Below are 71,906 nucleotides of genomic sequence, written 5' to 3'. Positions count from 1 at the left end.
TTTGCCCAGTGACAGCCAGAGGAAGCACCAGCTTCCTTCCACGCTGCAGTCTTAGAGTTTTCACACTAGCCAAAGGCATTCAATCTCTCAGCTTACCGTTTCTTCAGTTTCTTGTATCCTAACCTGTCCTAGTTGTGGTTTGTTGGGTGCGGTAGGATCTTGCGTCGTTGCTCAGCGTGGGCCCCGCACTCAGCATCTTCTTGTATCTGCCTCTTGAAAACTCTAATTACAGGTACGCATCATGCCCAGCTCCAGAAGTGTAGCAACTTCATTATTCATTTCTTGCCTACCCATTTATAGTAGAAATCCCTTGAGAGCACGGACTTTGTGCTGTCTTATTTACCCTTGTATCCCTAACACTAGCACCAACACAAAACCCAACCAAAACCCAAAGGCTGGTGATGGGCTCAGTGGTAAAGCGCTTACACCACAGTCAGTTTTTTAAAGGGATGAGGGAGAGCAGAGTATGATCCATCAGCTGACACTGGCGGGGTGAGTGAGCGGACTTCCCTGGACTGTCTCCATCAGAAGCATGACCCAGAAACGTTAGGTGACTCACTGCATCTAATCAGCACTGGCAGGTTCAACTTGTACACTATTTTTAGCCTTTTTCACTATTATTTATTAAACACCATCTTAGGTATGGGGGAAATGGTGCCACACACTGATCTAGAAGAGACCCTTGCATTTGACGATGCGTGTCCCAGTGCTTAAAACGAAATGTTTGACGGTCAAATTGAACAGGGATGAAAAGGACAAGGTGATATGAAATTTACCATTTCTGAAGAGCTTCAAGCAGAAAGCTTAGAGGTGACATAAGGAAAGCTCCTCTAACCCTCGCCTAGGTACCAGTTGGTGAGATGGAGGGGATGCTGTTCAGATGCAGGATGCTCTAATTTTCTCTGATTCTGGGGGCTCCAGATGCAAGAGAGGGATTCAATTAACTTCAGATGGGACAATTTGAGGAAAATTCCTTACAAGTATATACACACTTGAGGAGTTATTATTCCCTAAGTGATACAGTGCAACAAGTCTTTACACAGAATTTGAATAGTATTGGGTATTATATATTGAACATTATTGGGTATTATAAAATATAGGGATGATACATGTTACATGCCAACACCGTACTTAAGGGGCTTGAGCTAAACACTCTAGATTCCCAAATGCGTCCCCGAGCCAATCCTTCATAACAGCCACGGCACAACTGTATATACAAGTGGACCGCCAAAATAATTTGGCCAGAATTCTAACTCCATAGCATGCTTTTCAAGCTAATAAAATAACCAGCATACATTGCTTAAATTCTAATTTGCCTTGAGACCATAAGGGCTTTAGAAGAGTGCATGTTTATTTATTCAATTAACAGAGTGGTTCTACTTAGCCACCAGGGAAATGCAAATTAAAATCTCATTGAGATTCCTTCTCACCCTACTCAGAATGGCAGTCATTGAGAAAACAAACAAGCACAAATGGTGGCCAGGATGAGGCAAGCAGCCACCCAGCCACCATAGAAATAAGTGTGGGGAGTCCTCACAAAAAAAAGAAAAGAAAAGAGAAAAAAACCCACTAAAAATATAGCTAATTTTAAATGTATTAATTAACTTCATATTTATTTATTTACTTACTTATTTTGAGATAGAACCTCACTATGCAGCTCTGGCTGCTCTGGAACATTCAACATATCCTAGGCTAGCATCTAACTTATTCTGTCTTCAGGCCTCTGCCTCCAGCGTGAGGACTTCAGACATGGGCCACCAGGCCTGGCGAACACTGCCATTTTAACCAGCTAATCTCATCTGAATGCTTTCAAAGTAACTAATTCCTTGACTCCCCGACTTTTCTCAGACATTCCAATTTAATTGGCTTAGGAGAAAGGTCAGCCATAGGCACATTTGGTACTCGGTGTTGAATCTACTATGAGGCCAAAGCTGAGAAACACCCCAGGGAGAAAACAACTCACAGGGTTAATTGATGATGAATTGGGGTACCCAGAAATACCAATACATGAAGTTTAGGAACATCTGCTTAAACATATTTGGCAATATGTCAGATGTCTAAGTAAATTGATCCCTTTTATAAGAGCCTCTTAAAGAAATAGACCAAAAATCAAGGATTAATATACTGAAATATTGGCTACAGCATCATAAGTTTAAAAAAAATCAAAGAATGATACACTTGCACTGAGGAATGTCCAGTGAAAAGCTCAAAGCTGGGATGGCACTAATGACATTCAAACCAAAGTAGGCTATAAGCATATCTATTGCAGTTTGGAGTCACGTGATGCAAGCGTTGCATGCATATTAGAAAAGCAAGAAGACCATTGACAAGTGGGAATAGCAGACTCAGGGCAGAACGACACTGGGATTTACCTTTATACCTTCCTGTGTTTTTACAAATAGTCTATGTACTCACTAATTTTATGATCCGATAAGGAAACATTTCTCTCCAAAGCTTTGTGTGACAGCAGCCTTTGAGGTCCCCGTTTGACTGGAAAATCCTTACCTTAGCCCCGTGTATTGACTGAGCAGGAGAATATCCAGTCTGCAGGAAGAAAATACAGGTTCTCATCATTAAATGACTGTTCAGAAAGCTGGAAGGACTGAAAATATTTTTTTAAACTTCTTATAGTTCTTCAGTAAATTAACCTTTTATGTGTTTATGTAAAATATGATTTAATTCCATTTAGAGGAGAAGAATTGAATAGACAAGCTTGTGGAACTTTGTAGAACATGGATGGCAGTGTTTTCTATACTATGATTTCCAAATGTCTTGGCCTCTACTTAACCAGAAATTTTTCTTCATGTTTTCTGAATTATTTATTTATTTTTATTTTATGTGCATTGGTGTTTTGCCTGCATGTGTATGTGTTTTGGCACATGCATGAGGCCGTCAGATCCCCTGGAACAAGAGTTACAGATAGTTGGGAGCTGCCATTTGGGTGCTGGGAATTGAACCCAGGTCCTTTGGAAGAGCTGCCAGTGTTCTTAGCCACTGAGCCATCTCTCCAACCCTCAGAAATATTTCTTACCATTTTAAATGTATCAAGTAATCCTTGACGTAATAACTGCTATGATCTGTCCTGTCAACTGGTTACCCTGTACCCTTAAGAGATAAGCCCCACCCACTTCCCCCTTTCTGCTGCAGCAAAGTGGATCTTCCATGCCTCCAGCCTTCCCTGCCCTCTTCTTCCCTCTCCCTCTTCTCCTTCCCTTTCCCTTCCATAACCCACTAAATAAATTCTATACCCAAACTCTCTTTCTGTATGGCGAGTCTCTCAGCAGCAGCAGCCTCGGGTCACCTGCTGCAGCCCCTTGTGGGACCCGCTACCCCTCATGGTCCACTGCTGGCCCTCAGGGAACCACTGTCCCTTGGATAACCTCTGGGTCACCTGCCACTGCCCCACTTAGGACACCACTGCTTTCTAAACAGTAACAACATAGGGAGTCACTCTAATTGTCCCACCTGGGTAATCTCTTTCTCTTTATCCTCGGGACACCCCTTCTGAAAGAGAACGACTGTAACATGAGGGCCGGCTTGTTGGGGTATCTGTTCCCGCCCGGTACCCCACAGCCGGCAAGCCCCAGAGAGAATCAACCACACAGAGATCTCTATAAGTTATAAAGCTGATTGGCCCATTAGCTCAGGCATCTTGTTAACCCTTGTAACTTATATTAACCCATTATTATCTATGGTAGCCATATGGCTTGGTACCTTTTTCAGCTGTCAGCTCACATGTTGCTTCTCTGGTGGTCTGCGCAGGAGTGGCGGAGGGAGTTTCCTTTTTTGAACCTGATTTTTCTTAACTCAGAATGAATCCACAGCCTCTCATTTTCTGTGGAAACAAAAGCAAAATCTCTTCTCCAAAGTAACATACCTTTTGACTTCAATTTTGAAGCCAAGGTATTTTCAAAATACCTATCTTGGATTAATTCTGCAGCATTTATAAGCAAATGTCTTTTGGCGACTGTTGCTCCTTCCTCAGCATTCAAACAATTCAAAGAGAGCATAATAACATACAGTATCAAGATTCTCTGTGTATTTTCTATCTTTATGCGGCTTTATTTAAACCTCTATTTCTTTTAATTTTACTTTTAACTTTTGGCTTTTTGAGACAGGTTCTCTGTATATATCTTTGTCCTGGAATAACTCTGTAGACCAGGCTGTCCTTGAACTCACAGAGATTTCTCTGTCTCTGCCTCCCCAGTGCTGGACTCAAATGTGTATGCTACCACACCTTGAACTCACGGAGATCTGTCTGTCTCTATCTCCCAGGCATTAGGATTAAAGGCGTGTGCTACCACACCTTGAAGTCACAGAGGTCAATCTCTACCTCTGTCCCTTGAAGTCACAGAGGTCAATATGCCTCTGCCTCCCAGGCATTGGAATTAAAGGTGTGTACCACCACACCCTATAAACTACATTGATGTCTCACTGTCCTATAATATCCTTATATTTATAATTACATGTACAACATTGACTTTTATTTCATGGCAGTTCATGGCTCATCCAAGCATACTGCAACATTGGTTTCGAATTTTACATTCCCCGGGGAAACAGCTGGCTTACTGTCATTATTGAGTTAATCGCTACTCTGATGATTAAGGGCGATGGCTTGTGTGACCCCTAATTTAAAGGTTTTCAGAAAATGTGCAGTAGTTCCGGTAGGTATGGACGTGAGTACAAGCTGAGTCACTATACTCAAGACGGAAGAGGAGCGCTCTACTGTCACACTGGCTGGAAGCTAAGCAGAGGCTGACAAGGTTGCTGGCTCTGTCCAGTGACCACCCTCAGCTGTGGGTAGGGAAAAGGACTCTTGCTCAATAGCTTGGGAGAGACGGCCTTGAGTCTTTACTGTTCAAGTCACGAGGCTTTTGTCCACAAGAGAGAAAGGTAGAGTAGTTAACATGAACACTCCGAGGAATACTGCAGCTTATGTGGATTAGGTTCAGCCCAATTAGTGAGAAAAGCAAAGCCAGGAGCCAGTGTGATTAGACAGTCCACATTTGTTAAGGACAAAGACAGTGCGCTATATATAGACCGTATCCTAAACAGGCCTAGTTGAAGGGCTGCAGGGAAATTAGCTCAGGAAAACCTATAAAACAGGCAGTTGGTCACTTCTCCCCTGCTCAATGCACTGCCTTTCCTCGGTACCAAACCCAGATCAGACTTTTGCTTTCAAGTATCAACTAATCTCACTAACTCTAATACCATCAAAAGGTTGTTTTGTGGTAACACTCCACATGGTGACAGTTCTTGGGTGTACTTACATTTTGGAGGGAGAAGAGAGGCAGATATATGGACTCCAGAACAAAGAACCTTTTTGGGTCTGGTGGAACCAGCAGTGTCCCTTCTTACTGGATGCCAGCATTCCCCTCTCCACCAGCATCCCACTCCTCACCAGCATCCCTATCACCACCAGCATCCCCCCTCCCCACCAGCATCCCTCCTCTCAATCCATGCAGCCATAGTTTGTAGCTCCATCTCTCTGCTACCATCCTAGGAGAGGTTGCCTCCGTTTCCATCTGCCAGGGAAGACTATGCTAGGAGGAAGGGCCCTAGTATATAATAAGACTTCATTTACGTGGAAATAAACAATAGCTACATGAATCTTCCATGAAAAGACACTGAACAAATGACTAACATTTGTAACACTTCACTCTGACCTTATCACAACTCTGCCAGCAACTCAGAAGTTCAGCAACGTTTAATGATGGTTCCATTTGTTCTGGTTCGTTCTATCTATCTATCTATCTATCTATCTATCTATCTATCTATCTATTATCTATCTACCATCTATCTATCTATCTATTGAAAAGGTCTTTCTCTGTGACTCTGGCTGTCTTGGAACTCTCTATGTAGACCAGGTTGGCCTGCCTTGAACCGACAGAGACCTGCCTGCTTCTGGCTCCCAAGTGCTAAGCTTAAAGGAACATCCTAATATTTTGATTTTGGAGACATTGGTAGCAATAATTTTATAATAGCTAGCATCTATTTGACACTATTTTGTGTGTTTGTTTTTGTATTTAGCTAAAATTTTAAATGAACTTGATCTATCACCATTACCACCCCCACCATCATTAAGTCTGAGATACAGAAACCTCAGAATGGGGAAAGGTTTTGCCCCGGGTGACACACAAGAAAGGGTGGAGCCAAGACAAGTCCCACATTGCCCGTGCCAGGACTAAGTTCTGAATCCCTGTAGAAGGAAGAGGCAGGCTGAAGGGTTTTGATCCCTTTAGTCAATGGTTACCGGGGGATTACAAATCCCAGGACATGGTCCTGTCTGTGGATTTGACAATTTATACGCTTAGGGAGAGGGTTTCATTCTCTCTTGCTCCTGCGCTCTGTTTGGTGGTTGGAATGGAGCAGGCGTGGCTTGCTCTTCACCCCTGGACAGAACAACTGGATGAAGGTAGCTGGATCAGAGACGGCATCTAAACCGTTCTGTATCAGTGAGTGTTTGCCCCTATTTGATATCTATATAAATTCTTGAGAGCCCTTGCCAGATTCTCGTAGTGTCTCATTACAGTAGCGGGTTTCACCAGCGCGCAGATTCTACACTACCTTCCATGCTAAGCACCTGTCACGCTTTTCCGCTGTGCACCTCAAAAGCATCAATAGGTTGGTTTCATCACATGATAATGTGATATTCAAAAGGGTTCTGTGAGTGATCCAATGCTGGCTTCTTGAACCTCCATGTTCCCCAGTCGTTGCTAGGCCTCCTTATTCCCCAGGGAAGGGTGAGTGTGCTATCCGCTCATTCTGCAGCCCATACTGCAGCCCCACAACACAGGACAATCAGACGCAATAGGGAGTCGAGTCAAGAAGAAACTCAGTTTATTACTGTGAGCGTCAGCTTATATAGGTTAAGTGACATGGTGTGATATGGGGGTACCTCCATCCAATGAGAGGTAGCCAAACCCTTCCTCAGACTCAGGGGCGTCTACCTAATTTCTGCTGTCTCATCCTCACTCAAACTCGAACCAGGCTTTTCTCTATGCTACAGGCCTCCAAGTACTCGAGCCAGGCTTTTTTCTGTCCTATAGGCCTCAAGTTACAGGTCCTGAGATAATTTTGGCCCAACAACCAAAGGTCCCCAAACTGGTAAATTCTGGAGTCGAGAAAACCCCAATAGTTAGATCCCAGTCACATTTGACCCACACTTCTGCCTACAAGAGGCACTTACAGAGAAGTCTGACTGGAAATATATTCATTGAGTATTTTTTTTTTGGAGGGTGGGAAATAATTTCACTAAGTCTTTGTCTGATGTTCAATGTCGTTTTGTTTGTTTTCCTTCCAAAGCCTGGAAAGGGAAGAGGTGAGAGAGTCTTCTCTTAACCTTGAGAGAAGACGACTCCATGGCACAGAGAGAAAATGGATCAACTGCTCTTTCTCACAGACCACAAGTTAATCACTGGGGGGACATAAGACCAAGAAAGCTAAAAATGGAATTCCCAAAAATAGAGCTGTTCTTGGGGACCACTGCCTCTTTATAGAAGCCAAGACGCTCCCCACGGACAGCCGACGCTAAGTGGGGCGTCAGTCCTGAATTTCAGCTGCATGTTGGAGCCCATGACTCACCGGTTTATTTCCCTGATTATTTGATGCAAGCGAGAAGGGCTGAAGACGATTTTGGCAGGCTTCATACAAGGCAGATCGATATTTCTCCATTTCCGTAGCCCTACAATTCACTGGCCGGGGGAGTAAGTTGACCAGGTGCTGTTTGAGAAGGTCTAGCAGACCCATATGTCGAGGCAAAGAGAAAGAAGGCAGCTATGGGAGGAAGCTGAAGAGTTGGGAGGGAGCAAAGCAAGAAGATGCTCATGAAGGAGTCGGCTAACTACTACTGCGCATGCGTTCCAGCACAGATGGCGGGCCCAGGAGAAGGTTCCCTCACATACTCAGTGCTAGCCCAGCGCTACTCTCTTTGCATCCGTATCACAGTCAAGAACACCTGAAACCACAGGAATCAGAAGCTTCACGAAATCCCAAGAGAAGCTAGAACCCAGAGGCTGAAACCATTGGCCTCATTCCTTGGTAGATAATCACCAGACTTGCCTTGGCAGGCAACTGGTCAGCTTTTGGAGCTGAGGTTGACATCTCAGGCTTCAGGCTCCCTGCTATGCTTTTTTTGTGCCTCACCTCTAGGGTCTGCATTTATTCCCAGAGAGCTGAAAGATGCCAATAAAGGAATAGGGATTTGCAAAGCTGGCCAAATATCAGCCAGGTGAGCAGCAGCTTCTACCTAGGTCTAAGCTTGCCCCGGTGGGTTAGGATGAGGCCTCTCTATCAGAAGTCACTGTATAGGCTCTTCAACGAGACGAGAAGAGATAGGAGATGGTCCAAACTTAAGAAGATGAGAATGAAGCCATGACATGGTCAGGGAATTAAGAGACACCCTGCTGTAGATACTAAAATTTGTGGAAAGCAGCGACCGTAAAGCAGACAAAACAAACAAACAAACAAGCCCATGATATCTGGACCACTGCAGATCCAAGTCAGCTTTTCTCAGAAATAAGGGGGAAGTGGAAGCGTCCACTAGAAATCTGGCTGCTCGTTCTGAGAAGTTCTCTCAGAGACAGAACCGCATCCGGATACAGATTCAAGTTCGAAAGGCCCTGCCTGCATTGCTTTATCTCCTAAATTTGAATCTTCCCCACTAGTTTATGGGCAGTCAATCTATTTTCCCATGCTATTTTTTAACAGAAGCATTTATTATATTTATGTCTGGATTACCTAGCACATGGGTTGAATATCCCTTACCTAACTAAAATGGTTGGGACAAAAACTATTGGAAGTTCCAGAGCATCACAAGTTAGGGGTGCTTAAACTATCTCTTGATCTAGTGATGCAGAGAAAAGGCATCCCTTTTGTGAAGCAGATGCTGGCAGATCTGTGTGGACAAACAAGAGATGGGGGAGTCGTATAGTTTTCTGAGATACTTAACAGGTGGTCACCTCCAGGAAGAAGAAGAGAAAGAGACAATCCAAGTATCCAAAGGTTTTCAGGGAAAAGCACCCGCCCTCCACATCTGACAACTTGAGCTAAATTCCGAAAGTTGTCCTCTGAATACAGGGCGTGCTGCTCCAGCACTATGCGTGTGCATGTGTGCGTGTGCATGTATGTGTGTGTGTGTGTATCTGTGTGTATACAGGAACACATATTCAGGGAAATAATAAAATAAAATTAATTTTGTAAAGCCTTGATTTTATTTATAACATTTTGTGATTGAAAAGTAAATGAGTTTAAAGTGTTGTTTTTAAATGCTGTATGCATTTGCTCTAGGTTTTAAGGTATGAAAATAAAAGAAAGACGAGACCCTCCAAAGCTATGAGTAAGGAGGGTAAGACAAAGATGGAGTAGGGTCAGGAAAGGGCAGAAGGTGTCCTTCTCTATCATGCTCTCCCTCTTCCTTTGAGGCAGGGTCTTTCCAGAAACACATTTTTCTCAACTGAGGCGGAAGCCAGCAAGTCCTGGCAACCCTCCCGTCTCCATCCACCTTGGATCTTGGACTATAGCTCAGCACTGGGTGCCGAGATTATTGATTTTTTTTAGCAAGCATTCTTAACCATACAGACAGCTCTTCAGAACCCAAGATAAAGTTCTGAAAACCACAAACAGAGAATTTTTTTTAATCTAGGAGAAGACCCAGAAACACTCTCCTAGAAATGGTTCCACCGGAACTCCAAAAGATTGGAGTCAACATATGAATTTCAGGATATGTCCCCATCGGAATGTCCCATTGGATACTCTAAATGGATGCAAATCATCTGGCACACAGGTGTCTCTCTGAATTTAAAATTAAAGTTTGTGTGTACAGAGAATTCATTTCACAATCAAATTCTGAATCAATGTCCCAGGAAATGGACAGTCTGGTCTGTACAGTGGGGTGCATTTACATTTCTGAAACCCCAGTGAGGGCCCTGAAGAAGCTGAGCACCTGGTGCTCACCACCTGCTATGCATACACACACAAAATCCCCTCTCAGTTTGACTGAAAAGAGGACTTTGTTTTATACTTTCACTGGTATTTACTGTTAAATATTTCAGTATTTAGTAGTAAAGCTAGCAACTTCTGAGGTTCGCAGTGTTGGCAAAGGAGGAAGAAAAACCTTGCAAACGTGTATTGATTGCTCCCTGTCATTAACTGAATGTCAGATAATGGAGGAGTCTCCCTCACGGCAGGCAGAAGCCACCCTCTCATTAATCCCAGACGCTTAATTAAATCAACCAAAAGCTCCTAATTTCATTGAGTCCTTTCGGATACCCACATTCATTCATTCATTGGGAAAGGAAGACTCTTAGACAGTTAAATGTCATGTTGGTTGGATGACTTCTGAGGAAACAGTCTCCATAGCAAAGTGGTTATCAGAGGCTAGTTAGTGACAGGTTCTTCCTCCCTAATTTTTAAGGTTATTGCGTATTAAGATCCTGATTTCTGCGAGCCTCATCATCTGGTGAGGCTCTACCAGAATTTAAGAAAATACGATTCCATCCCCTCCCTGAAACAGAAGTAACACAGAGAAGCAAGGGGGCGAGGCTGGCCTATTTCAAAGCAATGTAATAGAGGCCTCTGCAAACGGATCATAGGAAGGGCATCCGAGCCTAGAGGTGACTCAAGACATGCTTTTGTGGCTGAGGACACAGCTCAGTATAGAACTTGCTCTCCTTGCTTGCAGAAGACTCTGAGTTCAACGCCACGTGTACACATGAGCGCCTGCGCTTGCACACACACACACACACACACACATTAATTAATAATTCTGTTTTCTGAGGCTGAAGACGTGGCCCAACATCCACATCAGGTGGATCACAGTTGTCTGTAACTTCTGTTCCGGGTGATCCATGTCCTCCTCTAGATTCCACAGGCACATCCATGGCATACACATACACATGCAGACCCAACACTCCAACACATAAAAAATAAAAATAAAGTGAACTTTTGTTCTTAAAGACATGCTTTCAATGAATTTGCTGTTGAATTAAGGAATCAGAAATTCTTAATATCTGGGAAGGCAGGATAGAAAAATGGGAAAAAGCCAGGGACAGATGATTAGGTATTTACATGGGAGAAGTAGTTCAAAAGTAAACACCATATCTCTTTCTGTAATTAAGATTCTTTTCTGTCCCCCCTCCCAAAGAGAGAGATAAGAGAAGTTCTTGATCATGACAAAAGTGGCCTCTGAAAAAGCTGTTTTAAAGGGGGAGAAAAATCTTAGCAAAGTCACATCACCTATTGTCACTACCAGCAGCTGCTCTAATTTTACCTTCGAAGAAAGGGCAGATGTCACACACATTTAGTCTTTTCAAAATTGTCTCAGGAGGCACAGTAACTCTGTCTTGAGACACATATAATTGAGTCCTCAGACCCCAAGGCTCCTCAACTCTCCATTGGTGTAAATTCCTACAGACACTTTCCCTTCTGATACCCAGGTCTCTCACCTCCCGCCATCCCGCCATCCCTGGACTGATTCTCATCTTGTTAAACAGCCTCTTTGCCTAATTTCCTAAGGCATCATTAACTGGTGGCATGTGGCATATGACATACTTTATGGAAGGTCTGAAGCACAGTGACGATCATATCATAGCACCCTGCACGCTCCGGTAATATAAAATGTAATAACCTATTTTATGCTGCTTGGTTAAGTGAAAAATGGAATGAATTTGTATGCACACCCTGATAGCGTTAACATTACCCATGAGAAGTTTTTTTTTTAAGATAGAAATATGCATAAATGTGACAAGCAGTTAGGGTAATAAAATCACTATTAATTTCTTTTCTTCCCCTCCTTCAAATTTTCTGCCTCTTCTTTGAGGTGCTTGCTCCAGAGGCACGGTGGCCTTTCTTTGGCCCCATGCTTTGGGCTCCCTTATTCTATAGCTAAGGGGATGTTGTCTTTGCCTAGCTAAGGGAACTAGTCTGGAGCCTATGGCTTTGCACTTGGGTACCTGCTAAGCAAAGCCGTGCCCTTGTGGCTCATCAGAGGTGACCTCTAGCTCTGTGGAGCTCCATGCTTCGCATGCGTTCATTCAGTGACAATAAACAGTGAGAACGGATGACTGTCTGCAACTTATTTCTTTCCCTTTATGGGACTGGACTTTGGCACGCCAGCAGTGGCAGTCACTGTACAAAGCAGCCCTCTACCACTCCATGGCAGTCGGTACAGGGAAGCCGAATCATCAGCGCTCCAAACCCCCTTTTTACGAGTAGCTACGAAAACTCACTTCTGTTCTGTGTTTGAAGGAGGATGGAGCTGTTCCTGAGAACGTTCATTTTTCTTTTCAAGCAGGTAATCAGACAAATGAGGCTCTTTTCCTTTTAGTTCTGGTCACCAGGGCACTCAAAGACAAGTTTTTATATCACAGAAATGGGTTTTCTATAGCTAACTTCACCTTATGGCTTTCATGTTTTCTCTTTAGTCCACATTTATGCTGTGTGTGTGTGTGTGTGTGTGAGAGAGAGAGAGAGAGAGAGAGAGAGAGAGAGAGAGAGAGAGAATCTCACATAACCTAAGATAATTTTAAACTCTTAAACTTATTATTTTAGTATAGGCAGGCATTGAATTCTTGATCTTCCAGCTTTGGTCTACCAAGTCCTGGGATTATAGATGTGTACCTACACATTCAGCTATATTGTATCCTAAAAACAAAAAAAAAGAAAAAGAAAAAAGAAAGAAAGAAAAAAGAAAAAAAACTCTAAAGGTGAGTATCCTAGCTGGGTTTTATTGTTGACTTTATACAAGCTAGAGTCCCAGTCATTGGGGAAGAGAGGTCCTCAACTGAAGAATTTTCTCAATCAGACTGGCCCATGGCCACTTTGGGGAAAATTGTCTAGATTAATGTTTGATGCGGCAGGCTCCAGCCCGCTGTGGGCAGCGCCATTCCTAAGAAGGTGAACCTAGGGCTGTATAAGAACGCCAGCAGAGAACAATCCAGCAAGCAACTTTCTTTCATGGTTCTCAGGTTTCTGTCTTGAGTTCCTGTCCTGGTTTCCCTCAGGGGTGGATTGTAACCTGAAGTGCAAGCCGAATAACCCTTTCCTTATTGAGCTGCTTTTGGTCAGGGGTTCATCCCAGCAACAGAAGGACACTAGAGCAGTGGTTGCAAGAGGGTTGACTGCTATCACAAGGAGAAAGAAAAATGAAACCACCTATGGAATGACGGCCTCCCGTGGTCAGAATCGCCCTCATTCTTCAGGAAGGGCACCGCCTGCATCTTCTTCAGAGCACAGCACTGATAAAAGAAAAGAATGCTCGTCCCACCTTCAGTGCTTTCTCCCAGAGTCCTGGGTCATGCTCCCTGATAAGCCCATCTCTTTCCCAAGGTCTAAGCAGGCAAAATGCTTTCATTGCGCATAGTCAAAAAGTTTTTCTCCGGGCTCTGTCCTGGGGAAATGTATGTGTAGAAGACTGGTCACTTGTTTTCCTTCTGCACACACACACATTAATATTTATTCATCCATTTTTTTTAAGGAATAGAATACCTTAGGCGACTCATAAGAATTCCTCTTCAAGTAACAGCCTCAGCACAGTGAGAGATTCCAGGTCTGCTGAGCCAGGGAAGCTAAGCCTTACATAGCAAACTTGGAGCTCCATGAAGGCCTTGAAGACAGACTCCACTCTATAAAGCAATGGTTTCAACCTGCTGGTCATGACTCCTTTTGGTGGCAGGGTCAAATGATCATTTCACAGGGGTTGCCCTAGACGTTGGGAAAACATAGAATTTTATATTAAAATTGCGTAGCAAAATTACAGTTATGAAGCAGCATCGAAAATAATTCGTTTGGGGGTGACCACAACATGAGGAACTGTATTAAAGGGTCGCTGCATTAGGAGGGCTGAGAACCACTGGTATAAAGGTTACACACACTGTAGTGACTCAGAGGTTCTTTTGGAACTCAGAATGAAGTATTAAGAGGGAATCCTCTTAATGCCAGGAGTGGTGGCACCTTTGTAATCCTGGCTCCCAAGAGACTGAGGTTGGAGGAGCTGGACTAAGGTCAGTCCAACATAGACAGGGAGAGGCCACCCTCAAACAAGAACAACTGCAGCAGCAACTGTGGACACTCCTAAGCATGATGAATAACAGAGGTGTTTTCTCTCAGGCTTAAAACGTTCCATGCAATATGATCCAGGGTTATTTTGTTTTTTCTTTGCTAAATTATCATTTTTCAGGGGAAAAAGATCTATATCCCTTTGTGCTGGAAGATAGATTTGTGACAGAGTTAGTCTCTATAGTGTCTGTTTTGATTGACTTCCCTCAAAAAAATAAGCTTCCTGAGTCAGGTGTGTGCACACTGCAATCCCAGTACTTGAAACATAGACACAGGAGAATCAGGAGTTCAAGGCTAGCCTCAGATACATTAGCCTCTGTATAAACAAACAGTAAACTAAATCAATAAGCTTCCAAAGATGACTGCATTATTATAAGTAACAGCAACTAAATGGAGCAAGTTCAAGTTCATACCATATGTCTGGGACTATAAAAAGTTCTTTATGAAATTACTTGTGCCTTGAATTTGCAGTGGTCCACATGTTTGTGTTCCTCCTAAAACCTCAAAGTCAGAGAGAGTGCATCTCAGCCACATGCCTTGTTTTTCTCTGGGTCCCAGAAAGCCACACCCTAACTTGGTCCCACCTCGTAAAGAAAATTGTCTAAATAAGAGTGATCCAAACCCAACACAAAACTATTTACAATAGAAACAGATATCAAGTATAAAATTATAACCAACATAAAAAATATTAAGCAAGGAACACATGATAAATGTTTTAATAGACATTCTATTCCAAAGAGTCTAAGTCTTGCATGGGAAATAGGCTTGGCTAAATCATAAGAGGATGGTAACTATGACTGTCTAATCTTCAACCCCATCAAAGACCTGAGAAGGGAGATAATATTACTTGAGTGGACAGGAAGTGCAATCAAGCAGCTTCCAAAGTGAGCAGTATATGACAGAGACAATTGGTTACCTGAGCAATCACTGAAAGTCTCATTTGCAATGTTGAAACAACCAACTTTGGCTAAGGCCTAGCATAACTGACAAACCATTTTCTGAGGCAAAAAAATTTTCAGAACCACCTTACCCTGTCTTGGTAAGTTTGGCCGTCCTTTTCCTTGTTTCTTACTTATCCAGTCTGGATACCATGTACTTTGTCAGTGATTGAGGCATAGGCAGTCCCTTGCCCAAAAGCCAATTGTGCTAAGAAGAAAACAAGCTCTGAGTGGAGTGTCTTCAGTGCTCAACATTTTCTAGGGAATAGATTGGTGCTGTCAGGAGCAATTATGTCTCATGTCAACAGAACCCTACGTTATTTAAATGTCATGTTCTACAGATCTTGAAGTGGTTGAAGATTACCTATCTAGGCAGAATACAATCTCTATGTGTCTAAAGAAACTAATTAATCTAACTATATGAATAACAAACATGAACAACTATTGATCTATAATATTCAATACCTGTATAACTTAAAGACTAAGATTTCATGTCAGAATATTATAATCTGTAAACAAATGTGCAGCAAGTGAGAACAATGACCTCAAAATGTAAACCATGTATAAGCTCCTGCTGTTATACCTTCTTCACCATGACAGAAGTCCCCTCTGGAACTATAAAGCAAAGTAAACCCCTTTTCTCCCCAAACAATAACAAGATGGGGAGTTATAAAGGAAGTCACACAATGTCAACTTCTGGCTTCCACATACATGTCCACACATGTGCATCTGCATATACATGTGCACAAATGCATGCATGTACACACATACACACAAAAGATATTCATATTGCTCTGAGGAGGTCATGCTTCTTTCCCCCTCAGATGATACTGGGCAGCGAAGCACTCTGCTCACGGATCATTTCAGAATCCTTGGAGAACATGCCAGACTCGGATAGGATGGCTCTCCCGAGCATTTTCCAGGCTTAGTCCAGATGTAACTGCTCTGAGGGCACTTGCAGATCTCAAGAAGAATGGCAACGGCTTCTGGAACATAGAAAGTCAGTGCTTGCTACCTCTATTGGGATGTCTCCATGAAGAAGACATAGGACAGAAAAGGAGCCTCCAATCTCATCCGTCAGAGTATAAACTTAAAATTAGTGCCTGATCCACATTGTCTCCATCAGTGAACACACACAGCATCCCGCTCAGTAATTATACCATACAGTGACTTGTTAGCATTAATTTCTTTCCAAGAAATAACACTTGTTCAGGATAGATGTGGCTTGTATAGAGTCCAAGATTATGCTGCAGTTGTGCCGGGAAATTGGTACCATGTGTGCTTTTAACATGCTGGGTTAAATCTAGGTCCTTAGATGGATTTAAGTGGCTAAAGAAAGTACAGTAAGTAAAGCTGAGCTATGTTACCCTCACTTGTCATTAAGTTGTTGGGCAAGAGAATGCCCTGAATATTATGGTAATATCAACACAGTCAGAGAAAGGCTAAAAAAAAAAAAAAACCAGGGTAATGCTTTGTGATCCCAACGTTGTCAAATATGATGACATCTTTGCAATGACAACAATGTCACAAACCCTTCCCACATGATATGGCCATCAAGAGCGAAGGTAAGTATGAGAAAAATACGTGATCGTATCATGAGATTCTGTGTGGAAAGAGGGGGTAGGAACTCAACATGATGGGTGAGAGGAGGCAACAAGGGCTAATACAAAAGTATTTACTAAGCCTTTGGAAGGAGAGACACAACCATTTCTCAGCAAGATTAATGTGTACAGCAAGAACAGGTAAGAAGATGAATCTGACAGGACAATTCTAAACACATGGCCAGTAACACCACTTCCTTATTCAGTCCAAATCAATCCAACGCCCCCACCACAGCCTCACAAAGGTTGTTTTTCTTCTTTTAATTGTTAGCATTTGGGGAGAAAAACAGAGTCCTCCCCACATCCAGGTAACAACAAGAAAGCCATTGCCACCAGACTGCTCAGTATATAACAGGTCAAGTCTAAATACGGGACAGGTATTTATAGATGAGCGAGATTTACCTGGGCGGTACTGTTTCCTGCCCAAAGTACCTTGGCTATCAAGAGCCTTGGGGAAGTAAGGGACCATGGAAGTTGTTGGGCAAGGGGTACAGACAGCAGGGAAACGTTTTGCTATCCATTGCACAACCAACTGGGCATAAATCAAAATAACATATTCTGTATTTCGCAACTGGAACAGACATTTCAAATGTCCTGCCATAAAAAGTGATAGACAAATGAGGTAAGGGGTTGATTAGCTTGATTTGATCATGCAACATTTATATAAAAACATCACATTATATCCCATAAATATATTGTGGACTGCCGCAATTTGTTTATCAAATACAGTATTCATGTAATTTAAAACTGAATTTTATTTAAAAAACAAAAGAAAAAAGTAGAAGAAAAGTAAGACACTAATGGACTAATAACTCTGTCTGACAGACTATCAGACCGATTTGTAAAACTCAACTCCAGGCTGCTCGGGTCAGAGGCGAAGGAAGCTGGGATAGAATTTGACCTGAGAAATAGTTCCTCTTTCCACTGTCAATTTCCAAATAACCCTTGCTGCCACAGTTCCGATAATTTCTCCAATGACTGTCTCCTGAGTTGAGGAAATGTTATTAGATCCATAAGGAGCAGTTCCATTTTTCTTCATATCCTAGGGACTTTCTTCCCTGGTCGGAGCTCCTAAGATATTTTCAGACAGGCAAGCAGAAGAGAGAAAAGGGTTTGGGGGTGGAAGGGAATCAAGAGAGGAAAAATACAAGCAGTTTGGCTAAGATGTGATGGACATTTTCGTGCAACGCACACACACACACACAAAAAGAAGTTATAATGACTGAAGACTGTAACTCCCGCTTATATTGTACACTTCAAGTTGTTAGCAAGATTTTGGCAACTGTGGTTTACTGAGAGACAGCAGGAGGGCATCATCAGAGAGGATTTTTTTTTTTTTTTTTTTGTCTCCTCAGGGCACGCTCTGAGACTCCAGATTTAATTTCGGGGGGGGGGGGGGGTCCTGCTATGCTACTTGGTATTTCTTTTTGTTCTCGCTTTATTTTTGCCTTGCTCAAAACAAAGATGTTTGAGAAGCATATCTAAGTCCTCAGACTGATTATTAGGGGGGAATAAGCAAAAGGTGAGGACACTTCTCAGTTTGTCTTCTTAAAATGTGAGTTTGCCAAGAGACCTCACTTAGACTCATCCAGCCGGCCAGAAGTAATAATGACTGTTCTGCTATACAGAGGGCTAGGATCAAACCCTTGGGGGACACTGCATGAACCCAAAATGGGCCCTTGAGCTCTCCAAGCTCCTGAAAGGAAATCATTCTCCAAGGAGTTGGTCCGCAGTCTCCTTCCAAGGAGTAATGATGTCATGTTTGTGGAGTACTTTGAACCCACACAGAAGAAAGGCAACGCACAAGTTGAAGACATTTTTCTCACGCTGTGTAAGACATAGTTATCATAGTTCTGCATGTAGAAATAATCTGTTCTTCTTGCAAAGTCAGCTCTATAAAGTCACTACACAAAGAGACAGACGATCCTCCATGGCCCTCCTAGATTATTGAGGCCTTTGAATAGTCTCTCCTTCTTTTCCTCTTTCTCGTTCTCTCTATTCCAATCTCTCTGCTCTGTCCTTCCCTCTGCCTCTTTCTTTCTGTATTTTTTGCTTGTTTGTTTCTTCATTTGCTTATTTGCAGGCCTTGACAAAGGGGAATAAAGAGCAGAAATACAAAGAAAATCAAGCAATAGTTTACCCTCCTGATAGACATCCATTGAAAGAGAACTCTTCTAGAATTCACCAAAAGAACCTGATGGAATATCTCCCAATAATTTTATTTGATAATACTCAAACATGCATTTTAACCATAACTTCTGCCCTCAGGGTATATATACTTCTTACACAGATAGCAAAGGAACATGTTTTGATTGCAAAGAAATATTCTGATGAGGTTAGAACAATATGGTTGAAAGAATGAAAAGTATCAGAAGGAAGAGACAAACCTTGAAAATGCTATGTAACCCAGGCTTGCCTAGAACTCATGATCCAGCTTCTGATTCCCAAGGCCTGGCATTATAAGGGTGAGCTACCACACCTAGGTTCTCTTTATGATTTAGCAAAATAACCACATTATTATGATGTCTGCTGAATGCATTATTCTTTTATGCTCCGAGTCATAATTTATTTTCTGTAGAACTCATTGGAAAGATCTTTTAAACCCTCAATGGAAGATCCAGCTCTTGCTAAAAGAGCTTCCCTAGTTGTAACGAAATCCACCCCCAACTCTTTGATCCATCTGTCTATTTGTTCCAGACTTCTGACTCGAAGAATCCTTAAACGGTCTTTCCTTTCTCAGACGGCAAACCCTGTCATGCCTCATAATTGAGTGGGCACTCGATAAATGAATGCTATAGAGTTCTGCAAAATAATACACTTCCTATTGGCAGCAAATCCAAGAGAAACTTCCTTAGAAGAAAGGACTGTCAGTTACCACTTTACAAGCCTGAGTTGGCTCCCATAGAAAGAGCAAACAGAACAATAGCAACTTGCTCCCCAGCAGCAGCCGCATGGCTATCTGGTTGCTGCCTCCAGTCACCTGGCACGCTGCTGGTCCACACAGAAGGAGCTCAACAAGTCCTTGTTGTTAGATTGATTCAGAAAGGCATGCGACTGGTGATATGTAATCCATCACCTGATAGGTGGACGCCAGCTGGGTTTCTCACAGCCTGGCTGTGCCCAGCTTTTGACCTCCTATGGTCTTTGGCTCCCTTACAGCTGACAAATTTAGCTGAGTGTGAGATGCCAGGCCGGGAGCAGGATGCCCAGAGCAAGGACTGGAAGCCTGTTCTGGAACTCTGATGGCCGATTAGCTTTTGCAAGACCCTTGTCCTCTCTACGGATAGTTGTCACCTTCAAATTTTATCCCAAGATGTTCTCTACAACACTCCCGGCCAGAGCTTCAGATTAAACAGGAGTAATTCAGAGTTTGAACGTACACCAGACTTACCAGGGAAGTCTAAAGATACTAGTGGGCAAACTCCACTTACAATTATTGCTATTTTTTTTCTCCCCCCTCTTTATTTTTTTATTTTATTTATTTATTTTATTTTTTATTTTTCCTGAGACAGGGTTTTTCTGTGTAACCTTGACATCCTGGAAACTCTCTGTAGACCACACTGACCTCGAATTCACAGACATCCATCTGTCTCTGTCTCCCGAGTACAGGTATTAAAGGCATGCGCCACCACCGCCCGGCAATTACTGCTATTCTTAAGAAAATCCCCAGTGCTGACATTCTCATAAGCCAACCAAAAGGGCTAGTGTGCAGTATGGATCAAAAGCACCACCTTACATTTTTGCGAGGCCTGGCTTCCCTCTGCCTCCCTTTTCACGTCATCTCAACAGTAAACATCACTATTATTGCCAATTAGAACCTTTTATTCATAACTTGTTATGTGCTGGATGCTGCTATGAGCAAGAGTTTGAATGTAATTGCTCTTTTTAAGAAGTGGGTATGCTTGTTAACCCACCTCCAGCTGGGGGAGGGCTGATATAAAAAGTTGAAATAATTGGGCTAAGTTCTTACAACGGGTAAGCATCAGAGTCAGGCTTTGCACCCCCAAAAGCCTGCTTCCATTCCCCATTTTCTTAACCACTGACCCATACTTCCTCTCCCTAGTCACTCAGTGGCAAAGACTTTCAGGTACCTAGAGGGTGCTCTCTGGATCCTGTGCAAAGAAAATCACCTTCTGGATCATATTTCTAAATATGCGTATCAGCTCACACCAACTCTTGATCCCAAACCTTTTGTCACCACAAAAGAACTAGAAGCTCTGAGAAACACTCAGAGAAGATACCAGCATCTTCCTTCATTCATCGATTTCTCTGGTACCTCCACTCGCTTTAAGTTCATCTATTTTCCTGTCGCTCCAAACTACCTGCTGTTTCTAAGTCAAAGCAGTTTCAAAATCTGGGCCTCTCTTTTTGTCCCTAGAATAAGCTGCTTGTGTTCAGTATTTGAACTCCAGTAAATACATTTCTGAACCCATAAAGGCGTTTGGATAACGCCCTCCCAAAGAGCTAGCTTGGGAGGGAGCACATGTCTCCTTCTGTCTCCTTCATGGAGCACTACCTGCGAGGTCACAGGAAGCACACACATCACCAACTAAGAAAACATTAGATCGATCGCTTCTGCCCACACACAAATCTTGTCAATGTTCAAAACTGGAATTATCATGATGAAACTGCATGCTTTTCAGGTCACCCCCAAACCGGCTTCCTTCGTGCTGTCACCGTGACAAGTTCTGATCTTAACCCCCTGCCACATTGGTTAGAAGAAAACATCTTTCTAACCAAGAGAAAGCCTGGAAGAAAGTCCTTGGGCCTCCCCACACCTCAGCAGATGGGGAGCTTGCTTAAGGTTTAAGCCTTGAATGGTGACCTGGGAACTGCTCTGAATAATAAGGAAGAAGTTCCACAGGTGGGTTCAGGGGTGATCCTCAACATTCATTCCTTGACTAACAGTGTGATTTTCCTGGGGAGTATGTAAAAAACTCCAAATCCTCAGCAGAGCCCTGAATCACAAACTCTGGGGGTGGAGCCAGGCCCTCTACTGAGATTGGCCTTTCATGTGGCTTTAATAGAAGTTAAAAATGTGTGACACCTTAGTTTACACCATCAGGCTGTGCCCATGAGGCCTGGAAAGAAGGTGAATCCTGTGGGTTCTGCTAGCCTCTCACACAATTAGAGAGGGGTGGAAGGGAGGCCTGGGTGTAAGTGTCTCATCAGAGGAGGGTCAGCTCTCTTCATTCTGACTTGCCGAGACTTCAGCCATCAGCAGTACAAATCAGTCAGCTGGTTGAAGAAGACTTCTAAGACCTATATGCGTTCACCTCAGGACTTTGAAGAGAGGGAGATGACAGAACGGAATGAACTTTGGCATTTTCTGTGATCCTTGCCCTAATGAAAGCTTCAGAGAAACCGGAGAAATAAATTTACATAGCTTTCACAGAAAAAAAAAAAAAAAACAACACCCACTTCTCAAATAAAACCACATTGGAGTCATTCTCTAAAAACAGCTTCTTTCATACATTTTTATATTTTAAATAATTTATTTCAGAGGGATTTTATGGATGTATACATTGAAATAGGATCATCTCTGCCTCCCAAATCACAGGAATAAAATTATACAAACAGATTTCTGAGGCGCTACTAAAGCAGGATTTCCGAGGAAGAGGTCTGGGAGTCTGGGCTGAGAACAACAGTTCTTATTTTCTTCGGTTCTCTAATACACTCCACCACCCAGCATCTCTAAGTTTTCCTCCTCTGACGTTATTCTGCCCTATCTCATGCCACTTCAGAGTCACCTTTTCAAAAGAACCTGGATGCCAAACCTCTGATCAATTCTTCCTCCAGGCCTCCCTGTGCTTTATGGGTGACTTGCCAAGCCCCACTAAACCAGTCCCTGCCTCATTCTTCAGGACAGCTTCCCACCTCTAGTCCCTTGAGCAATTCTAAATTCTCACAGTGCCTTGAACACAAGCTGCTCTTGTGCCTTGGCTTCCTCAACTCTCTAAGCCTTTCCTTCCCTCTCCCAGTGTAGCAGTAGGCAAGCTACCCCCAGGTGACATTGTGCACAACTCTCTGCAGGTTAAGTCAACATAGATTGGTTCCTCATCCTATGTCAGTGGTTAGCAAGCCTTTTCCCTATCAGGGCAAATGATAAATATTTTAGGCTTTGTGAGTAACATGGTCTGTGATATGTGAGTATGTGTCTCCAAGTCTTTAAAGTGTATTTAAAATCCTTTTTATGCATAGGCATCATCAAAGATGTGTGTACAGCGACTCACGCAGTCAGTGAGAAACCTGGGCAAATGGCACAGCCACATCTTGAATGCTTCCTGTTGCCAGGAAGACAAAAAGAGAGGGTCTCACACAAGCAACTCCACGGCCCAGTCTGGAAGGGATACCCTGTAACTTCTGTCCATTAATTAGTCAAAGTTGGTGCCTCACCCAACCGACAATGAAAGGTGGAGGCAGGATGTGACTTACTGGTTGAAAAATGCTGACTACATCAGCTCAAGAGCAAGCATCCGAGAGAGTCTTTTCTTATGGCCTCCTCCTGCAACCAACGGGGCTGGTTTTTCCCTGTAATCCCATTCCAGCATGCATACATTCATTTACTTTGTGATGCTTCAGGTGGAATGCACAGCCTTGTGCATGCTAGGCAAGCAATCCACCACAGAGCAACAGCCCCGGCCTCATCTCTGTATTTTATAGCATCTCAAACAACTCTGGATTAGAATGCTGTATGTAACAGGCTGGAATTTTCAACAAGTTTGTCTTATCTGGACTAGGTCCCATGGCCTCTTCAGAGGAGCATCTATGTATGGCGGTTGCCTTGCCTAGCACCACCCTTCCAGCACGGCTCTGTGTGTGTTGTTTAGACAAACTGATTTATGCGGCGGACCATGGGAGTAAATAGGACCACCAACACAGTCACCCGAAGGCTCCTGAATCCCTGTCGGTTGGGGCACATCATCTACTCATGACCAATTTATTCCATTAGTTATTGGTTACTCTCTATATTAATCATATGCATGCCTCCTTGTAACATCTCTCTGATAAATAACTGACACTGAAGACAGCTGGTTCTTGGGCCACAGAAAACTTGATCACATGGGCTGTTTTTGTTCGCAGTCTACAGGTCAGAGGGCAGGCAAAGAAAAAGGAGTGGTTTGGGTTCTGTAGTTTGCAGTCGTGCAGCCAGTCAGAGGCAGAGTGAAAATGACCGACCAAAAAGCTGCAGGATGGACTGCAGAGCCATAACTAAATTTACCAAGAGTTTATTCATGGTAGGAAGCATAACATATGTTTGCCAAAGGTAAGTCTTACTGTACCATAGCAATGTGTCACTTGTGCTGTACCATTCTCTCTCAAGGAAAACATTAAAAAAAAAAAAGCACGTGACGACTCGTTAATTCTGAGTTTTTAAATATTGACTTCACCTTTGTTCCCACCCATTCCATCAGCTATAGAGTGGCCATGAACTTTTCAAGTCCCAGGGAAGCTGACGATTCTGAAGGCCGAAAGTTAGACCATCCCCCTCGACTTGGTCTGTGAGGTAAATAATAGCTGTGAACACCTGTACTGTGGAATGGCTTGAATTTGGTTTGTCACGCAACATGTGCGTGGCTGGTGCAGGTTTTGTCCATTTCCTACCCACCAGTTTCTACAAAACAGCATTCACACTGAGCTGCTTAGCAAGACTGCTTCTGTATGTGGGCTTATCAATCAAAATGAGGATAAATTATAGGGACCAAAATGTGTCCTGGCTGAGAATTACCCTGCCCTGGGTACAGGAAGTTCTCAGATAAACATCCCTCCTAGAAGCCTGCCACTGACAATTGCTCAGGAGAACCAAGGCGAGGAGAGTACAAAGCCAGAAGAGAGCTAGAACAGAAAATCTGAAATCTGTCAACTTTGTTTCTTTCAAACTTATAAAAAGGAGAGTACGCACACTATATTAGCAGTGAATTAGCTCAGTGCACCCCTTTACTCTGCTTAGGCCAGAGCAAAGAAGGCACCTCAACTGAGGGGAGGTTTTCAAGAAAACTGAAGGACAGGAAGAGCAAATCTTAAGACTCGGATCCTGTCTGGCAAAACCCCAAAACTCCATCCTTTCTGGGAGGGTTGACTTTGCTTCTTCCTTCTTTGCCTCCACAAGGCTTATAATTGAATGTTACTAAGTATACCAAGAATAAATCTACCCGGGTCCCCACCCCCAACCAAAAAAAAAAAAAAGGTTAAGCTTTTAATTACAGGCCCTCAAACTATCATTTTGTGCAATTAGCAATTAACTATAATCGTTGATGAGAGAATGCAGAGCTGCGCTGGCAATTTCCCTCCTCCCCGTCCCAGACTCAGTTATTTTAGTCTTGTTCTATTACAGAGGAAAAGCCACAACCACGAGAGCTCTCTTGTTTTCTCTCTCTCTCTCTCACACACACACTCTTACTTAAAGACACATTTAATTTTTAACAAAATGGCATCTCAATTTGCCTTCGAGACGGGACTCCGAACCCCACCGCGGAGCAATGGAGTATTCGCTGCCTTCCTCTTCCTCTTCATCACTTTCAGGCTGGAAAGAAGAGTTCCCAGGAAGATGCTACCTACCGACCTCACAATACCAGCCCTTCCTATGGGGCTCAGGAGAGGGAGGTAGAGGGTTTCTTGCCGCCCCCAGACCCCTCAACTGACAGCCCGGAGGCGGTGGCAACAGCAGCAATAGTTGCATCAGCGCTCTCGGCCCCGGCGCCAGAAGGGTACAGTAGCGACTGTAGGGAGCTAGGGAGCGCACAGCTGCTGCGGCCGCAGGTTCCCTGGATCAGGAAATTAGGACAGGCACCCGGGATTGGAGGTGAGGACGGTGTGCGAGCCAACCAGCGGCCGCCCCGGGTCCCCCGTGAGCCCCGGGCGGACGCGCGGAGCAGCCGGGCCCCTAGAGCCGTCCGGATGGCGGCGGCGACAGCCCCAGTCACTGCCACTCACGCACGCACGCTGCCACTTGCCCCCGCACCCTCCGCACCGCGCGCGATAGAGCTGTGCGTGCGGGAGCTGCTAGGCTGAGCTTCCCCGCTGGGGTCCCCGCGCCTCTCTGCTGTGCTCCTACCGCCGCCCGAGTGGGTGCCCCGACCGTTCGCCTCCGCTGTCCCTGGAGAACGGGCTCCCCGCCCCCTCCTCCCGCGCCGTCCCCTCCCCTCTCCCTCCCCTCCTCTGCAACGCCTGCATTATTTTCCGCCCGCAGGGTCCGCGCGCACACCGCGGCCTCGGCGGGGGGAGGTGACCGGGTGGGTGGCTGGGTGGGTGGCTGGCGGGGAGTAGAGCGTTCAAGTTGCAGGGAAGGGGTACCCGCTCCTTCCGCGCTCTCCGTGCTCCGGGCTCCTCACTCCTTCCCCCTCCTCCTCGCCTCCTCCCTCCCCGCCCCCACCTCCTTCCTCCTCTCCGAAGGGCTGGTAACTTGTTGTGCGGAGCGAACGGCGACAACGACGGCGGCGGCGGCGGCACCATCCGGGCGGGCAGCATGGGCACGTCCGCGCGCTGGGCGCTGTGGCTGCTGCTCGCGCTGTGCTGGGCGCCCCGGGACAGCGGCGCCTCTGCAAGCGGTGAGTGGGGACGCGCCCCTCCGCACTCGGCCCGTAACAAGCCGGGGCGCCCGCGATCGCTGCGTTTTGGGGGGCCCTGAGGCTCCTCTTGCCAACCCCCTCCTAGGAGGCGCCTCTCCGCGCTCCTCTCCTGTCTCCCCTCCCCGCCCGGGTGGCGCCTCTGAGCTGTCAGAACCGAGGCTACTAAGAGCTGGGCCCGGGGGCCGGTGGGGTTTAGGGTGTCCTAAAGCGTCCCTTGAACTTGTTGTCATCCCCCTATGTCCCCTTTCTTCCCAGAACCTCTGTTTTACACGATTTTCATCTCCCCCGACAAGGGTTTGGGGATGTGAGCTTTGGAGGCACTGAACAATGGTTCTGCCTCCTCTGCCAGGCGTGCTGTTAGGACCGTGGCAAAGCACCGGGCCCGAAAGCCCGGGTGCGCCCCTCAGACTTAAGCAGGGTTGAGAGCGCTCTGTGGGTGAAGGTGGGCGTCTCCGAGGACACCGGGCGCCAGGTGCCGGCCGGGCAGGGAGTCCTCGCGCAGCCGTGAGCTGGCGCACGTTCGGTGGGCGGCAGCCTGGAGGCCGAGCCATGACAAGTGCACAGCCTGCGCACCGGGACTGCGACTCCCCAGGCGCCGGGCCGTCTCTCAGGCTCCAAGTGTGGCTTCCAACTGGACTGTCCTCCGAGTGCTTTTCTTCCTTCCTTCCCCGGGGATTCCGCCGCTAATGCGGCGTTTGTATATCTCTGGGTCTCTGTGATAACTGAACGGGGGAGGGGAGTAGGATCCAGACTTAATCAGGTTACTTTGCCGAGCCTCGTCCGGGGTTACGCTTCCCCCCTCCCCCAAGAAACTGAGTCCCAGTATAGTGACGGCAGTTCGCCTTTATTCTACACAATAAATCGAAGATGTAGTGCTAGAGCTGGGGTGTGACTGTAGCTTGGGGAGGTCGGGGGTCACTATCGTATGTCCCCAGGGGTTAGCGCACTGACTTGGGATCCCTGTGTGTTTTCAGTCTCCCATCTTGGTCGCACAACTTTCCAGAGCAGGCAATAAGACGCCTTCCCAACAAGGTCCCGTTTGTTCCTCGGCAAGCCACTTAAGAGGTCTTAGAGGTCTTAAGAGGTGACACCAAAGTGCTTGCTTGCCAACCAGCTCTAGGTAATTAGGGCAGAATACTGTCCCAGCTCTAGAGAGTCCACAGTGCCCATCTCCTGTCGCCGGATAGCTTAGAAGGTCGACCTGTGTGTGGTCACGTGTGTCCTCGAGTGAGAGCGAACTTTCAAGTGTGTGGTCAAGCAGTCTGTCGACCTATGCTGGGGTGTTTAATCTCCCAGCGCCCCTGAGCCTTTGGCTCCGCTGTCCCGAGCGTGAGAAGCTGGGCAGGGCTTTTCTGCCCCATGCGATTGGCTGGTAACTGGATTGCGTTTAGGTTGGTCACGTGTTTTCACGAACTTAATTGAGCTGCCCCAGCTGGGTTACCTTTAAGATCAGCCAGGCTCAGAGGGGCTGTTCCTTCTGGTGCTTTCTCCCGCTGCACTCTGAAGAGAGGCCATGTGTAGTGAGGCTGGAGTACTATGTGTGGCGAGCCAACAAGCCCAGAGAAGTCCCTGCTTCACAGAAAATTTCAGACGCTGGCATTAATCATTAATGGATGAGTAACGCTAACTTATTAAACCATCCCTCAGAAAAAGTGACTTGACTTGTGTTATGTATTTTGTAATATTTCAAAACATGACTGTATAAAAATGCAATATTGACTGTGATCCAGGGAGGTAAGAGAAAAGAGTCACTTTAGCTGCAGGTCCCTTTTGTGTTCTGGGAACTTTTGATGTGCTAACTTTACATTAGGTGCTGCTTTTTATGGGGTGGTAGGAAAGCATCCCAGGCTGCTGCACTGAGCTAGTCCAAAGTCAGAAGCTGTTCAGTTGGGATCCGTAAAGCAAGGAGCAAGGAGTATGCTTTGCTCCTCCCTTACTGCAAGTGGAAGATGATGGTGCAGCAAAAAGTGGAAAGGAGAACCTGACACACCTAAACCATTAGAGTAGGGGAAGCAATTCTTTCTGAACTGCCCAAACATGGAGTTGGTTGAAGCAGGTATTGATCCCAAGCCAACCCAGACCGTCCATGTCTCAAGTTCAAAATATCAAGATATGTGGACTGATTTTTTCAACTCCTGGCCTTCTATGCTCAAATTTTCCGTGTAGCCTTTCTCCCTGTCCGCCAATATCCATACCCACTCAAAGCCTGCTCCAGCCTACCTGACATGCGTCAGCGGGTTTGTGCTAGTTTCTTGCAAGGAACTTAAGTGAGGCTAACAAGAGGCGTCACAACGACTGATGACAAAATACACGGGGGCTCTGGGACTCTTTCCTCCAGCCTAGGTATAAGATGTGAGATGCTGTCTAGTCTTCAAAGCCAGAGTTCTGCAAGAGCTCTTCCAATATGACCAATGCTCTTACATCTTTACTCTGGGAGCGAGTGACTTACCAGCAGTGCTAGTAATCTGGAAGGCCAGGAGAAATAATGCCTGGCCTACCAGTGCACCAAGAGAAGAGAGAGACCATAGCCATCTCATCTACATCCAAGAAAGGCCTTGTAGACAAGGGTGTTCCCCCCGCCTTTGGTTTTTCAAGACAGGGTTTCCCTGTGTATGAGTTCTAGCTATTCTGGAACTAGCTCTTGTAGACCAGGCTGGCCTTGAACTCACAGGGATTTACCTGCCTCTGCCTCCTGAGTGCTGGGTTAAAGGCGTGAGCCACCACCACCCAGCCAAAGGTGTTCTTTTTAAAAAGAGGGTCATAATCCCAACTCGATGGGAAGTTCATTTCCTAAAGCCTGGAACAACCTTTTTGGCTAGAATCATTCTCCTACCAGAAACTCCAGTGTTGGCCCTGTGATATTTCAACTCTTTATGCTTGAGTCTCCAGAGACCTACAGCATGAACATAAAGGCCAAGTGCGGCAGAGCTGGCATGTGTTAAGACGTCAGGCCGACAGACTGTGTTTGCCAACACTGTGCAGAACTTGTGAAGGTGGTGGTCTCTACCTTCCAAACAATTACCAGCTGACCATTGGGCTTCTGCTTTCTTTTAAAAAACTGAATAACCATGGACAGGATTCATCTCTAATACTTTTGTGAGGTTTCAGGAGAGCTAGAGTGGTGTTGTGATCCCCTTTCTGTTCCCTGAACAATGTCAGACTAATAGAACCTAATGTCCTAGAGCACAGCCCTAAGGTTAAGGGTGCAGATAGGACTTCAGGCTTAGATTCTCAAACCCTACCACTTACCAAGTAGCATAGAAAGAGAAAATGTATAGGAAATATTCCCTAGCCCCTCACAGAGTGCAAAGTTGTTCTTAGTAAAGAAAACAGGATGGAGATGGGGTAGTTCCCTCTTCAGCCTCTGGCCCTGGCCCTGATTGGCGTCATTGGCCTTGCTTCGGAAAGCTGCTGTCACGCACTAGCCTATGAGACATTAAGCACATTACAGAGTCGAAATGGGTCTGAAATGGTGCTTGTCACACATATACCTGGCTTACACAAGCAAGTTTCACAGCAGGCTAAGGCAGCTGCCCTTCACACATTAGGAGATAGAGTCTTCTAACTTGAAGTAATCTCAAGAGATCACCCAGACTACAGTGCAGTAGAAGACTTTCAGGAAAAACAAAAGCCCTTCTTTGGAGGTTATGAGGGCAGTGTACATATTGAACAGGAGTAATCTAAGTTTGTCTTTCCTCCTCGTTGAGGAGGGGACAACCTGAGGACTGGTAGCTTGTTCTGGGGTCCCCAAGGCATCATATAACCCAGTTCTTGAGAGCCTGATTTTGTAAGTGAAAACTGGCTCAATTTTTCTCTCTATATTTGTTTTTGATATAAATCGCTATCTCTCTGTTAAGCTCTAGTGTTAATTTACACTCAAGGCCCTGATAGTGGTAAGTCCCAACAAGTTAGATGTGCTAACTGTTGTTAACTAACTGAGAAAGCAGGTACCCCCTTAAACTGGGCCCGGTTTGCCTTCTTGCGCAGAACCCTGGATGATTTGGGCCTGCCAGTCATTCCTAGGCTCTAAATTAAAAGCGTAAGAGAGAATCTGCTGTGTGTAGGGAGAGTAAGCACAGAGATTGTCCAGAAATGTTTCAGCGTTTCTGCAAACGGCATCTTGCCAGCGTCGTGTGGGAGAGTGGCCATGTGGGGAGGGGAGAGAGTACACCAGAGCCAACATTTAAGAAGTGCATTTAGGGCAAGAAACTACAATTTGGAAAGGTTAGGCACTCACTAGAGTGGCCAGTCTTGCCACTAACTTGGGGCATCTGGGTTGGCAAGGTGGCCAGTTGTTGTGTGCCCAGAAATAGTATTGGCAGTGGAGGTGAGGGGGTAGGAGAACGTGCAGTTTGCCAGGAAATGATGATTGACGTTTGAGAGTTCACACGTTTATAACTTAGCATTTCCGGCACAGACGGTTAGTGTATACTATTCTGGTCTCCAGGACTGTCGCTGATCTTCACCTTGCCCAAGCATGCTTTCCTAAGGTCAAAGTTCTTAGCTGGCAGGGCGATTTAGCAGGCAGGCTAGACACTGAAGCCTGTCCCCCTTGTCCGTCTGCTCAGGACCACTTGATGGACCAGCACAGAGAGCTGGCCTCTTTGTGCCATTTTGGTTCTTTTGTGGGAAGTCAAACCAGGAAATTCAAGATCCCAAGAGAGCTGAGCAGAGAAGCTGTGAATGGAGTGAGCAGAGGGGGTTCTTAGTCACGAAAGCCACAGACATCAGCTGAAGATGCCGTGAGAGTCCCCACATGCTGCTTTGATTATAGCTCATGATGTTTCCCTACCATCACCAGCAACTTAGACTTCACGATGCCAACGTCAGAAGGGCTTTTCTCTCTGCCAATGGTCCTGTGAAGGCGATGGTTTAAACCACAGTGGGCTATTGCCAGCACTCCCAAAGAGCAAGAGCATGCCAGAAGTAAGCCTTGGGTCTGACACAGCTAACTCCTCACCTTACCAGATCTGCCACGTGTGTTAGAATCTCTCTCGTGTGGAAATGTGGCTGCCACACTAATTATGGCAGACAGATGGGCAAGGTAGGTTGTTTTTTAATGATTACTTGCCACCCAGACAAGATGAAAGTACCCTCACTGGTATAGGCAGCGGGTACCTCTTAAACTTTATCTTTCAAAGTGTTCTAGCAGGCAAAACTTCATTGAACAGGCCACACTTCCTTTCAAGTTCAGAAAAGCTGGAAAAATATGTTGACAAAAGTCTATGATGCACAACAGACTTACGGGTTAATTCATTAACCAACTAATACATTCATGACTGTTGGCTAGGACTTCGCCAATCTTTGGATGCTAGGTGACAAGCCCTAAGTGCACTGTGGCACTGGGACAGGTATGGAAAGTTTTAGGAAAGAAGCCAGATCATATTTGTCTCTGGGGAAATACTTAAGGGTCCATTGGACCTTAATGAGGAGGTGTTATCTGAACGTTCTCCTATGGGGAAGACAGCAGGAACCATATGGACAAACAGAAACAAAACATTGGTGAACATGGTCAAAGGCAGGGGAAGTAAGGGGAACCCCTTAGAGCTGTTAGCTCAGCTGTGGTAGCCTGAGCAGATGGTGGGTGATGAATGAAAGGAAGAAGTCAAGGGAAGCTGGTAGGGAGCAGAGACTCAATCCTGGAGTCAGTGGGAAGTCAGGAAATGATCCTATCCTTGGCCTGTCTGGCTATTCTGAGGGGCTTAAATCACAGTCTTAATTTGGAGAGAGAAGGAGACAGCCTGGAGGCAAAGGGAAGGGTGACTTAAATTTAGATCAAGTGAGAAATGAGGGATTAGACGTGGCCAGGATTTGATGACCCAGTGTCAGGGAAGAAGAATCCGAGCTCCCTCTTGGGCTACTGATTTAGAGTAAGAGACAAGCCAACTAAAGCTAAGTAAGACACGAGAAGAGGGTAAGTTTGGGAACACGCCGCTTGACTCTGCATGTCTGCTAAGGCCTCTGTTTGAATGTTACCTATACAGTGTCCCCAAAAGCTGTGCTCAGGCTGTCATCGACATGTCTGTTATAAAACACTTCCATTTATCTCCTGTCTGCACACAGTGACAGTCATGAGGGCTTAGGGGGATTAACAGTATATTCAGTGTTACAACCTTGAGAACAAAGCCTCTTCCATGATTTGTTGCTGCTGTAACTTCTTGGTCTTCACGCTGGTGTCCCCTGAGTGGTTCTCTATCCCCAGGTAGATAAGGTGGGGTTATGACTGGGTTGGTGCATCCCACGCAAGAAAATCAAGAGACTCAGTCCTTCTAGAAAAAAACATCACAGGAGTTCTAGCAGCATATTTAAAAGGCTACGAAAAGAACAGGAAAGAGGGCCCCGTCTCATCCGTAAAACTGTACTGTAGAGTGTCTTTTTGAGATGGGAAACCTTTTCACTCCTAATCGATACAAGCAGACTGTACTAGCTAAATTCCAAGCAGATGGAATAGTTCCAGAATTATATAGTGTCTAGTTGGTTACTGTGGTTTGTGTTCTTGGTAGCATGGCATTTAGAGCCAGAATCTAACCTGAGTTCAAATCTTAGGTCAGCCCAGAGTAATCTTGGTAAAATACTGTATGTTCCTTCTTTGTCCAAACTGTAAAGAGCAAAGGGGGAAAGGTCACATAGAACTAATGAGTTAAGACGTGAGAAGTCTTAGGGCAGCAATTGACCAACAACACAAAGCATTTGGGTATATCTTTGAATGTAAGATGCTCTCGGCCAGGTGTCAATGGAACAGCTTGTGACAGCTGAAGTGTGGAGTTCATTCCCCGGCGGCTCAGGATCTCTTCCAGGCCACCTTGCTGCGGTGTTTCCCTCTGACAGCCTCTCATTCCTGTAGGAAAACTTATTTTGCTGACTCAGAAGTCGGCCTGTCCTAAAAGGAGTTTCAGCCTCTGAATAGAAGGACTGGCATTAAATTAGCAAGCAGTAGAGATGAGGTAGACTAAAAATAAATGCCCTTGGAGGCCCTAGAAGTGCCAAAAGCAATGGACTGGAGAAATACCGGCGGGTGAGAACACCTTCATGTGTAGGCAAGTGAACTGAATGCTGAGCCTGGCAGAGTGTGGCAACATGAGATCCCCCCCACCAAGAGGTTCAAGTTCTCTCTGAGCCTGATACTCTCGGCATCTTCTTAATACCCTAGGTATCCACGCAGAAGACTCATGCCAGGAAGTTACTCAAGGCCTATCGGGAAATCCGTGGCCCATCCTGAAGGCCAGCGAGGCTAGTCACTGTCAGGCCAGTGCATGGGTTTTACTGAAGCACACGTGCTGGTTTTCCAAGTTAACCCTCACAGAGACAGTTAGGTAATGGCAAGCTGACATCCCCGTGCACTCAACCCCATGCCTCCTGGAGCCAGTGAACTGCTGGGTGTGGGTAGCAGTCAGTGTTAACTATTTAGGTGAGCACCGCTCCTGGGGCATGAACGCCTTCGTGTAAGCTTGAAGTCTGGTGACATATATACAAGTGGCAACAGAAGCAGGACATTCCTTGACATTTTGGGACATCTATTATTAACTTTAACTGGGGGTGGTGGCAGCGCACCTTTAATCCCAGCACTCGGGAGGCAGAGACAGGCAGATCTCTGTGAGTTCGAGGCCAGCCTGGTCTACAGAGCGAGTTCCAGGACAGCTAGGACTGTTACACAGAGAAACCCTTTCTCGAAAACACACACACACACACACACACAACTAACTTTTACAGCCACATAACTGGGTAGATATAAGTGACCTCAAATCTCCTGGCTCAAAAGGAGAGAGGTATTCTTGCTTAATATTAGAGCTGAAGCCAGGTGGTGGCAGCGCACCTTTAATTCCAGCACTTGGGAGGCAGAAACAGGAGGATCTCAGTGAATTCAAGGCCAGCCTGGTTTACAGAAAACTGTTACACAGGAAAACCCTGTCTCAAAAAACTAGAAAAAAAAATAGAGCTTGCAGAAAACCTAGACAGTTTAATCTCTTGACAATAGAGGACCCTTTTCATATTCCTAAACTAACACCAAGAGTCTCTCTGGCTTATGATGGAGGCAACTCCAGGGTCCCTGCCTCTCCCCCATCCCTTTAGCCCCAGGCTATTTCCTGTGAACACTGCAGTTTTAAGGAGCCCATTGAAAACTGTATTTACTTCATCTTCCCACATTTCAGAGCAGACAGATTCCGGGGTACAGAGTCCCCAGAATTTCCACTCCCAAGGTTATTTATGTCTTACTGTGACTTTAACTCAGCTTAGCAATGAAAAGAAACTCGGTTGTGGATGATTTCATGCCCACTCTGTTCCCTCTATGAACCGTAATAGTGAATTTGAGATTTAACATTCATGGATGAAAATAGACTTCAGGTCTACAATCCTATAATCCCCAAAGCTCTGAGATCCAAAAGCTTCTTAATTCATGTGGTGCTTTCAGTCCTGGACCTCCGAGCACCAGTGGTCTCAGAGGAACACTCAGATGGGAGGTAGAATCTCCTTGGAACCTGCAGGGAAAACCCACCATGTTCTGGGCGGGTGGCTGAGGTCTCTGCACTCTTAGTGGCTGAACTCCTCAGGCTGTGCATGAGACAGAGAACTAAACAGAAGCAGGGAGCACCTTCTGCCTAGTCATAGCCTCTCAAAGTGCTTAGGAAGCTAAGAATCTGAGAAGCATGGCTGAAAAGCTTCCAGTCTTTGTTTCTCTTTAGAGGATCCTTTATCAATCTGACTGGCTCTCCATCTTTCTTTCCTCCATCACCTTTTAGACAAATAGGGACATTTGGGTACCCACTGTCTTCCTTGTGTAAATGAGGGTCATGGGTGTCGTGGTGACATATAACTTCCTGATGAGCAGGCAGAAGCCTGGGTGATGTGGGCACATGTGAGATACGGAAAGGTAGAAGTTCAACTCCTTTCTGCTTTAGGATATTGAAATGAGCAGACGAAAATGCTTATATCTGTTAGAGCCCACGTCCTGAGCCAAACCTCCAGATTTTTAACACAATCTATTACTGTTGAGAGTTTGGGTAATTACAACTAAGTCCAGAGTCCAAAACAACCATGAACTGTCTATTAGCCTTAGCATGCTAATATGTAGGGCTTTAGCCCCACAACAGCTTGAATGTCCACCGAATCCATCACACCAGCCTCATTTTTGAGGAAACTCTCCCACAGGCTTCGTCCTAGAGTTCTGTTTTGCTTTTACCTTCTAAATCTCTCTCTAAGTCTGATGGGGGCTCATTGTTCTCACTAGAGAGAGCGCAATGGTTTGACTCACCCTTCAGAATGAACTCCCTCAAGATGTCAGTCTTTTAGCCTTCACTGCATCCTAACTGCAGTAGATACTTTCTTTTGGATACTTTCCATTTTTTCTGTGTTTCCTTCTTTATTCTCTTGACTGTAGACGCCTTTTTCTATAAAGTCCTCAAAGTAGATTTCTGCCATTTCCATAGTCCTCAAAGCTAGAAGGGCACAGTCATAGCTAATGGCCCCTGGAACATATATCTCCAGCTTGGAGAATATGGAGAACATTCTGGAAACATTGCGGTAATGGGAGGAAAGAAGGGAGGAGGCAGTCAGGTACCTCACACTTGGCTTGTGGGTATTAAAAACAACCAATGCTCACTTTTGTGTGCTTTGTAACTCCCTAATATTTTTTATTCAATAGAATATTTGTAGAATGAATACACATTATGAAGTGTTGGTAGGAAATACTATCAAGTTATACTGCTTTATAGCTAAGTTCTAGCTTGCTAAATGTTTAAGAGCAGAAAGGCTCAGAGAGTTTTAAAAGCAGTACCTGAAGGTAACCACACCATGTGGTAATCTTGGCTTGAGCCAAATTTTCATCTTTGGAAATGAGCCACAAAGTGCAGAATTCTCCCCGACAGCAGGGCATAGTTGACACTATGGAGACCAACTAGGGCATTGTGCCTTTCACACAAGAGTTCCAGTCTGTGCTTGCCTCTGCCCTGTCTGTTCCTATGCCAGCATGCCCCAGCTGCAAATGTGGAGGGGTAGCAGGAAATCCGAAGGCTTTCTGCTGGCAACCGCCCTCCCCCCAGCAAATCTGCATGCACCCCAGGCTTCATGCTGGGTTTTGAAAGTCTGTGTGGTGTACTTAAGGGGGGCCTTTAAGGGACAGGAGCTGCACCTCTTATCATCAAACAGTGCAGGCAGAAGGGTGGAAATGCTAGTGACCGGAAATGCCCTGGCCGTGGAGGACCTCCATGAAGTCCTAGTTCACGCCTCTGTAAATAGCATGACCATCAGGAACCAAAGCAACTGAGCTCAGGAAAGCAGAATCAGGTCTGTGGCTCTAACTTGCTCTCCTTTTGTCTCATCACTGAGTTAAAAACGCCACCCCATTGCCTCCTAACCATGCTGTCTTGACACTTTTGACTCGTCTTTGGAACTGGTTTGTAAACACGTATTTTCCAAAGGAAGCCTCAGGTTTGGGTTTGGTTTGGTTTGGTTTTTGTTTTCCAAGACAGGGTTTCTCTGTGTAGCTTTGGAGCCTATCCTGGAACTCCCTCTGTAGACCAGGCTGGCCTCAAACTCATAGAGATCCGCCTACCTGCCTCTGCCTCCCAAGTGCTGGGATTAAAGGCATGCTTCACCACTGTCAATTTGGAAGCCTCCGTTTTTAGGACACGGAACCATTATCTACCCTTCATTTCTTCCCTCTCCTTGCCACCCTCACACGTCCTCTGCTCTTTGTCTGTGAAAGCAGTATCACGCTTGAATAAAGTTGTGGATATGGCCAGGAAGTGCTATGAAGGATTAGAATTGTCTGCAAACTGTGCAAACACACAGTTTATGCGAAGAAGAGTCCAGAGGGCTTGGGATGGTCCCCTGTGTCTCTGGCCTAGCTAGGTTCATTAATCTGGGGTTGAATCCAAGATCAAGACCTCTGTTTCAGCCACCATGCCCAATTTTTTAGACATAAAAAGGAATTTATTCCATTTATTTACTTATGTATTTTTGCATGTATGTGTGTGCACACGTGTGCCATAGCATGCCTAGGAGGTCAGAGGACAACTTATAGGAATCAGTTATTTCCTGCCCTATAGGTTCCAGGAATAAAACGTGTGTCTCAAGGTTAGCAGCCTGTGTCATTTCCTGCTGAGCTATCTCACCTCTGGGTCCTGGCAGTAAAAGGATTAAAGGGAAGGAAAACGAGTTCCCTGTTCTTTTAGAGCTGTAGCCATGATGCTAGAGAGAAGTCTTAAGAACAACAGTGTTGAGCAATTCATCGCTCCTTTACTTAAACACGCGGTGATGTTGTCTTAGTGACTTCATTGCTGTGATGAGATACCATGGCCAAAGCGACTTCTAAAAGACAGTTCTTAATGGGGGCTTGCTTACAGTTTCAGGGGGCTATTCTATGACCATCATGGTGGGCAGCATGGCATCTGGCAGACAGGCATGATGACACTGGACCCATAGCTGAGAACTCCCATCCTGATCCATCTGCAGGCATCAGGTAGAGAGAGGGTGGGCAAGACTGATGCTGGGTTTGGTGTGGGCCGCTCTTTTTCTTTTCTTGTCTTTCTTTCTTTTTTAAAAATCGAGATAGGATTTCTCTGGCTATCCTGGAACCCGCTTCATAGACCAGGCTGGCCTCGAACTCAGAGAATCCAAAGATCCACCTGCCTCTGCCTCCTGAGTGCTGGAATTAAAGGAGTGCACCACCACGTCTGGCTGGTGTGGACTTTTGAAAATTCCTAATCCTTTCCACACTGTTCCACTAACTGGAATCAAACATTAGAATTTATGAGCCATGGGGGTCACTTTCATTTAACCACCACAGTGGGTTAGCAGACTTCCTACCTAGACAATGTCGTCTAGTCTGTTGGTTCTAGGCTACCTGTATAGAGTAGGGTACTTGCACTAAATACTATATGTAGGCAGCTATAACACAATGGCCAGTATGTGTGTATCCAAATATATCTAAGCTTGGCAAAGATACAGAAAAGTCTATCTATAAAAGGTTAACTGGTGCCTCTGTGTAGGGTAATGGTGATGGATGGGCTTGCAGGGTTGGAACTTGCTCTGAGTGAGTCTGTGAGCGCATGATAAGTGGAAGCCAAGGCCGAGTGCACCGCTGTCACTTTAGAAATGCTGTGTTCTCAGTGGACCTTCAACTTAGAAAAAGTTTATGAAACTAGTTCTGTCTTCAGTGATGAATTACCCTTATTTTTCTTTTTAAGCATTTAAAGATTTTATGTTTGTTTTCTTCCACCGCGGGTTGCCAGGGCTTGAACCCAGAAAGTCAGGCCTGGGAGCAAGTACTTTCCACACTGAGCTATCTTACTGGCCCACTGTTTAAAAATATAAACCCTGCGGATAAGAGCTTAAAACACATGCTGGACAGCTACACAAAAACATTTTCTTTATATGCTTATTCAATAAGCTTCTCTCTGTCTGTCTGTCTGTTTGTCTGTCTGTCTCTCTCTCTCTCTCGGTGTGTGTGTGCGTGTGTGCATGTGTGTGTGCGTGTGTGTGTGTGTGTGTGCGTGTGTGTGCGTGTGCATGTGTGTGTGTGCGTGTGTGTGTATTTAAAGCTTTTCCTAAGAACTAACACATAACACACACCTTCTCTTAGGCCTATACTGTGTCAGGCCCATCAGTACCTTATCCTATGGGTACTAAGTCCTTCTGGGCTCTCTCGTGAAGAAGAGGACTGGAACTTTCTCTGGGGCAGGTTCTTCCTCCTTCGTTCACATTTTTCAGAAATATGCACATGGTGGCTTGGCTGCTCTATATCTGCTTTTAAGTCAGACAGTTCTCTGTGAATAGCCCTCTAGGTCCGGGAGGACACCTTAGTATTGGGTTTCCATGTCTTCCAGTGCATCCCTGAGCTACTTGAAGTCTGAAATCTTCTCCTAACCCTTCCACCGTCAGTTTCCTCAGAGGCGTTTCTTCTGCTGCAGCTTTCTTTGGCTGGCTCTTCAGCTGTGTGTTCTCGAGACGCTGGGGTTATTTTGCTCTGTTACAGCTGTATGGTCACCACTGGAGATGAGATACCTGTTAATACTGACTAAAACATCTCTGGCCGGCATGTGATTGGACTTCTTAGAAGCTCTATAATCTATATTCCTTTTCTGATTGCTTTCCACTAACTAGAGCCTGGCATCTCAGCTGTGCCTCTCTGGGAGAAAGGCTGGAAATCTAGTGCTCTGTTTTAGTTTGTTGACCAGTGAAGGACTCTGCTGCTGTTGTTCACTGTAGGCGGAAGTATGTAAATCCACGAGAGCCCGAACAAAAGAATATCAAAGATTTATTAGGAACACTCACGAATAACAAAGTTAGAAAGCCGCCTCCGTGGTCTTTTGTTCTGTCCTTGGGTGAATGGAAACAGCAATCTGGATCTCTGACTACCACATGAGAGAGCGAGCACCTGCCCCTCTCTCTCTTTCCTTTTTCTTTCTTTCTTTTTTCTTTTTTTTCCCCCCAAGGTGGGGTTTCTCTATAGCTTTGGATCCTGTCCTGGAACTAGCTCTTGCTTGTAGACTGGGCTGACCCCAAATTCGCAGAGATCCACCCGCCTCTGCCTCCTGAATGCTGGGATTAAAGGCGTGCACTACCACCACCAGCTCCCCGACTGCCCGCTGGGCTCCCCCTCTTTCTTTTAAAGGAGTTACTTCAGCAAACTAGAAGCTCCGCCTCCCGTGTCAGATAGCCCAAGGTCATGTGCATGGCACATACCCACTACAGTTCACTGCCCCCCAACCCATCCAAGCCTGACCCCTAGATTATTACAGTATGCTGAGTCTGCAGCTGTCCCTGTCCGCGGGCTTTGGGGAACTTGTATCTCTAACTTACCTTCTCTGCATGCATTGCTCAGTGTTCCTTCCTCATCCTAGGGAAAAAAGGCAAATGTGATAATTCCCAATTCCAGTGCACAAACGGTCGCTGCATTACTCTGCTGTGGAAATGCGACGGCGATGAAGACTGTGTTGATGGCAGCGATGAAAAGAACTGCGGTAAGCACGTTTCACTTGTTACCAAGCTCTGGCTCCCGCTCCCGCGTTTTATTGAAATGCGCCAATGTTCCTTAGTTTCTACAACTGTATTGAAATTGTGTAAACAAAATCCACTTTAAGGTATGACTGTGAATAGAGTCCAGTGAATCTATACTGGTCGGGAGGCGTATAATTGAGTGTTTGACATGAGGTAATTGAAAGGTTTCTGTACCCTGATATTAAGTCTCTTCTCCAATGCAGTAAGCCAAATTGAGCCAACTTAAAAAGTAAAGGACCACGTTTAACCTGAGCAAAGCACTCCTGGGTGATTCTCTGAAATGGAGCAGGAGAGAAATCACGTGGCTGGTTTAGGGGCTTCCCTGTAGGCCTTGTCTTGAGCTTGGGAGGAGGAGCCTGGACTTCTGACTGTCTCTCTGAGAGGAGCAGGATTCAGAGAGGGAGGAGTGGGGCTGAGGCAGAGTATTGTGGCAGATTTTCCAGCTGAACAGTCATCAACTTTAATGTGGAATTTCCTTCACGTGATGAGACCCAATCTATCTCACCTCAGACAAGCATGTGCTATAGGAAGCTGAGAAAGGAAAGACCCGAGGTAGAAGCAGAAAGAAGATTGTGTAAAAATAACTTTATACGTTTATAAACTGGAGCAGGGGATATATGGAGAAATGTCTTAGTGGTTAAGATTGTGTTCAGCTTTTCCAGAGGACCTGAGTTCAACTCCTACCACCTATATTGAGCAGCTCACAACTGCCAGTAACCCCAGCTCTAGGGATCCGATGCCCTTAGCTGACATCCATGAGAATCCCCTGCACTTACACACACACACACACACACACACACACACACACACACACACACATGGCATGCAACTATGCAGACACACACATGTACACATAAACAAAATAAATAAATCTTTAAATTCACAAATGGCTCTGATTCAAGATGCTAGCAAGCTATGAACACAACAAAATCCTGTAAAGTTTAGTTAGTTAACTAACTGGCATAGAAAGGAGAAGCTGGCACATATCAAAGATCAGATAAGGAGTCTTTTAATTCTCTGCTCACAATGCTTGCTTACTGGAAAGCATTAGGCAGGACAGAAGACATGCTCTTCCCTAACGAATGTGACTCTAACAGCACAGCCTTGATCAGAAATGATCAAAAGGTCGCTGTGAGAAATGCCTGTGTGAAAGGCGCCATAACCTCATGTCGCAAAGAACAGCGGAGAACCGCATGTCAAGATCACACACACAGACCTGGAATTCTTGCTGAGGTTTTACCTTTTCATCCCTCTGGTCTCCATTATAAAAATCCCAGAGGAGTGTTGAGTGGGAAGATTAGTGTTGACCATGGTCATTTATTTGCCTTTTGAAAGATGGTACCTCCGATACTGGGTGTGCAGGCACATGCCTATCCCAGAACTTGGAAAGAAGAGAAAAAATAAAGGCCACGTGGGGTTTCGTGGACTGCCAAGTTCATTGTGCCACTACCTGCTTCTTTGTTTATCATCATTGAAATGCTGCAGACAGCATCCTCGGCAGCAGTACCCAAGCGACAGTGGCGGCTCTGAAAGCCCATTCTGAAAAAACACTTACGAAGAATAGTTCTCCTGCGCTCTCATTTTCCTCGTGTGCTTTTAATGTAAAGATTTCAGTCCGCTCCACAAAACACCCATTTCCCTATTTCTAGGTTGCCTAGGGAATATAGTTTTCTCAATACGTATCTCATTAGGAGGACCTCTTTTCAGCTATTAAGGGGCAAGGCTTCCAAGAAATCATGCACTGGGCAAAAACTATCCCCCACTAGTTTTTATACTTCCCATTATAGAAGGTTTTGTCATCCAACTCAACAGAGACTGGATTTTCTTAAGCCCTTTCTGCATAGATTCTCTTTACCAGCCCCACGGTAGAAGGGCTTGGGCGAGGGGAAGAGATAAATGAACAGCACAGTGAATCAGGATCACCTCAGGTGGGATAAATTACACACATCGATGGGCAGGTCCGTTGCTGAGTCCCGGGTATGGAGGTAAACGTGGAAAGGGCACACACACCCAAAAAGTAGTCTTAAATGCGTGCTTGAAATGGAAAAGTTATCTATTTACTTAAAACTCCCAAAGCCTCCTTCAAACTTCCCCATCTGACCTTTAACCCATACTCAGTTGTAACTTTGGGGCAGGCTCACTTTGGAGCTTGACAATCAATTTGAGTGTAGATTCCATGTGGCTTGTTTCTGTGAGTTCCCAAAGTAAGTATCTGATGGCTTTCCTCCCCCGTGGAACACTTTCTATCTGCATGTCAGTGTGTGACTCAGATATCCTTTCTTTGCCCTCATAGTGTACACTCAGAACTGAGAAAGATGAGCTCTGTGAAGATACGCCCCTACTTATCTTTGCTCAAACTGTTGGTTGCATAGCTGATCTTTCCTAACGTCATGACATTTTCCACTTGGCAAAACCACCTGCTTTCTTTCTGGCCATTCCCCTGTTCTCTCATTTGCCACTTACAGAAGTGATCGCAGGGTGAATTACAGCAACAAGCCCCTTAGCCTGGCCTCTGATTCCATATGGACCCAGAATACCAGCCTTGTGTAGCATTTGCCGTGTTACTGCTGTGTGATGGTGATTTAGAAACAGGGGTGAATTTATGAGCTGGCATGGCTTTCCTTGGTTCCTTAGCTATGTAGTTCAAGGATATGAATAATCCCTTAGGGATCATCATAATTTACCAGCCCATGTTGAATGTTGCAAACTGACTATCTCCCAAGTTTAAAGGCTGAATGAAAGGGGCTTAAGCTTAAGCCCTAGCCTCCAAGCTGCCCTACCTAGCTTAAACTTCTCATGCCAGGGGATCTCTTTTAAATTTACAACACGCTGCATGCTGTGGCTGATTTACAAACACAATATTGATTAGAGGGATGCTTTAGAACAGAAGTTTAAGCAGAAAGTATAGGCACAGAGGTGTGGGAGAATCTAGTCTAAAAAGACAAACATGGCTGTGGGTGTGTCATCTCTGGCTGCTTTGGCAAGAGTTCCAGATTCTGGGACTCCTTCACAGGCATGGTGGCCAAGCTACCTCATTTGTTTGTCTTTATTGTCCTGGTCTAATTAATGGGTGACACATTATATTGTGACTCTAAGTCTGCCCTAGGAAGAATTAGTAATAGAATATTTTTGCCTTAGGCTGTTTGAATGGGCACTGTGAATTGTGGGACTTAGTACCGGTAGCTTCAGTGACTTTGGGTTGGTTGGTGTTAAACCAAGCGTTGGCTGAAGGCCTGAAATCTCTTTGAATTCCAAGTCCTACCGCTTGTTTTAAGTGTTATAATTGACTTTAAGTTTGTCTAGTGGATGGGTTTCTCTGTAGACCCAGTAGACCCGTTAGAGTGGCAGTGTCCAGTTTGGAAACATCAGCATATCCCCTACACTAAGCGCATGTGTTGTGAAGAGTGTTTCTGAAGCAGGCTTGGTTTATGCTGCTGTGACAAAAATACTGTAGGTAGAGGGACTTAAATGATAAAAACCTGATTTGGGGGTGCTGGGTATTAGGAAATCCCCAAACTAAGAAGCAGCAGATCCATTGTCAGATGAAAGCCCTCTTTTTGAATTGCAGATGGCCCTTCCCTTCCCTTCCCTTCCCTCCCCTCCCCTCCCCTCCCTTCTCCTCTCCTCCCCTCCCTTCTCCTCTCCTCCCCTCCCTTCTCCTCTCCTCCCCTCCCTTCTCCTCTCCTCCCCTCCCCTCCCCTCCCTTCTCCTCTCCTCCCCTCCCTTCTCCTCCCCTCCCCTCCCCTCCCCTCTCTTTTCCTCCCCTCCCCTCCCCTCCCCTCCCCTCTCTTTTCCTCTCCTCCCCTCCCTTCCCTTCCCCTCTCCTACCCGTCCCCTCTCCTTCCCTTCCCTCTCCTTCCCTTCCCTTTTGTTACTTTGGTTTTTTGAGACAGGGTTTCTCTGTGTAACAGTCCTGGCTGTCTTGGAACTTTCTTTGTAGACCAGGCTGACCTCGAACTCACTGAGATCTGGCTTCCTTTGCCACCCAAGTGCTGGGATTAAAGATGTGCACCACCACCTGGCAATGACTGTTTTCTTAGTGTGGCCTCCGTGATAAAGGAGAGGAAGAGAGAGAGCACAAACAAGCACCAATGTTTCTAGTAAGGGCTCCAGTCCCACTTGTGAAGATCCATCGTCCTCGTGACTTAATCACCCCCCTCAAGTCCTCCCTCCCAGAACAGCGCTGTTCAGAGTACGACGTGTATGAAGACACACGTATTTACTCCACAGGAAATAGTTATCCCAAGGGCCAGTCATAGGGTGCAATGTTTGGTTATTAAAATAACTTCTCTTTGGTGTGTCTCCTCTGGAGCTCACCCTGCAGTGTGATTTTTGAATAGTATGTTGAGAGGTGGCAGGACATTTACTAAGTGATTAGGTCTGTGAGAGGGAATCAATCCTTTCTCCCCTGGGCTGGATGAATTACTAAGAGAGTGGATTAAGTAGCAAGTCTCAAGGTCCTCACCCAAAGCTAAGCAGGTGCTGGGGTGTGCGCTTAGGATTCCCAGCATTCAGAACTCTGAGCTGAAGTAAGTTTCTCTCCCTTAATGCACTCTCGAGTGTTCCATTTTAGGGACAGAAAATGGCCTTGGAGAAGAACACCACAGAGTTTGTGAATGGGTTGGAAGAAATTCACTGGCTTTAACACTGTAAACCAACTTCGTTTTAAGACGCCCCCGGGTCATAAGACAGGATCTACTTGGATTCAGCCTTTGCCTTCCCTTGACTTTATTGTTCTCCAAGTCTCTTCAATGAATAACTCCCTCCTCTGAGGCCTATGAGGAAAAAGATGAGTCTTCTATCCTCTCCCTAGAAGCTGACAGACAAATGTCAGTTAATTGGTGCAGCATTCCTTCCAAAGGAAAACATACCAAAATATAGTTTCTACCCGAATAGGAAAGCTGAGGTCTGGGGTAATTGACTTCGATTCTAACTTTGAGAATAAACTCCTGTAGTAAAGAAGACGTGTGCTGAGTCTGACTTCGTGTGCAAAAACGGCCAGTGTGTTCCTAACAGATGGCAGTGTGACGGGGACCCTGATTGTGAAGACGGTTCTGATGAGAGCCCGGAACAGTGCCGTGAGTGTGCCTTGACTTGCTTTGGACCAGTCCTCTTTCGTGCTGTTCTGTCTCCGTTCTAAGTGATGCTTTATCGATTGCTTGGCATTCATTTTTCTTTGCCTGCCTTGAACTTGAGGCCAACTGACTTGAAGGTCATTCGAGCTATTAACAGTTATTCCATCTCCTTTAAAGACTGCTCTCCCTAGTCTAACAAGACTGACATTCTCTTGGGTAGCTTCACCTTTGAATACTTAAGACTGAAGCCAGCATATTCAATTAAGAACTCCTTGACTAGGTGCATAGATTTCAGCTGTTTGACAATAACTGAGCAGATGCTTCCCTGATCCAGGAAGTTAAAATGTGAAGGTTTTCTAAGGGCCACGTATAAGCTGTGAAATGCACGGATTTTCATATTTTGAAAACATGCTATTATGAAAACAGCAAGATGATTAGTAATAGGGTAATTTGGGGACTTTAACAAATGTATAACCTTATGCAGGGGCCATCCAGTTTGTTATTGAATAAGAAAAGCTTCATAAAGGTACAAATATGTGTCTTTAAGTCCCAAAATCATAGAGAAAGGTGTGTTGAAATCAAGTAAACCGGATGCTAAGACACTGAAAGGCCTGAAGATTCATGGCAGTAGAGGTCTGCTGACACAGAAGAAATAAAATTGACATGAACCAAGTTTAGGTTAAGGATATGATTATGAAAATAACCGAGGTGAAACTTTCATTTTCTAGACAAGAAGTGAACAATTTTGTTAGCGGGTTAGAAACCCAAGGGTCCTAGACTGATCTACATGGATTCAGTCCCGTGTTTCAGGGGTTAATGACATGGTAAAACCAAGACTCAGGCCATGTTTCTGCTTTACACATAAAGATGTGACTAGAGGCCAAGAAAGGCTACTATCCCATGGACGCTCTCATAGGTATTAGCCCATTTGACCTTTAATAGAGTCAGGATTAGGTGACAATATCTGGTGTGCCCACTGATATCCAAACATAGGTAATGGACGAGGAGCAGGTCAACAAATCAACTTAACTGTGCCAAGGAAAACAAAAGCCAGAACTGAGCATGCCGCAGAACCTTGAAGGAGTGGCAAGGTCAAGGTTCTCGGGGATGCTGCCAGGTGGCCTTGCTTGGCACAGCTTCTAAGGACGGAGCTGGCGAAGGATCTGCCCGGCTTCCACTCGTCAGTGTGCCCCGTGTACCTGACCACTGAGTCCCAGGTGTTGCAATTCCAGGCAGCACGGGAGCAGCAGCTTTGCACTGACCCGTTTGGAGGCTCTTTTGAGACTGTATGTCATCAACAGATATGAGAACATGCCGCACAAATGAAATCAGCTGTGGCGCCCGGTCCACTCAGTGTATCCCAGTGTCCTGGCGGTGTGATGGTGAAAATGATTGTGACAATGGAGAAGATGAAGAAAGCTGTGGTAAGAAGACCAGTGTGCCGTGGCATACCCCAAAGACCCTTGTCCTAAAGAAAGGCGGGCAAGGGACGCTAACATAAGCCCGAAGACACGGTGCCACTGAGTCGCTTTTCAGTGGCTTTGCTGTCTGCTCAGTGTTGGTCCTCCTAACCACCATAAAACTGTGCGAGGCCTTTTTCTGGTAATTGGCCACTGCCTGGTATAGGCAGATCGAAGCAAGCAGAGAAGTCGTCTTGGTGCTTATTTTCAGCCTAGGACATTTAGTATGGCTTAGTAAGGCAGCGGCTATATATGGGTCTTTTACTTTTATGACAGTAAACTCATGGGCCTCCCTTACGTTGGCTCAATAAAGCTAGGAAGTGATGGGGCCAGCAGACACGTTTCTAGGGTTTCTTAGATTAGCTTCCTGGGAGAAGTTACGTGAGTGTGACGTAAGCATTTCTACCAACTGGAGTCTATGGTTACCTTAGCAGAGAAGCATGACCTGACAGTTGCCAGCCGACACCTAAAGTCTGCCCAATCTTTGTGTCCTATGCTGATTCCTGTCTCTACATGCTAACACTGTTCCCTATTCTTTCACGCTTATGTTCTTGGAGTGTCTAGAATGAAGTGTTCCGTGTTAAAGGCGAGGCCCTGGGGACAATCTGTAGGTTGAAAACAGTCTTGAATGGTCTTGCCATCTACCACCCCTTTATAGTGCTTGTCAGCCTGAGTATCGTGACTCGTGACTCGCCAAAGGAGTCCAGGGTCCTGGCAGGTGAAACACTAGTCTGGGGCTCAGGGTCCTGGCAGGTGAAACAGTAGTCTGGGCTCAGGGTCCTGGCAGGTGGAACGCTAGTCTGGGCTCAGGGTCCTGGCAGGTGAAACACTAGTCTGGGGCTCAGAGTCTTGGCAGGTGAAACACTAGTCTGGGGCTCAGAGTCCTTGAAGGTGAAACACTAGTCTGGCCTGTACAAGTCTCTTTGTGGGGGCAATACCACTGCACCTAGTCCAATGAGTTTCGTGTTCAGTCATAGAATCGAGCTTCAAACATTGCCATGGCAAGCCCCGGAGCTGCCAAACATTTCCCTTGCAAATATACACTTTGCTTCCCAAGAGAGTCGTGGTCTCCTTTTACCAATTACCATCAAATTGTGACCTCGGTATGTCTGGTAGGAATTGAAGTCGAAACCTTAAACTAGCTGCTGTGACTACCTTGTCATCACTAGCATGCAGAGCGGCTAGGCTGTGATTCTGGTCCTAGCAGTGACTTAAAAAAAAAAAAAAACCTGAAAATTATTAAGATGCTATTCCTAAGGTTTATTTAAAGGATCCAAAAGAAAGAAACCATGTAGAATGATCTTTGGTTTGTTTCTTTTTGAATAGAGCCTGAATACCTGTTATACCTTGCCCAGCCCATATGTAGCTGATGCATATTCTCAGCTAGTGATGCGATTTGGGCTGACATACAATAGGTTGGTCTAGGTATGTCTCTGCCTTCCAAAATGAAGTCCTTGATAGCAGCTTAAGTTATTGATCACTGTCCCTTTAAGAGTCAGTTGTGGTTCTCATCTTAAATTAGTTTCTAGCCTCTACTGTTTTCTTGGTTTTTTATTTCTGCTGTTATCCGTAGTACGGCTGCATCTTATTTTATACCGTGAAACCGTTTTGTTGTATCTCAGGAACTCGTTCTCAATAGAACAGCACTATAGCCTTTAAGTTAGAGAGCTAAAATTCATCATCAAAGATCAATATATATTGGATGTGGTGATGAGAGTCTTGTATTAAAATAAACCGCTGATGCACTTTCAATGGGACATCTTCCCTCTAACAGGCAACATAACCTGTAGCGCTGATGAGTTCACTTGCTCCAGCGGCCGCTGCGTCTCTAGGAACTTTGTGTGCAACGGGCAGGATGACTGTGACGACGGCAGTGACGAATTGGACTGCGCACCGCCGACCTGCGGGGCCCACGAGTTCCAGTGCAGCACCTCTTCCTGCATCCCCCTCAGCTGGGTGTGTGATGATGACGCGGATTGCTCCGACCAGTCAGACGAGTCTCTCGAACAGTGCGGTCGTCAGCCCGCGATGCACACGAAATGTCCTGCCAGCGAGATCCAGTGCGGCTCTGGCGAATGCATTCACAAAAAATGGCGGTGTGATGGAGATCCCGACTGCAAGGACGGCAGTGACGAGGTCAACTGCCGTAAGTAACTTTCCAGTTCTTTCCCATGTCCCGACTGGGGGACCATTTGGCTGGCTTCATTCCATTGCGTTACCTCCTTCCGTAGCTTCTCGAACCTGCAGACCCGACCAATTTGAATGTGAAGATGGTAGCTGCATCCATGGCAGCAGGCAGTGCAATGGCATCCGAGACTGTGTGGATGGCTCTGACGAAGTCAATTGCAAAAATGGTGAGGTTCTCTGCATCGCGTTCAGGTAGAACCATTGATGCTCTGGTCAGACCAACCATGGAACTTCTCTCCTGTGTTTGGCCTTATAGTCAATCAGTGCCTGGGCCCTGGAAAGTTCAAGTGCAGAAGTGGCGAATGCATAGACATCAGCAAAGTGTGTGACCAGGAGCAGGACTGCAGGGACTGGAGCGATGAACCCCTGAAGGAGTGCAGTAAGTGAGGGGCTTGCTTGAGGCCAGAGCTGGGGCGTTCCATTCAGTCCGTCAGAGCTAATGCTGTCCAGACCCTGCTTGATGCCCCGCTGAACTCAGAATGAATGAAAATTTCATATCAGCTTAACGATCAAGTGTTATGACGTGGGGTGGGATTCTAGCCAATGACGAACTGATTTGGAGTTTAGAAAGATGACTAAAAATAATAGCAAAATAGGTAAATCCTGCATAACTAACTGGTAGCTTACCATCCGACGTGAAATGTTTATTTACGAAGCAAATACTCAGATCTTAGCAAGGCCATCAGCAGTGGTCTGAGTTTACAAGTCAATAAGACAAACATCAGTTAAGAATAAGATGTCATTCTAATTTAGACTCTGGGTTATGAAGCAGAAAAGAGAACGAGCACTTGAAACTGGGGGGAAGATGTTTGTGCAGCATCTTAGAGTGTTGGATGGCATATGGTATGAGAGATATGATCAAAATGCATCGTCTCTGTATGTGAAAATCTCAAAGAATAAATCTAAAATCATATTAGAAACAAAGAATTAGCTTCCAGGTGACTTTCGCTCCCCTTTTGTTCCAGATGTCAATGAATGCTTGGTCAATAATGGTGGCTGCTCTCATATCTGCAAAGACCTGGTCATAGGTTATGAATGTGATTGCGCCGCTGGGTTTGAACTGATAGATAGGAAGACCTGTGGAGGTGAGTTGAAGCCAAGAGTCTGGCCCCCGGAGGTCATGGGAAAGGGCAACGTGCACCGGGTGAGGCACCGGAACAGCAAGGCTAATTCTGATTTCCCTCCTAGATATCGACGAATGCCAAAATCCAGGGATCTGCAGCCAAATTTGTATCAACTTAAAAGGCGGCTACAAGTGTGAATGTAGTCGTGGCTATCAAATGGATCTTGCCACTGGCGTGTGCAAGGCAGTAGGTAAGTGGACGCAGGCTGGTGTTGCTCTGGGACGGTTATGAGTTAGTGATTCCACAAGGGACGTCCGGTGACTGCGACAGTCGACCTACACCTAAAGTCATACCCCAGATCAGTGCTACCAAACTCCGTGTGCAGTAGGCTCACCTTCCCGTGCATGTGCCTTGGTCTTTCCTTTTGCACAGGATACAAGGACTAGTTGCCATATTTGCTTCCTTTCTGCTTCTGAAACTGCACATTGTAGGCAAATGACTTGCTTATCAGCCACCCTCCTGCTGGATGCTGTAACCCCAGGACTGCCTTCCTAAATAGGGCGGAAGTGCTTACAGCTCCAGGGGACTTGACCTCCAGGCTGAGTACTACCGAGATGCTCAGCAGGATCTTTCGGCGGGGTCCTCGGTGGAGAGGAGGTGACTTAGGAGATCTTGCTTTAGAGCAAAACTAAATCAGCCTGGCTTATGTCTTATAGGCAAAGAGCCAAGTCTGATCTTCACTAATCGAAGAGACATCAGGAAGATTGGCCTAGAGAGGAAGGAATACATCCAACTTGTGGAACAACTAAGAAACACGGTGGCTCTCGATGCTGACATTGCAGCTCAGAAGCTATTTTGGGCTGATCTAAGCCAGAAGGCCATCTTCAGGTAACTTTCACTTGCATTCCTGACATCTGGACACATAAGTCACTGTCATTGGGCCTGTGGAAAGGATTGGGGTGGCGGGTGGGGCTTCTCTTGTCTCAAGCTCCCCTCTACCATCTAGTTAGTTGGGATTATAAACCCCACACGGTTATTAAGTTACCATAAACTGTTATTTATGGATGAGTCATTGGCCATGAAGGAAAAGGATCTGAATTCCTCATATTTTCCCCACCTATAGTTGTGAACTGTCTTCTCTTGCTACAAATAGAAATGATGGTAGTAGCTTTTGCTCCTAGGAAACTGTCGAGCTGGGGTGATGGCTGCTGAATCAAATGGTTTTCCTCCAGTTTTGCTGGGCTTGCACCTAGAATACATAGTTACAATTAGATAGGCTACAATTTTCCATCCCCAAGCAACATGGCTGAATAACTCCAGCGGTGAGCTATGGGGTTCCTAGAGTCTTCCCGAGTAAAGTCCTAGACCATTTTATAAGCAGAAAGTCCATTCTTCAGGGTCCAATGGTGACAACTTTTAAATTTCTTGTGACCTATTCTGTTTCAGTGCCTCAATTGATGACAAGGTTGGTAGACATTTTAAAATGATCGACAATGTCTATAATCCTGCAGCCATTGCTGTTGATTGGGTGTACAAGACCATCTACTGGACTGATGCGGCTTCTAAGACTATTTCCGTAGCTACCCTAGACGGAGCCAAGAGGAAGTTCCTGTTTAACAGTGACTTGCGAGAGCCTGCCTCCATAGCTGTGGACCCGTTGTCTGGGTGCGTATTCTATGTTTTCCTTCGCTTAACCTTTTGAGTGCTAGCCACATAGTCTGGGAGCTTTTCTCATGCATCCTGAGAGTGCCTAAGAACAGAATTTTCTGGTTCAAGACATCAATGCCAGTATTCGTTGTTCAGCCCCTCCCACTTTTCCCTTTAGTCTGCCAGCTAATTGCCTTTCTTCTCCTATCTCATGTCTCCATTCTCTCTCTCTCTCTCTCTCTCTCTCTCTCTCTCACACACACACACACACACACACACACACACACACACACACACTCAAACCAATTTATTACCTTTATAAAGTCTAGGATCTACAAGTAGGAAAAAAAATGTGATATTTGTTGTGGGAGTCTTACTGTACCTAATATGATCACCTCCGGTTGCCTCCATTTTCCTGAAAATGACATAGTTTCCTTCTTCTTTATGACTAAATAAAACTTCACTGTATGCATGATAAACTTGAATGAAAATACCTTATTGAATGCAATCACAATACATAATGTATACTAATAAAAAGAAAAATGTTGTGAGTGACCAAATACGGAGCAGTCCTGGGGCAGCCCATGTGCATGATGTGCCTGCCTCCCAGTCTCACTCCTGATTGTCCAGCTGCATGATAGCATTAGTGATGCTTTAGATTCATGTATGACATACAGAAAAAAAGTGATGTCTAAATCCTTTGCCCACCCAGCTTCTGCACAAATGATTGTGTGTTTGTGTGTGTGTGTGTGTGTGTGTGTGTGTGTGTGTGTGTGTGAGAGAGAGAGAGAGAGAGAGAGAGAGAGAGAGAGAGAGAGAGTAGAGAGAGAGAGAGAAGAGGTTGCTGGGTTGGTTAGGTCTGGGTAATCAAATCTCAGGCTCAAGGAAAATACTGGCGTTGGCATAACCCCGTTCCTTCAAGTTCCCATCTAAAACTACAAATTGTGTGGAAGTTCAACTGAAAGGACCAGACTTTTGTCAAAACGTTTCCATAAGGCAGGCAGCTTAGAAAAAGTCGACTGTAGTCATCACAGCTGATCCCTGTGAAATGTCATTAGAGCATCATCACCAAGCTCCTCCTTTAGAGCTTACAGAAAATTCCTCCTTCATGGATCCAAATAAATGTGGCTTTAGAAAGGAAATATCCAACCTTGGGACTTTGGGCTGAGACTTATACATCAGCTCAACACAGACTAACACAGTTATAATTTGGAGATGGTATTATTGTCTCCTGGAGTCCTGAGGAGTAGACCCAAGTCTCACACAGGAAAAGGCAAGTATTCTTCCACTGAGCTATAGCTCCAATCCTTGTGCATCCTCACTGTTCAGTTCCATATACTCAGAACAGAATTAGAGCCTCAAGCACCAGCATTTATCTTGAGAGCCTCAAGTTCAAGAGTTTGCTGTGCCCTCCTTAAGTTTTGGATTTAAAAGCCACAGTTTTCTTTCTTCTCAGCCACTAAGGCACGTTTCTGATTTGTCTCTTCCCAGCTTTGTTTACTGGTCTGACTGGGGTGAACCAGCTAAAATAGAAAAAGCAGGGATGAATGGCTTTGATAGGCGTCCGCTTGTGACCGAGGACATCCAATGGCCTAATGGAATTACACTCGGTATGTGTGACCTTCCTCCTCCCTCACTAGCTAACTCCCTTTATTGAGTTTAAACAGGTGTCCACACTTCTAGTTCTATCCATAGCCAGAGAGAGGGGCTGAGAAAACATGGTGGAATTAACAAATTACGGGTGCCAGGATGGCTGGTTTGTCATCTAATATGCAATGGCAACTCAGTGAATCTTGGATCTTTGGGGTTTTTCATATGTAACACAACAAGCATGGGTGCCTTAGCCTTTTCTGGGTGGTAACTTGTAACCTTTTCCTTCTGAGTTATCTGGAAAGAAGTGCAAATACAGAGCCTTTTAAAAAAAACACTTTCTATAATGTAACATATCTTGTGTCAATGACTCTGAGAGTCTTAGAAATCCCATTGGTCCCTGTAGAGGGAATACAGTGACAGGTTCTATTGCTGGCTTCACAATAGAAGCCATAAACCAGCAATGGTTTTATGGTAACCCCATTAAGAACTTCTGATAGAGAAGAAACCACAAAACAGAATAGATTCTTTGGATTTTGTTTGTTTGTTTGTTTGAGGCATGGTTTCTCTGTAGCTTTGGAGCCTATCCTGGAGCTAGCACTTGTAGACCAGGCTGACCCCGCACTCACAGAGATCTGCCTGCCTCTGCCTCTCAAATGCTGGGTTTAAAGGCACATGCTACCACAGCTCCTATTATGTCGTTTATTTTCTTGCTAGACCTTGTCAAAAGTCGCCTCTACTGGCTTGATTCCAAGTTGCACATGCTGTCTAGTGTGGACTTGGATGGCCAAGATCGTAGGATAGTGCTCAAGTCTCTGGAGTTCCTAGCTCATCCTCTTGCGCTCACCATATTTGAGGTAAGACATGTGCCTAACATGTAAGCGAACACTTCTAGAACAGGTGTATGAGAAGAGGAAGGAACAGTAGACAACTGAACATTTTCTACCTAAAGACTGGTACACATTAGATACTAAGCCCTCAAAGAACTTTAAGAAACCCGAACTTGCTTCGCTTACCCTTCGTACTCAATGTCCTGGGGAATCATTCAACAACCTCATCCCATTAAGTGATGAGTAAAACATATGAGAACTTGATTTGTGTCAATATTGGATGCACATGCTAATTGTTGGGGGTTCTGTTTTAGGACCGCGTCTACTGGATAGATGGAGAAAATGAAGCAGTATACGGCGCCAATAAATTCACTGGGTCAGAGCTGGCTACCCTAGTCAACAACCTCAATGATGCCCAAGACATCATTGTCTACCATGAACTCGTTCAGCCAACAGGTAACATGAAGAAACCCACTCCTTAATGACCACACTAAAGGAGTAGTATGGTCTAGAACCTACTACCTACTGGCTCCTTAGCTACTCAACTTCCTTTCAAATGGAGCCTTTGTCATCGTGAATCCTGGGCAAACTCTGCACTTGATGTCTGATATCTCATTCCAGCCATCTTGGAGAAATGGCATCAGAGTCAGCTCTTAGCTCCTTTCAGTTCTCAGTGTCAACAGCATTCATCTTGATTTCTTCTGGGTCCCCCTTGCTAAGCCTAAGGTAGCAGCTTCTTCAGTGACTTTCAAGCCCAGCTACATCTCAGGGATAGTTTTCTAGGTAGCAAAACACCACAAATCAAGTGCCTTAAACAATAGGAACTTACTACCTATTACAATTCTGGAAACTAAAAGTCCAAAATCAAAGTGTTGGTAAGTTGGTTCCTTTTGAAGACTTGAGGGAAGGCTCTCTGCCAGACCTCTCTTCTTGGCTTATAGATGGTCATTTCCCTGTGTCTAATCACACCTTTTTTTTTGATACTTGCTTGTGCCCATATTTCATTTTCTGAGGACAATTGACACTTGGGGTTAAGACCTACCCTAACGACCTCACCTAACTTGATTACCTCTGTCAATACCATATCTGCAAATAAGAGCACATTCTAAGAATTAGTAGTTAGGAATTCAGTGTTAACATTTTATAGAGAGACATAACCTGTCATACCTATTCTCCCCCATGACACATCTTATACAGGATTCAACAAATCATCAGACACATCTAGTCATCTTTTCTCTTGCCCAGGACACTGGCTCGTCTGTCTAATGAGACCCTCACACCTCCCTGTGGCTGAGTTCCCTTTCACTTTGTAGGAGTTCGTCAGTATAAAGCCAGGAAAATGTGACTTGCCTCCCTCCTTCTGACCCTTCAGTCTGAGCTTTGAACAAACAGTGTGAGCCAGGCCTGATTCCTCACCTCCCTTCACACCGACCTATGGAAGATCTAAGTCTTACTCCACTTCCTAGAAACCTCTGAATCTGGAATCTTCAGATTGTGCTTCCAGTACAATGATGACACCCATTCAACATCAGTGACACACATTCTTCACGGACGTTACTCTCATCTGAGGGACTGACAGACTAGGCAAACTTAGCTCCATGGGGAGTGTAGATGCTTAACACTGCAATGCCTATTTTCAAGAACCTTTCTTTTCTCTGACCAGGTAAGAACTGGTGTGAAGAAGATATGGAGAATGGAGGCTGCGAATACCTCTGCCTGCCAGCACCACAGATCAGTGACCACTCTCCGAAATACACCTGCTCCTGTCCCAATGGGTACAGTCTCGGGGAAAGCGGACGAGACTGCCAGAGTAAGGCTTTCCGCATTTCAGCCACAAGCAAGACATAAAACCAGCCCTATGAGCCACCAGCTACGACAACTTGTCCAGATTTGAGAAATTCGGGTGTAGCTAACTTTTGAAATAGATGACAGAATATTAGGCGTTATTGTTGTGTGGCAGGCGTTCACTATCAGTCCTTTGAGCTGACATGTGCCTCGTTTCAACATCAGATGAGTCTGTCAGTGACTAGTGTCAATGTGCCACACACTGACTAGTTTGTACCCATTGCTCTGTAACCTGAGCTAGTCAGTTTTCAGGCAAAGTCCTCCACAGAGGGCAGAATGAATGCCATGAAGAAGACAATTGAGGAAGGAGGCTGCGGTTGCAGAATACTTACTGACCTCAGGAGATGACATAAGTTTAAGCTCTTGGATCGTCTGAGCTTGAATTTTAATATTCTCAGCTTTTGGTTAATCAGTGAGCTGATTGCAAGCAAGGCACTCGCATAGTGATTTCTTAGCATCATTCTGCACCACACTGGGCACCTACTCAGTTTGCTGATAAAATAGGGGCAAACCCACAGGAGATGCATAGCACACCAGAGCATTTTTGAGAATATCTGTGGCCATTCAGGAGCGTGGAGTTTGCTGAGAGGCAATTCGTACGGTTGTGAATCTTTATGAGTTGTCAACTTCCACATGCTGCTTGCCCTGCCCAGAGTTTCATAGGTTTCTGGCTTCTGCTTGAAACTGGCTATTTCTCTCAATTCAGACACATCCACTTCACAGTTGATTTCTGCAGTGGCTTGTCTCTTTCACCTGGAGTTAAAATAACCTTTCATCGCGGTGTGTCTGGACTGTGCGGCCAGCCACGCAGGAACCTTAGCCTTAACCAGGTTCTTGGTTTTTATAATCCAGGTCCTTCAACTCCTGTGACTTACAGTGAGACAAAAGATATCAACACAACAGACATTCTGCGTACTAGTGGACTGGTTCCTGGAGGTATTGGATCCAGTACTGCAAACTGTTAATCCCAACTAACTGCCGCTTAAATAATTAATGCAGCATTTAACTACTGGTTCTGGCCCAACTGGCTACTTGTGCCTAAAGTCCCAAGATTTCAGAACCTGTGCATCCTGGATTTCTCTGACTTAATTAAACCTGTTGGTGAAATGGCCATGTAACTCAAATAATTCTAATCCCAAATTCTTCTGGTTTGGAATTATAGTGGACACTAGAGCTCACTATTAGCTACAAAGGTATAAGGATCTCTACCTAAGGGTAGATTTCTAAGTCTTAATTCAAGTCCTGGTAGACTGATTCCTTGTATGTCCTTATAGGAATCAACGTGACCACAGCAGTATCAGAGGTCAGTGTTCCTCCAAAAGGAACTTCAGCTGCCTGGGCCATCCTCCCTCTCTGTAAGTAAATTTGCTTCTTCTATAGACCCGATAGACAGTTCTAGTTCATCTACAGCCACCTCCCTGTGGCCTCTTATGCTGTCATAACACATGGGACACTGAATCGCATTCACTCCCTCATCTGTCTGGTACCCATCTTTTGCCAGTATCTTTCACATGCAATGGACTCCGGTGAATAGTCACCAGTTACCTAAGTGGTCTTACTGCTTCCCGTGCTGAGCTTGTCCACCTTGCTTATCGCTGCCCACAGCAAGTCACTTTGTTCTAGCCCCATTTGTTGTATAGAATGATTCAGAAGCAGGTGAACAAAGAGCCAGATTTTTTTTTGAAAGAGATGTAGAATTCTAAAAGGGTAAATTGGAGGGGTTGTTGTTGATGGCTGTGTGTGTGTGTGTGTGTGTGTGTGTGTGTGTGTGTGTGTGTTTTCAAGACAAAGTTTCTTTGTGTAGCCCTGGAACTAGCTCTATAGACCAGGCTGGCCTCGAATTCATAGAGATTTACTTGCCTATGCCTCTGAGTGCTGGGATTACAGGTGTGCACCACCACTATCCAACCATAAAGGATAAATGTACAGTAATTAAAAGTTCTCAACTCAGGGGAAAAGACCTCTAAAGCCACCTTCAGGCCTGTAAATTGTAAGGCATTTGGTTTGACTTAGCTTACTGATTTCCCTAATACACCGGGACGACTTGACAACACTTCAAAGTGTTCTATAATTTTTCTTGTTTGGGCCTAGGTTTGGGATTCAGGACTCAGCATTTCCTTGGGTGTGTAAAGTTCCAGGGCAAATATTCACAGAACCACTAGGCTGAACATATTTCAAAATTTTGTCTCATCTGTATTCCAACTTCCAGTTATCCAAGCTCCCTAAAGTGGAACTTTTATTAATGTCAGTTACCATAGATCCATGACTATTAGACTTCACTTCTGATCTTTTTTTTTTTTTTTTTCCCAGTGCTCTTGGTGATGGCAGCCGTCGGGGGCTACTTGATGTGGCGGAATTGGCAACATAAAAACATGAAAAGCATGAACTTTGACAATCCTGTGTACCTAAAGACCACTGAGGAGGACCTCTCAATAGATATTGGTAGACACAGTGCTTCTGTCGGACACACGTACCCAGCAGTAAGTCGGCTTTGTCTGTAATCACTGTGGCTTGACGTCAGTCTCTTCAAAGGAGACCAGAACCTTTCTTTATGGGTACCCGGGCTGAGAAGGATCATGGCATCCCCAGATGATCCTTTATCCACTGGCTGCGTGTTAGATGCTGGATGTCTGGCCCACTAACACAGTCAGTTGATAAGCATCTCGCCCACAGAGGGAGGCAGGTGAGTCCTATTTGCCATTATTTTAGATGACGAAAATGACATGGGAAGAGCAGTATGAACCAACTGGCTTGTTTTTAAACTTCAGTTCCTTGCCTAGGGGATAGCTGAAAATAAATCAGTGTGGACATGTGGGGATTGTGTATAGGGAGTTGACCGAAAGTCAATAGCTTGAGTAAGATTCAATTAGCCGAAAGTACTAAAAATGCATGCCTTAGAGAGTTGCTCCATCCCACCCCGGAGAGCCAGCTTTTCGCAGGAGCCACAGTTGCAATCACGTGTTCCTCCCCTCGGAACCCAAGTACATAGCTGCCTCCACTTCAGGACCATGCTGAATGAAGCATGCTGAACGGGAACACTGCCCTTGTGAGTTCCACGGTGACTTGGAACAGTGTTCGGGTCACAGTATGCATCTTTTCACATTTGTTTCCAAGGTTTGCACTTCTTAAACAGAGTCAACCACCGTTTGTTTGTTCGCTTCTCCTAGCAAGCAGGTACAGGTTATGTAGCCTTTATATGAAATACTTGGTGGGGATTTATTTTTAGGGAGCATGGAATTTGGAGATTTTACATACGCAAAAAGTCTGAACACAAAATCCATTCACTTCATGTATTCTTATACACATATTCTAAGTTACTTTACATAATATTTTAATGTGTGCTCATTTTGACCACAACCAATAACATTAAGGTGAGGTGTGGAGTTTTCTAGAATATGATTGTAGTCCTCAGAAAATTTCAGATTTAGGAACCCTTTGGGGTTCTAAGATTTTCAGGTTGGGAACACAAATCCAATTCATGCGTCTGGCCTTCATTTCTTTGGGTCCGTGAATGTTCAACTCAAAGTCCCACTCCATAGAGCTGCTCACAGTGAGTAAACACCAAGCCGAGCTCACCTGAATCTTTTTCTTCTCCACAGATATCAGTTGTAAGCACAGATGATGATCTGGCTTGACTGCTGAGGTCTAAAATAACACCCCACCCCAGAACAGTAACCGAGCCAGTGCTGAAGTCTCCTTTCTTCCTCCCATCCGGAAGGACATCAAGATATCTTTCTGGGGATCAAGTTTGTTTACTTGGTCATTTTTATATTACTTTTGTAAATATTCCTGGCCACATTCTACTTCAGCTTTGGATGTGGTTACCGAGTATGTGTAACCCTTGAATCTCTAGACAGTATTGCCATCTCTGGCCACATATGCACTTTCCCGAGAAAGCCATATTCCAGCAACAAACCGTGTGTGGTAGTGACGCCCACCTGTACATACATTGTATAGGCCACCTGTACATATCCCAGAGAACAATCACTATTCTTAAGCACTTTGAAGATATTTCTATGTAAATTATTGTAAACTTTTTCAATGGTTGGGACAATGGCAATAGGATAAAACGGGTTACAAAGATGAAATTGCCAAAAAAAATTTGTAAACTAATTTTGTACGTATGAATGGAATCTTTGACCTCTGTGGAGGTTTGCAAAGACTGACTTCAAACTACTGTACATTTTTTTTTCAAGTGCTAAAAAAAATTAAACCACACAGCTTAACCATGGTTTTGATTATTCCTCGAAGATGGACTGGGAACAGCCTGTGTAGCACCAAATGTTCTAGATATTTCAGCTATAGTTCTGAGTATTGTTCACCTAGCCCATAACTGGGCTAGTATCTTTTATAACCAAGTCCTAACTAAAGAAATAGGTACCATTTGATACTTGTTCCCCCAAATTTATCACCCTTCCTTCCTTCCTTCCTTCCTTCCTTCCTTCCTTCCTTCCTTCCTTCCGTCCTTTCTTTCCTTCCTTCCTTTCTTCTTTCTTTCCTTCCTTCCTTCTGTCCTTACTTCTTTCTTTCTTTCTTTTTTTCTTTCTTTCTTTCCTCCTGTCCTTCCTTCCTTCCTTCTTTACTTATGTCCTTCCTTCTTTCTTTCCTTCCTTCCTTCCTTCCTTCCTTCTGTCCTTCCTTCTTTGCTGGACTCAAGATTGCAATTCTCCTGCCTCAGCTTCCCAACTTATAATAGTACATGTCTCATGTTTTGACCACTAAACCCAGCCAACATATTTCCTACAAAAAAAACCACTATCTTCCCAGAATTCCTTTTGTTCACAGAAGATTCCTTTTTCCCCTCCTTTTCACATTGGTCTAGCAATATATGCTGAGATTTCCATACATTCTCATATTTTGTTGTTCATGTTCTGTCATAATTTGTAGGTCAGTCGAAGACAAGTGCCTTCTAGGGCATAGGGAAGGGTTTGCTCTCACAAGAGCCTGCCTTGTCTTACTGTGAAGATGGGTAGGAAGGATGCTAGACAGCGTTGTTGTTGAACAATCTAAGTTGTGGTTCTCAGCCCCAGGAACAGCAATAGTGACTGCCAGGAACTTAGCAGAAATGAATATTCTTGGGCCCCACCCCAAACCTACTTAATCAAAAACCCCAGTAATGGGGTTCAGGAAACTGAGTCTTCACAAACTCTTCATGTAGTTCTGATATAACCTAAAGTTGGATAAAAACTATTCTAATGTGGCTTTATGGAGAATATAATTGTAAAATAGTCAACACTACGTTGTCAGTCTATGGCATCGCACATATAGTGATGTTCTCCCTATCGGGCACTTGTGGAACTTCATGTGGATAATAGATAAGGAGCCAGAGGTGGAGAAGTGGTACCGTGTCAAGGGGGGAGTTTTGTGAGTTTTCCATCACGTCGGCCATCACATCCTTACTCTGAAGTCTCCAGATGCCTAAAAGTGAAAGAAGATGCGTGGCTTAAAGCCCAGACAAGATGTTTTGATAACTCCACTGTGAGGCGGGCACTGTAGAAAGGGCACTGATCCCTTGGGGATGAAATGGCTGAACAAGCATCTAAAACAAACAAGGTCATTTCATTTTTATAAGCCCAACATTAGCTAGAACTCACTGTGTTTTAAAAGGCATTTTTTTAAAAAATGAAGTGCTTAAATATTGATAGAGTGTTGTTCAGTATTGCTAGGGTAGTTAGTTTATCTGGTGAGACTGCTAATTGGGTCAGAGGACAGTGGTTCACAAGGGGTGAGAACCCTGACCTTTACCACCCAAACAAGATCTTAAGAACTGTACATGAGCTGGGTTGACCTAAGCTGGCTGCACCTCTAGAGTTTAATGTAATGGATAATTAATTAAGAGGTGAAATCTGAAACGTCGATTTCTTAGAAAGGATATTTATAATTAAACCAGCCTGTCACATGAGGCAGCAGTGAGGGGAACCTCAAGGGACTTGAGGAATATCTGCAAAGGAGAGACAAATCAACAGATTTGTGGACCCTGGTTAAAAATGTCCAGTCAAGTTTCAGAGTCCAAAATGTTAAGAGGTTATTGCAAGCTACATGCTCCGTGGGCAGAAGCAGACCTAGAAGATTAGCAGTTCCCTTAGGATATTCTAACAGCTACTTTGAAAATTTGGCATCATATCTAAGCCTTTGGATCTGGATAAATAGGGGCAAAAATAATTCTTTGAGGCTTCAACTTGGGCACTTACCTTGGTTCCAGACATCCCCTTTAAGAAATGAGCAGGCAGGTTTTAAACAGCAGCACAGTTGCTGGCCAAGGTAAAGGAGTCACTTTTCAGCTGGGAACACTGCAGAAAGCTGAGAACTGCCTACTGTCTAGCTTTTAAGTTCACCCCAACCCAAAGATGCTGGTGGGCTTCCCATGTATCATGTAGTTGAACAGAATTGATTTCCTAGTGTGCTTACCTAGCAAAGTCTCTCCTACTGGAACAGTATATCCCCTTAAGCCCAAATGAATGTCATGCCTCTTTCTTTCACTTGCGGCAAAACAAACAAATTTTTAAAAAATCACAGACCCTTTTGCTTCCTTAGGTTCAAGAACAAAACAAAACGCTACTCCTGATCCAGAACTTTGAACCTTTTATTTCTAAAGCCAGTGTTTCACCTTCTTTGGAAAGACTGAGAAAATGTGTCCCCTATTTCAGTTATATTCTAGACCCTTAAACTGGGCACATTCCTGAAATGGAGAAAGGTCTGCGAAGGTGACTTGATTTCAAGGAGAGGGCTTGGAAAATGGGGTGGTCATTGTTGGGGTGTTTCTGCTGCTGCCTGTTTGTTCACAGAGGTTGCCGCTCACAAGCGCTTCATGGAAGGATGACAACCACCATTTCTGCATGGATCTCATGCCCATCCACCTTCACCAATGAAAAGCTGAATGTAGGTTAGTAGGGAGTCCTGGATGGAGGTTTGTGATCACGCGTACCATCTCATACAGTGGCACTCCGATCTGTAGTAGTGTTTCTGAACCTGCTACATCTGAGAAACAGGAATGAAGTATGACCGGAGACCTCCAGGCCATTTCAGCCTCCCTATATGTGTGTGTGTGAACCCTAGGACAACAGTGAAATAGGGAGCTTGGGGGGTGTGGGCTTGGCAGGAGCTCTGGGATATCTCAAGAATAGCATTCTTCTTGGCTGTGCTAAGTGAGATGGCGGCTGGGTGGGTATGTATAGGGTTCTACACATGATGTCAATAGCACACACTTCTTTCTCTGTTCTGGATGTGTTAGCTTGGGCAAGTCACTAAGCATCTCTGTGATGTAGAAATGACAGGGACACACTGGGACAAGGAGATGCATACAGCAGTAAGGCCTGAGAGCTCAGCGCAATGTCTGACGTTTGGTGGCCTTTGGCAAATGCCCAGACTATCACTGTCAGTATGTGTTGGTCCACAATCCGCGAACTGGTAAGGGACTTTACCCATTGAGCCTTGCGGGCAGCTTCACTCATGGACTAACAAGAGCCTTTCACCTGGAATTGTTCTTCCCCATCATACCGACGTCTGAAGTTCAGGAAGGATTTTATCTCCAACAGGTGAAAAGCCTTAAAGGACAATATGGTTTCAAACTCAGACTCACAGCTGGTTTGTGTCTGCCTCGGCCTTTGACTACTTCTCCTAGGACAGAGAAACACATATTGGCACCTGCGGAGTCTTTAAGTGGCTGTCTAAGTGTTTTTAATGACCGTTCAGTTCCTATCATATGCTTAATGTTGTGATAAGTTAGTGTTCTCCCATCTTATTAAAGCCTCACAGTAACCCTAATAGGCAAGTATCTTCGTTTTGAGATGTGAAAGCTAAGGTCATAAACCATGTGAGATTCCAAACTAAATAAGCTTGCTGCCATGGTCGTGGGGGAGGGTGGTGTCCTGTGCAAATGTTAAGCTGGATCACATTGTATGTTTGCTGAGTCTTCTTTCCTACAGATTGTAGACCACGTCTTCATTTTCTCAGTTGTTTTAGACTTCCTATTCAGCACGATGGTGCACAGAACTATAAAGCTGGCATGGTACCATGTATATAAGTCAGTTAAGACACACCTTTAAGATGCTAGACTTGGTAGTAGCCATCAAGAGATAGCTTTGAAGGAAAAGATCCAGGTTCCCTACAGGAACTTGGAGACATCATGTCCTTGCCTAGCAGAGCATACTAGGACAAACAAGCTACCACCCAGGAATTCTCAGTTTCTGAGGCAGCCAAGTGGAGAGCACACCAGAGAAGATGGAGAGGGAATGGGACTTGTTCACAGAATGCTGGTGCTGTGACTTCCCAACTGCTCCCAAGTGTTCTAGAATCTGCCCTAACACCCGGCTGTTTCTCAATTTACATGTACCCTTGGGGAGAAGAGAATGTTTTTGAACAAAATGACTGGCTTTCACAAAACTGTCTTGCCTTTTTTAAACATCACACTTGATACTAAAAATATGATCGAAGGACGTGTGACACCTCGGGAGGCCCATGCGCACAACCTGACCATTGCCTTAGGATCGTCACTGATGTCAAGGCACGCATTGGAACGCGTCCAGTCCCTGCTCACCTGTGGATAATTATTTTTCTCTAAATGAACTGTACATTTATCTTCAATAAAAATTTATTTTTGAGATAACTGTTGCAAGTCCACTTTTTCTAGAGATCTTTTCGGAAAACATTTGCTTAAATCTTCCTTCTCGCTCAGCTGAATAACTAAGAATGACTCAACTGCCCTTTAAGGAAAACACTAAGAATCTTCCAGACCTGAACTGGTCAGGCTAAGATGACCCCTGTCTTGCCACACTGAGGACAGTAGGGCCTCACTATAAGTGACAGTGTGTTAGGTATCTCCTCACACCCCCATCCCTGTTTCTCTTTCCACGAAAGAAACAAAGTCAAAGCCATGTTCCAAAATAATAAAGAACAGCCCTTCCTCCTGAGGATGGCTAGACCAGGCTGCACGTGCCTAAAGGAATGATTCTCCAGGATGGCAGATAAAACAGGCATTGACAAGCAGGGGAAACCATTCTTGTATTTTCTGCCTCCTCGACTTTTCCAAGGTCTGTCAAAATAGATTCATGATAAGGTTAAATCTTCATGAGCCTTAGAATTTTTCCACATGAATCTTTTCTAAGAAATGGGCCTCCAGTGTTTGAATTATATTGGCTGAAAAATCTTGAAATTGACTCTGGGAGCAGATAGGTAAATTGAAAGACAGAGAAACTCAAAAAAGAAAGACAGGAAGGGGAAAGAAAGGGAGGGAGAGAAGGAAGAGGAGAAAAGGGAGGGAAGGGGAAGGAAAGGCAGGGAAGGAAGGGCAGGGAGGAGAGGGGTGGAATCTTGGAAACATTGAAGGTCACACACTATAGAGCCCTTAATCTTGTAAAGAGGCACAGCACGCGGGACTGGCCTCCCACCCCTAGGCTATCTGTGGTCACAGACCTGCCTACCATCTATGCTCTTCCAAAACTACCACATCCACCCTCATAGGTGTCTCAGAAAGCAGCAGCGCGGGCCAAGTGGATCATTCAGGTGACGCCTGCTCTTCTTGCACCATCCCTAAGTCATTACCACGATTTTTTCCCACGTAGAAATATTTTAAAATTTTATTTTATGTGCATCGGTGTGAAGGTGTCAGATACCCTGGAACTAGAGTTACAGACGGTGGTGAACCGCCATGCGGGTGCTGGGAACTGAACCCGGATCCTCTGGAAGAGCAGCCAGTGCTCTTAACCACCGAGTCATCGCTCCAGCCTGTCACTATTAATTTTTAGCAAAGTTAAAATCTTTTGCTCATGTCCACCTAGGTATCGGGTCTCTGATCTACCATCTTGTATTGATCTCGTACTTACGAGTGTTCCTCCTTAATTCTCTCCTTGAAACACTGGCATTGGTGACCTTTTCTACACTCCTAAAAAACAAGAAGATTAATCATCCTGTACTTTTTGGCTTTGTGGGAAGCCTCACACGTGACTTTCTGCTGATAATGCCAGCGGTTGCCTAGGATTCACCAGTTATATAGTGAGGTCTTTTTCATCAGTGGGGGATGGCAGGCTATACCTCCTACACTCAGGAAGGGGAGGTGAGCACACCCTCTAGAGTAATTGTGTTCAGTAGATAGGTCTGGCCTATAATCTAGGAAATGAGAGTTCAGATCTGAATAACGAGTTAATTCTGGGACAGAACATTAAGTCTTTAGTCATTATATTTGTTTTCTTTAGTCAAAAAAGATGATTCTGAATTACGTGTAGGTGCGTGTCTTGTGTGGGTACGTCCACATGAGAGCAGGTGCCCGTCAGAACCAGTACTGTTGGATTCTAGGGGAGCTGGAGTCACAGTTGGGAGTCACCCAACAGGGGTGATGGGAACCGAACACGGGTCCTCTGAAATGACAGTTTGATTGCTTTAAAGAATTTGAAAGCTATTAAATAAAAAAGTTTTTAATTGCTGAGTCATCACTTCAGCCCCCTTACTTGTTTTCAACCATTCATATGTGACATTTTCTGAAGATTACTTCCTTAATATTGAAAGGAAATCTACTTCTCAACCTGATGCCAAATGAATAGGTCTGTGGTTTTCTGAGAGGAACTGCTCAGCGGAGGACAGAGTAGGGTAGGAAGCCCAGTGTTCTTCCCTTGGGCCTCAGAGGAATAGTGGTGACGGTCTTAGAACATCTAGGACAGCTTTGAGATGGGAAGATTCTAGATGGAGCATCGATTAGAGCAAAATGCAAAACTCTTCGAATGAAACTAAATTGGGATGTATAGGCCTAGCCTTCATAAGTTACTCCTCACCCCCTCACACACACACACACACACACACACACACACACACATACACGCACACATACACACACATACACACACTTACACACACACATACACACACATACACACACACATACACACACACATACACATACACACACATGCACACACATACACACACACACACACCACATCACATCACTTATTATCCTTATTTAATTTGCTTAGCGTGCCCTATTATGAGTCAGGCATTGTTCTTGCTGCTGGGGAGTCAGTAAGACTATGACAAACAAAGCCACACCCTTCATGATGCTCATTTGAGCTGGCAGCCAGGAACTGAGCAGACATTCAGCCAGGTGGAGACAAGAACTAAGACAGAAAGTAAAAATGGAACACAGAATGGTAGCTGTAGTTTAGGTAACCTGTCAAGGATACCCTCCAGGAAGGTGACTGGAACAGAAAACCCAAAGTACAGGGCAAGCCCATCAGGGGAGGAGCAAGGTCCTGAGTGAAAAGCGTGCATGACTCATTGTAGACAAAGCAAGGTGGCTTTGTAGCCACAGGAGGCAAAAGTAGAGTGGGAGGAAAGAAGGTAGCAAGGACCAAAGGCGGGCAGCTTCAGGAATCATGGTTAGAACTCAGGCATGTCGAAGTGATGGGATAACATTGGGGGGAGCATGGGAGGAGATAGCAGAAACACACCCAGTTTTAAAAGGTTTGCATGGGATGCTTTGCTTAGAGTACACTGCAGGGATGCAAATACACAATGGGGTTACGTTAGAGGATTATGGCAGTAGTTCTGGAAGATGTCCACGACTGGGGTAGGGCTGGCAGAAAGCTACGCTTCACCTGAATTGCTTGAGGAAGGTATGTGTACACAATGCCTCCCATAAAAGGTAATGTGTGAACCACATGTCCCTTCACCTCCTGTCTCAGCTGTGTTCTACCTGAAGACACCAAGGAAGATACCAACTAGACAGCCCCTGACTGACGAAGGATGGTAGGCACAAACCACATAGATGGAAAACCCTGACAGTGTTGCATGCAATGTAAGAAGAAAGTTAATGGTGTTGCTCCCAAGCCAAAGGAAGTCAGACTCTAGAAGAATCTAGCAGAACCTGGAACATAAACTTTCACCTGTGGCACAGAGACTTAACCTGTCAGTACATCCTTTTCTGTCTTCCAGGAGAAGTCCTTCCAGGAACACATTTGGATGGGGTCAGTGGAGGACAAAGCCCCAGGCCAGCTATCAAACACCCCACCTCTGGAGACATGCATCCTATGGGCAGTATTTTCTCTTTTATAACACGGCCGTCTTAGACAGTGTTCCTGTCCTCTCAGCCACTTCTCCTGTCCCTGCTAGCCATTTGACTCTTAAGAGCTTCAGGGAGCCATCTAAATTGCTTTCTCTAGGAAATTCTGGGATCCTGGTATTTCGGAGATAAGGGATCTCCTAAGGCACTGAACCTGATACCGGATGGAGAAAGACGTGACTATTCTGGTGGAACAAAGAATCCATTCATAAGACTGGCTTCAAGACGCCCACAGTGTATCAGTAATTCTTATCATAGGCCACACATTTCCTTCTGATAGAAAGAAAGCGCATTCCTTTCTGATAGAAAGAAGGAGAGAGAGAGAGAGAGAGAGAGAGAGAGAGAGAGAGAGAGAGAGAGAGAAGAAGAAGAAGAAGAAGAAGAAGAAGAAGAAGAAGAAGAAGAAGAAGAAGAAGAAGAAGAAGAAGAAGAAGAAGAAGGAAAGAAAGGATAACTGTCTAGGAAAATAAGGTCTCCCTAGGATCTAAAATTTGAAAGATTTTATTTAAACGTGCAAAGACTAAGACATGAACTGAGTTTCTAAACTGCCACCTGTATGTCACAGAACAGAATTCAAATGCTAACAAGCAGCACACGAAAACAGAAAGCCACCTCCCACACATCAGCCCCAGTACCAGCTTCTGCTCAGAAAAGCTAGCCTGCCTCTTGCTATCTCAGGATCTGGTCACCTCCAGGAAGGACAGTGCTGAGAATAGAGACTACGTGCAGCTCTCCCCGCAGCCTGTCCCCAGCAGCAGCAGACACAACGTTCCCAACACTCTATGAACTGTCTCCACTGGGAGACAGATAAAGATTTCAATGGGCCTAATTAATAGCATCAATTCACCAGAAGTGGCATACTGGTTTGCCTTGCAATCTCAGGCTCTCAGAAATCCAGTGAAATTGAGATGGAACGGTATCTGCTTTTGCCTTGGCAGAAGGCCTGAGAACGTAATGTCCCTGGGAAAGGCAATTTCTATATTGCTGTAGGGATGGGAAATCTTTATATTCATTGGAGAATGTCTCTGAGCTGAGACTGGGGAATGGGCCTATTCACAGATCCATATTGTACAACGAATCAATACAGTGGGAAGAAGGTGGAGCAGGGAGTAAACTGAGTAAACAGACAAGACCAATGTGAAATACACAATTTTGGATTACTGTATGTGTGTGTGTGTGTGTGTGTGTGTGTGTGTGTGTGTGTGTATTAGATGAATCCTCCCACCTCCACCTCCATGATCCTACAATAAAATTTACTTGAATGGCTTTTGATGAAAATGATAGGTAGGCCACAGTCCTAGACCTGGGTGGACATGTCAACAGAGCAGTGAGGGGGACTTACCAGGCAACCCAGTCACTGAATAAATAGAGTCACTAGAGAAGCATAGAGCGCAAGAGACCGAACACTTCAGGGAGTTGTGTTCATTCATGGTTCAAGTGCGCTTATACACATGGCTTGAAGGTGATCTTTAATATAAAGAGTTTGATCATTTCGTATATGAAACAAGGTTCATGTTTCAAGGTGTAAAGTTTTTGCCTTCTGGTGTCATGTTAGAGCTAAAGAGTTTCTAGTTGGTGTTTTGGGGTTATGGATGCACAACCTGTAATCTTGACATGATTTAAAGCACAGGGGAGGATGGGTATAGGTTATATGCAAGTATTACCATTTAAGGAAACATATGAGAAACTTTTCCATCCATGAAATTTGGTATTGATGGGGATCCAGAGCGAAAGCACAGATATGAGGTTTAAGTGTTGAGTTTGAAAGATCAGAGCACGCCCCTATCCTGAAGCCACCGTTAAAGTCAACATTACACTGGAGCTGGATTATTACATTTCTTTAACTGGTCATAGGGACATGTTCTAATCTTTCAAACTGAATACTTAACTCTCATATCTGTGCCTTCGCTCTGGAGAAAGCTGCACAATGGTAAGACCATGAGAGCCCGGGTTGGAAGCGATGGGTTCTGATCTCAGTTGTTTCCTACTTGCCTTATAGTCCTGGCAAATTCCCTTCTATCCCTACGGCTCCGTTTCTCCACCTTACAACAAGCCAATGATAAACTCTGACTCAGTCACTCCACGCAGCTGTGAGGAGGACCAGATGGGAAAACAGATGCGCGCCATTCAAATGTGAGCTCTCTCCCCTCCCAGAGCTGTGTGAACCAAAGGTATTTGCCATGTGCCCATTTGGCAAGTTCACAGCCCAGATAGAGGCTGTGCTGAAGTTTGACACCACAGACTTGGGGTTTACAGGAAGAGCCACTGTGCAGGGGGTTCTGTGGTTAAGATAATGACAAAAGTAAGTCATTCACACTGAAGCCAGAGAGCCCTATTCCCTAATCCATTACTTCGTCCAGAGACCTTGACTGTGCCTTCCTCCTGACAACATTAGCAACATTGATACTAGCAAGGTATACATGCTTTGTTGGACTTAAAAGGCAGAAAGAAATCCCAAAAGATACTCTTAGAAAACTTGTGTCTTAGGAGACATTTTCATGAGCTGTAACAGATTTACAGGATACAGTGGTTTTGACCTTCAGATATGCTTGCGTCACTATTCTTACAGTTGAACTCACTAAGTGTTTCTTTGGCCCTGGCCTATCGTGGAAGCTGATGCAATGCAGGGCAATTCAGTGTGCACAGCTGTGGCAATCCGGTCACACTGCAGCGTTGTTCTCTTAAACACAAGGAACAGTATAGAAGGAAGTGTCCTGGACACCATGTTCAGAAGAGAAGACCGAGTCCAGATCGTACCTGTTCATGTGACACACCGTCAGAGATGTGGGCAGCCAGCACCTTCACAGAACACTGTCAGGACGAGTCCCTTTGGACTTTTGTTTCTTTTAGGACTGTTTAACCATACAAAGAAAAAGAAATTCAAAATAGTCTTTGAAAACCCCCGTCAGTTAAAAATGTTCTGGTCTAATTTCATTCCTGACACTTCCTAAAGCGTGTGTGAAGCCAGGCTGGATTTGCTTAGCTACATGAGGAGCTTCAGGCAGGAGGAGTCGCTCTGCAGTGGCTATGGTGACAGCCTTCTTCTAGCTTTTCCGTGAAGAAGACATTTCTTGCCGTTTTCACCAGAAAGGGTCACTTTCTCTCCAGTGTTAACAAATCTCCCTGAGCCTTCCAAAAGTAACTCAAAACTTTATCTCCGGAATGTTGCCAATCAGAATGTTTTTCTCGGTGCTTGTGCTAAGCCCGCTCCCTACTACAACTGCCAGATCCAGTTTCTCAAGCTAACTGTGTAGAGACCGTCTTTTTATACCATAGGTATGCTCATGGGACGGGTGTTCAAAACCTTCCCCATCAAGTATTTAAGAAAGACATAGCACTGTGGTTATCGAATATATTCTAGAAAACTGAAGGCCATAGGATATTTCTTAAATTATTTCAATATACAAATATTATTTTGATACAAAACTAGATGAAATATTACAAGAAAACAGGTCAATGAACCCCATGATCAAAGACACAATTCCTCAGGTATAACTGTTCACTGGTTTAATACACTATTAAAAAAGAAACATTGAAATCTCATATTATAAATACAGATCATCTACTGCATTTTACTTGGAGTGAAAATAATCCTACCCTGCCCCTAACATTGACCGATTTCATATATGCATATATAACCGCATTCACACGAATTTACATATTCCCACTAACCAACAGATTATTATCGCTTATGAAGGCAAATGGAAAAAAAAATCCCAAAGAAAATGCTAGCAAATTCAATTTGAAGGTATTATAAAGTGCAAAATCTGCCATGACCAAACCATAATTCTTAAGCTAAACTAGAAATATTAAATATTAAGCAATCTAAATAACGTATCAATGAATCAAATAAGAAAAGGCCTATGGAAGGCATTCTGTAAAATTCAACTGACAGATTTAAGCAAAAACCCTTTGAAACCCAAGAATGTAAGGAAACTTTAAGATGGTAAAGAGAGAGAGGAGGAGAGAGAACACACACTCTTGAGAGTCAACAGTCC

General features: G+C 44.8%; 1 protein-coding gene across 4 annotated transcripts; it reads left to right on the top strand.

The window, feature by feature from the left end:
* The first annotated feature begins 25,882 nt into the window (after positions 1-25,882).
* On the top strand, positions 25,883-60,085 carry Vldlr (very low density lipoprotein receptor). 4 transcript variants are annotated; one of them, XM_048438758.3, is made up of 19 exons: positions 25,884-26,142; positions 40,005-40,124; positions 45,117-45,239; positions 46,538-46,660; positions 48,471-48,842; positions 48,928-49,050; positions 49,140-49,262; positions 49,849-49,968; positions 50,072-50,197; positions 50,664-50,835; positions 51,394-51,612; positions 53,086-53,204; positions 53,902-54,041; positions 54,329-54,470; positions 55,678-55,824; positions 56,712-56,795; positions 57,134-57,214; positions 58,170-58,339; positions 59,459-60,085. In XM_048438758.3, the coding sequence occupies exons 1-19, from the start codon at positions 26,061-26,063 to the stop codon at positions 59,492-59,494; spliced, it is 2,622 nt and encodes an 873-aa protein (XP_048294715.3). In that variant the 5' UTR covers positions 25,884-26,060; the 3' UTR covers positions 59,495-60,085. The 4 variants fall into 4 exon arrangements, with proteins under 4 accessions (XP_048294717.3, XP_048294715.3, XP_048294718.3 ...); XM_048438760.3 differs by lacking the exon at positions 46,538-46,660 and having other exon boundaries at positions 25,883-26,142; XM_048438759.3 differs by lacking the exon at positions 56,712-56,795 and having other exon boundaries at positions 25,885-26,142.
* Positions 60,086-71,906: the final 11,821 nt, after the last annotated feature.

Source organism: Myodes glareolus, chromosome 7 (assembly GCF_982192425.1).
Source record: "Myodes glareolus chromosome 7, mMyoGla1.1, whole genome shotgun sequence".
Classification (NCBI taxonomy): Eukaryota; Metazoa; Chordata; class Mammalia; order Rodentia; family Cricetidae; genus Myodes; species Myodes glareolus.
Note: the sequence above shows the minus strand (reverse complement) of the source record. Positions and strands in the feature narration are given on the sequence as shown.

Coding starts and splice junctions, on each gene's coding strand:
- Vldlr (XM_048438758.3), top strand. CDS start 26,061: ATGGGCACGTCCGCGCGCTGGGCGCTGTGGCTGCTGCTCGCGCTGTGC. Junction 40,125..45,116: donor CAGCGATGAAAAGAACTGCG/GTAAGCACGTTT, acceptor AAACTCCTGTAG/TAAAGAAGACGTGTGCTGAG. Junction 58,340..59,458: donor TCGGACACACGTACCCAGCA/GTAAGTCGGCTT, acceptor TCTTCTCCACAG/ATATCAGTTGTAAGCACAGA.